Source organism: Equus asinus, chromosome 21, assembly GCF_041296235.1.
Source record: "Equus asinus isolate D_3611 breed Donkey chromosome 21, EquAss-T2T_v2, whole genome shotgun sequence".
NCBI lineage: Eukaryota > Metazoa > Chordata > Mammalia > Perissodactyla > Equidae > Equus > Equus asinus.
In genome coordinates, this window is record NC_091810.1 from 63295068 (window position 1) to 63356015 (window position 60948).

General features: G+C 39.2%; 1 protein-coding gene across 1 annotated transcript; it reads left to right on the plus strand.

The window, feature by feature from the left end:
* Nucleotides 1–24207: 24207 nt before the first annotated feature.
* Nucleotides 24208–59269, plus strand: DYNC1LI1 (dynein cytoplasmic 1 light intermediate chain 1). Its single transcript, XM_014827173.3, has 13 exons — nt 24208–24559; nt 24763–24836; nt 40802–40918; nt 41648–41878; nt 44756–44925; nt 47227–47320; nt 50410–50545; nt 51137–51248; nt 54066–54125; nt 54231–54275; nt 54939–55059; nt 56021–56176; nt 58326–59269. Exons 1-13 carry the CDS (start codon nt 24414–24416, stop codon nt 58436–58438), a joined length of 1575 nt encoding a protein of 524 aa, XP_014682659.2. The 5' UTR covers nt 24208–24413; the 3' UTR covers nt 58439–59269.
* Nucleotides 59270–60948: the final 1679 nt, after the last annotated feature.

Sequence of the window (60948 nt, forward strand, 5' to 3'; positions counted from 1 at the left end):
AAAAGCCACAGTTGATTACAATTCAATTTACACAGAGAGCTTTTCAAGTGAAGATTACGCATATGTCACTGGTGTTTATTATGACTGGAACACCAGACCAGCCAGCACCTCCACGGGAAGTGACGAGACCTTCTCAGTACTCGTTTAAAATGAAGGAATTTCTCCCTTAGCTGTGACCATCACTCTGCTACGCACCATTTTCTTCTTCTTTTGCGAGGAAGATTGGCCCTGAGCTAACATCTGTGCCAATCTTCCTCTATCTTATGTGGGATGCTGCCACAGCGTGGTTTGATGAGCAGTGCTAGGTCTGTGCCCAGGATCCAAACCTGCGAACCTGAGCTGCTGAAGCAGAGTGTGCAAACTTAACCACTATGCCACCGGGCCAGCCCCACATCATTTTCTAAGAAGGTTCTGAGCTTCTGAACAAGCTTACCATTACATTATAGGAGGTTGCATAATTGTAGAAAACTAGTGGACATAGGATGTACCCAGCTGAAGAGAAACAGCAGGGTAGAGGGGATGGTACACAGACAGGAGAGGGATATTTTTTAACTACGTCCCATTTTATATGGGCTCAATAAATGTTCATTTGAGTTGAAAAGAAAGCCTGGATGGAACAAGGCTTTGTGACGCCCTAAGAATAGGGTGATCCAGGACTGTCCAGATTACACCTGTCATCCCTGTGTAACTATTAATAGCATCCTCTTTCATTCTCAAAAGTGCCCTGGTTTGGAATAAATTATATGGACACACAACCTAAGAGTGACAGTTTAAGGAGGCAACTGATGTGCTTAGCACTGTCTATATATGTATCTCCGGGGTAGCTTTTACTGCTCACTGTCGGCCCAGTTCTGCGAGCGCATCTAGAAATCACTCAGCCTTTTACTCCTGATGTCTTGCAAATGACGGGTGTATGAAGACGTTGGTTGAAGGGATGGGAGGAAGCTCTCCCTGCTGATGGTAATTGGGCCCTATAGAGTTAGAATGGGAAGAGACCTTCAAACTCATCTTATTTTGTAGGTGAGGAACTCAGCCTGAGAACTGTGAAGTAGCTTGCTGACTTAAGGTCTCAAGACTATTACTACTCAACGTGTGGTCCGTGGACTAGTAGCACCAGAGGTACCTGGTAGGGCTTGTTAGAAAGGTAGAATCTCAGGTCCCTTCCAAGACCTGCATCAAGGTCCATGAAAGACCGAAGATTTTACTGTGCTCGCAAGCCTGTTACTGTTTCGTTGACATTGACAGCATAAGACTCATGGGTCAGGTACAAAGGATTTTACTACTCATGACACAGCAAGCAGCATGAACCTGATGCTGGTTTGCACCCATTCCTCATGCCTCCCAAGTCCCACAGGGAAGAGGTGGAGAGGTCCAGGTGATACTGTTTGCATCACAGCTGAGGAGCACTGAGCTTGGAGAATTCACTGCTTTTACAGTAAGCAGTGAGCAAGCCTGCTTTTTTGGTCTTTTTTGGGGGGGCTGGGGAGAAATGTTACTTCATTCCTCAATGTTGCTCACTGCAAAAACAACCCTAAGAAAAGGTCCAGCTAACAAATGGTCAAGGCCTTGCATTCTTGGCATACCCAGCAAGACCCTGCAGGGACACTCAGGGCCCATGGCGCACTGCTTCTCCCAACAACCTACTGAATCCGAAACTGCATTTTAACAAGATCCCTTGGAGATGTATTTGTACATTAAAGTTTGAGACGTGCTGCCCTGGACTGCTTGTCCAGAGAATCTGGCGTTAGTAAATAAGCCGTCACATACATACAATCAGTCTAGGATCACCGCCATTGTTAGAATTCGCGCCTCTTCCTCTCCCACCCCTAAGGTGGTGTCTTGCCTTTCAGTTACTCTTTTTCTGGTCATGTCAGCCTTCGTTATACATTTCCATCAGATCTGATTTTATAGTATGACAATATGGGGGAGGTGGAAAGGGGAAGAATAAAGAGTGGAGAAGAAAAAGTGGAGCACACACAGTAAGTCCCAAATAGGGAATTATTTTTCTCATATGTCAAGAAGTCCAGAGGCACGTAGTTCAAGATTAATATGGAAAGTCCACAATGCCATTCGGAACCCAGATCTCTTGCATCTTTCTGCTATTGCATCCTTACCATTTGGCTTTCCTCCTGTTGGCCAGGGAAACGACTGCTGCACCTCCAGGCATGACATCAGTAATCAAAAAAGGAAGCCAGAAGGGAAAAATCCAGGGTATTGGATGAGTCTTTCCCTTTCTATCACTAAAATAATAATGTTGCTATCTATTTTGCTTTCTGTCATTAAAACAATACTTTAGCCCCATCCAGCAGTCTTCTGTCCAAATCCTCCTGGCCAGGTATGGGTCACATGGCCTGCCCCAAGCTATAAGGGAGACTGGGAGACCGTACATTTTAAAGGACGCATTGCCCCTGAGACAAAATTGCAGTTTTGTTAATAAGGAAGAAGAGAGGAGTGGGTATTAGACAACGAGCAGCTCACTCCAGAGAGCCCACCCAAGCAGGTTGGGAACAGGGAGGGAGGGTAGGTATGTGGTCCCAAAGCTTCCCAAGGTTTATCACAGGAAGCAAAGAGGGCCACTGATTTTGACCTTACAGCCACAAAGAGCCTCACATTTTGTCTTTTGACCTTAGTCTTTATGACCTATGTTCAATCATTGCACTTTGTATACATGTTAACATAGGCATTTATTAAAAATAAATATTTAAGATACATAGTGCATTTTTTACAATTCTCTTTTGACTTTTCTTCGCTGAAAACAATGTTACCAGAAATTTAATACATTGAAGTAGCCCAGGTCTCTCTCATTATTTGATTCTGTTGCAACGGCTTAACTAGTAAAAATGGGTAGTTTTGGAATGGAAACTTGGGCCCCCACATACAACAGAAAGAATTACCCTCTGTGATCTGGGGAATTCTGTTGGGCTAAGTAGGAGCAAAGCAAAGCAAGAGATGTTTGATGCTGTGGTTTTGGTTTTTCCCATGGGTGGCATGGTAGTTATTTTAGGACCAGGGGCTATTTTGATGGCCCTGACCCTACCCAAGGGACTTCCACAGGCACTTCTCAAAGCAGTGCAAAGTTAAATTCCTGCCTCAATATAGTCAAGGTCTGTCCTCTCAAGTACAATAGACAATAAACTGAATTTTGAATGAACACCATGACCTCCCAGGGTGCCCCCTTTCCCCTGACTGCTCTCACTCCTCCTTTCTCAGATCTCTCCTTTAGGAAATCTCAGTCTGTCTGCATCCAGGGCAGATGTTCTGAAAGGAAAAGCTGCTGTAGCAGGTTCAGTTGAAGCAAACTGTGCATTCAGCTTCAGCCAGTTCCTACTCGCTCCAAACCCAGACACCAAAGGCGCTCCTAGCCCGTAGATCCCTGTGTAATACTCTGGCTGCATTAGCCGTTTTCCTCCGACTGTTGGAGAAAACACTAGTAATGTTGGGAATGATGCTTTAGGCGCTTCTACTTGAAGTGTAGTCCAGAGACTAGCATTATCTGAGAACTTGTTAGAAATGCACAATTTCCATCTTGACCTCTGATATTCTGAATAGGAATCTGCATTTTAACAAGATCCCCAGTGATTCAAATGCACCTTGAAGTTTGAGAAGTTTACCCTTAACTATTAGCCCCTTAAGTCAGAAATCACGCTCTCTTTGCTCATTCATTCAGCATGTTATGGCTATAATTTGGCTGCTACAGAAACACCTATCCCAACATCCTGTTCCTGGCCTTCTTAATAGCAGAACCACAATTTATTTTCTTTTCTTTTGAGGAAGATTAGCCCTGAGCTAACATCTGCCGCCAATCCTCCTCTTTTTGCTGAGGAAGACTGGCCCTGAGCTAACATCCGTACCCATCTTCCTCTACCTTATATGTGGGACACCTACCACAGCACGGCTTGACAAGCAGTGCCGTGTCCGCACCTGGGATCCGAACCAGCCGAACCCCGGGCCACTGAGAAGCGGAACATGTAAACTTAACCGCTGTGCCACCAGGCCAGCCTCAGAACCACAATTTCACCTGGGGCTGCAATGCACCTGCCAAAAGGACCACACTTCCCTACTGCCCTTGCAGCTGGATGAGGCTCTGGGACTAGATTCTCACTAATGAAGCGTAAGTGGAAATGTTCACGGGACTAATGGGGAGTCTCCTAAAAAACACGTGGTATATCCTTCTTTCCCTTTTTCTCCTAACTGCTGCCTGGGACGGGGACTCATGACTGGCCTTTAGCAGTCATCTTGGACCATCAGGTGACCCTAAGAGTGGGAGTCACAGGCTGAGGATGGCAGAATGGAAAGAGAAAAGCTTATTTCCCAGATGACACATTGAAACTGCTACCTCAGCTTGAAGTTGCATATGTCCAGACTTCTTTTGTGGGAAGGAGAAAGTTCTTCTATCGTATTTAAGCCACTGTAATTTAAGTTTTCTGATATCTATAGCTGTTATTTGTGTACGTGTCTAGAACCTACTGGCAGAAAAAAAAGCAAATGTTCACCCCCTCAGCAGTTAAATCTCTCCTTGTAAATTAATAAAGTAAGATTCTGATTTATACGTCAGTCTCTCTGAACTGTGATAATGTGACTCTGTCCCTGAGAAATGACCTGGTGACTAAATGTTGCAGGAAGGACAATAAGGGTGCCAGCGGAGGAGGACCATCAAGTGGCCAGCTGGTCTCTTTCCAGGCAGCACTCCTCACTCTTGCCTTTCACTTTCTTCTAACCTTAATATGTACTATTAGTCAAAAAAGAAAGGCGGGGGGGGGGGGTGGGTGGGTGGGATAAAAGGCTTAAATAATTCCAGACTGAATAATCCATTGTTTAATCTCTAAGAATCTATTGATTTAGAAACTGTTTTCTGAGTAATGGAAAGTGAATTGGTCCTTGTATATTTTGTATACACATCAATGTTCTAGACAGAGCATTCATCTCTTTTGAACACTATGTTCTAGTCTTATTATTAAGCATGGAGAATTTCACTATAAGTACGACATCTTAAATTATTTTCCAAAATACAGTGATGAGTGATAATAATTAATATTTGTATACTTTCTACCTTACAAAGCCCTTTCACCTACTTAGTTTTACTCAATCCTCAACAGCCCTGTGAGTGGGTATTCAACCCATCTATTTTTAGATGACATAACTAAGACTCAGAGAGGTTAAGTAGTGTGCCCAAAGTCACACAGCTAGGAAGTGGTAGAGTTATTCCACCAGGCTCCTTGCCACCGTGACACACTGCTCTAACCCTGTGCAGGGACTCACTTAATGGGGCCAGAGGATTTGTGGAGGGGATATATTGGAGAAGTGGCACATGGCATCCTCTTCAATCACACCACATGGACTTTGCATATTTATATGCGCAACTGTCTTCTTACAGCTGCAGGTTACACACTGACTGCAAGCTGTTTTAATTTTTCCTTTGTTTCAGAGCTAGAAGGGACCTGAGATTATCTATTACTACCCACCTCATCCCTCAAAGGAAGACTCCAAGACCCAGAGAAGTGAGACAATTTATTCCAAATCTTAGAGTGAGTTAGTTACAAGTCCTAGACTGTACCCCCAAACCCCTTACCTCCAGGAGAGTCAATACTTCTCCTAAAACAGCACCATGATTCTCAGTAAATTCTGAGCAGGTCATGTTATCACAGCAATGTTTTGACCAAAATAAGGAAGTATCCCTGGCTTAGTGTATCAAGATGCAACTCTGGCCGCTAGTTAGATCTGGCCCAGACTTCCATTGATTAACACCAAAATCAATCACTGCTGTTCTGGGACCTGCATTATTAGGACAGGAATTAGTCCACTTAGAAGCCACAGCTTGCATAGCAGTCATGGTCTTAAATTAGCACGTAATCACCTTTGAACTACCTTGAACTGATATTTGAAAGAAGCCTGAAATCAATCACTATGTAGTTGTAGACATAAATATGATTCCTACTGAGCTATGGAAACAAAACCAGTTTTCTATGTAAGCCCAAAACAGCCAGCTTTTCTTGCAATGTAGGAACAGCCAGCTGTTTCTTCAACTGAGCACCAAAGTAGCTGACTTGCATTTAGACTTATGTTGTAGGAAAGAAATCCATACCTCTAGTACTAGAAGCACATTCAGTGTGACAAGACGTCCCCACCATGAGAGGAGGTAAGCAGTGATGTGCTGGTAAGCCGGCTCTCTGAAAAATAAACCAGCCCAATTTGTAGCATTTGCTGATATCCACAGTGCAAATACTCCCACCATAGCAATTTCAGGCTATCAATGTGATGTCACTGAACACAGAGTTGGGAAGAGATGCGCACGTGGGCTCCAGCACTCCACTGAGAGGCATGGACTGAGATTAACTTAGAAATCACTAGATTGACATCTCCCAATTCCCTTTCCTTAGGACATATGCTTCATGTCCAGAACATCAGACACAACTGGCTGCACTATTTAATATTTTTGTTCTTTTTGCATTTAGTTTTTTGGGCAAATGCATTCAATTGAGTTAATGTGAATGAATTGTACCTCTGATTTTTCTCTCCCTTAGTTGGGAAATGTAAAAATCCTATACATTTTCATGCTCAAAGAAAGCTGATCAGTTGGATGATATTCACACATGTCACCTGTGATCCAAAGGGTTCTTGTGATGCCCAGGTGCAACTTATAAACAAAGAAGAAAGTGTTCTCCCGTGCCCACCTCAGCCTCTGCAATACTCCCAGATACTTTGCTGTCTTGGTCTCTCTGGGCAAACAGGATGCGAAGCCAAGTCCCTGCTGGCAGCAATTTTAGTATCTCCTACCTACACAAATGTGTGGATGTTAAACCTTTATTTTCTATCACTTTTTATTTTTATTACATTGGTAGATATTATTTATGCAAGAGAATAGAATAAAATTTCATTAGCTGTATCACACAAAATAACAATTAGAATTAGTGTAAAAGCATTTTATTTTTGACAAGAAGCATATTCTTGACCTTTTTATTGAGATTTATATGCATATATTAACATGTATAATGACCATTAATCTTAAATATACAGCTTGATCAATTTTTACCTAGGTACACACACATAAGATAACCACCAACCAGATCAGGAACTAGGACATTTCCAGCGTCCCAGAAGGCTTCCTCCTGTCTCTTCCCAGTCAATATGTGTGTCCATCCCCCACTACCCGCCCGCCTGCTCCAGGCATTTTAATGTGTGTGTGTGTGTGTGTGTGAGGAAGATTGGCCCTGAGCTAACATCTGTTGCCAATCTTCCTCTTCTTGCTTGAGGAAGATGGTCGCTGAGCTAACATCTATGCCAATCTTCTTCCATTTTATGTGGATGCCACCACAGTGTGGCTTGACGAGCTAGGTCTACACTTGGGATCCGAACCAGGAACCCTGGGCCACTGAAGCAGAGCACGCAAACTTAACCACTACGCCACTGGGCCAGCCCCTTAATGTTGTTTTTTTAAAAGAGTTCTTAATCATAGACTCATAAAATGGTAGAACTGATCCAAAATACTTACTGTACTGATGAGGCAATGGAAGCTTAGAGGCCAAATGACCCTCCCAAGGTCATCAATTTGTTGTCTGGGTTAAGACTAGGACCCAGGACCTAATTCTAGTCCAGTGGTTCTTTTTTTTTTTTTTGAGGAAGATTAGCCCTGAGCTAACATCTGTGCCCATCTTCCTCAACTTTATACATGGGACGCCTACCACAGCATGGCTTGCCAAGGGGTGCCATGTCCACACCCGGGATTCAAACCGGTGAACCCCAGGCCACCAAAGTAGAACACGCGAACTTAACCGCTATGCCACCGGGCTGGCCCAGACAGAATAGTTTTAAGTGGTACTTAGGAAGTATAGATGTCCATCTATACTATTTAATCAGTAAAAGATACCTGCTAGTAGCATGGTGTGGAAAAAGAATACGGACTTAGTTCTGCCATTCATTAGCTATGCAGTATGGGTAAGACACTCAATCTCTTTGAGCTCTAGTTATTTTCAAATGTAAAATGATTGCTCAAGGATGTTAGCTCCTGGATTGGAGCTAGACTGCACTTGCATTTTGTTTGATGTGCCCAGAGATTTTGCTGGTTTGTCTGTTTGTTTGTTTTGAATTAGTTGTTATAATAGGAACAATTAGTGGTCATCAAATATCAACTGCTCCCCTTCATTTCCTTGCCTTCTTTGGAATCAAGCAACTCCATCTGATCAATGGACTGTGAACAGAAATGATATGTGTCACTTCCTGGCCAAGGCACTTAAGAGCTGGTGTGCATCTTCCATCTCTTTCTTCCCTTGCAGTAGTGATCGTGGAAACTATATGTTGAGGTGGCAGCACCACAAGATAAAGACATCTTGGTTCCTTGAGTCACCAGATGGAGGAGAACCATGCTGACATGCATCTGACTTTGCCCAAGGGGCTCACCAGTGATATTTGGGGGTTTATCTGTTACTACAGCATAGCCTAGTCTATCCTGACTAATACAGTTGATGACATTTAAAGACTGGGAAATTTTACATGAAAAATCTGGATTCCTGACTTGTCTTAAGAGAGAGAAGATCTAGCAAAGTTATGCTTAATTTTTAAATGGCAATACTTGTCTAGAGCTGAGTGATGCTTCCCCGTCTTGGTGGGCACACACTCTATTTCACCACAGTCCTCACCATTCCCTGTAGTAACCCTTGACAATACAGCTGAATGTCAGTTGCCACTTGACATCACTCTCATGTAGTTCTTTTCTTAGAATCAAGAGGAAAGGGAAATATCTCTGTATGCACATCCCTAACAAAAATGGGAAAATTAAATATAGATCATGAGGGCTATGTGTTTAAAGAAAATTATAAGAGAATAGTGTTCTTTGTGGAAGCGAAGAATATTTCTAAATGTTTAATGTGCAAAGTGGGGTCTATGTCAAAAGAAGACAATGTAACAAGCTATTCTGAAGTGGCCCGTAGGAAGAGCTATGACAGGTGTAGAGCAAAGAAGCTTGCAGAAAAACTTATTAACTGAAAAATGGGGCCTAAAAATTTCAACAGAGGCTCCTTTTGATTGTGAATAAAAGAAATAGTACTACGGTAAAATGCAATTACATCCAAAGTGAGAAAATTATATCCCACTCACTTCACTCATTTGTCTGCCTAGTCTCCAGATGCATTTGATCTGCAAGGATTCAAAGAGACAAGGTATGCAGAATACCTAATATGGTATGAAGAATATCTAGCTTGGTGCCTGGCATGTAGTTGATTCCAAAAATGTTAGTTTCCTTTCACTTAGTTTATTTATCTTGATCCCAGAAAAGGATATTGGAACCTGTGTATTTCCAACTTTACTCTGAAGCCCAACAGTTCAATATATACACAGAATCAAGAAGGCCAACAAAATGGGTCACATTTAACAAGGTGAGTTGACCAGAAGGGAAATTAATATTTCGCTATCCCATGGATGTTGGGCTTGGCCATGTGGCTTGTTTTAGCCAATGGAATGTACCCTCTGGACACCTCTAACCTCCACCAGGAGAAGAACATGGCCCAGGTGGCCACCATCCCTCAGTCTGGACCACAAAATGAGCCCCGTGGAGCAGACCCGCAGTCTGGAACCAGTTCCAGCTGACCTGCAGACCTATAGCAATAAATCCATGCTTAGTTGTGTATGCCACTGAGTTTTGGGGTGCCTTTTTATGCAGCATTATTGCAGCAAAAGCTGACCACTATGGAAGGTATATCTGATGAAGAACTTTTCTAATTCTCCAAATGCCAGGACTAGGCATCCAGACATTGCTCTATATACAACTTCAAAAGATTTTGGCACCTCTTCTTTAAAGCCCCCATTCTTACTCTAGACATCCCTTCCCTATACTGTCCCCAATTGTTGGTTTCAATCATACACTGTGGGTAGATTTTCCCCATCTCATTATTCTCTGAAAATGAGCTGTCCTTTGGGCCGTTCCTCCAGGGTTTTGTTTTCTCTCTAGTGGTAATCATAATTAAGGCTAATAAGAAATAGCACTTTCTATGTGGCAGGCACTGTTCTAAGTACCTGACAAAGTTTAACTCATTTAATCTTTACAACCACCCTATGTGGTAAGTATTATTAATACCTCCATTTTATAGATGAAGAATCTTAGACACATAGAAGTTAAGTAACGGCCCCAAATAACAGAGTTAGTAAGTGGAGAAGTGAGGCTGCAACTCAGGTAGTTTGACCCTAGACTTCAAGCTCTTCCTCCATTGTCTTCTCCTTGATAGCAATGGGTTAAATGGATAAACTAATCTACATTAACATTAATTTGTTATCCAATATTAGTTTATTGTTTCCTCAGATACATAATAATTCATTACATGTGTACAGGGTCCTGAGGAAATGAATCTAACGATGGAATTTTGCTCTTACGACAAGCCACTAAGGAGATAATTTGAAGGTGATATTTTTTCTCATGTCTCTCAGATCACAAACACTCTAATTTCAAGGAAGGCAAGAATTAGCAAACTCAAAACTTGAAGGAAGAAATTTTGGGGGAAAAGTGCGTGAATCCTGTGTTTTGATGTGTGTACTCCACATGGGGAACGTGCAAATCAGACGGCTGTCAATGAAAACCCAAAAATCACTTAGGGGCTTTCCTACCCTTAAAGGTTTAGGAAACTTGGCTTAAATTCTCCTTCCTGAGGCTGGGCAGCTCCAGCTCCTCTCCAGGGTTTCAGACTCCACTTCCTCTTGCCTGTTTGGATCCTGGCTCCAGTGGTTACAAGGTAGCTTTGGTTTTATCATCCTTTCATCAGGTCTGGATACAAAACCACCTCCTTAGTGGTTCCTGCAGAAATATCAACGAGATCAAACGTGATTGTTTCCCATTTTCACTAAAAACATGTTCAGACACACAGGAGGGGATCCCATCACAGATATGCAGCCATCTGCCATCTCATGAGACCCCAACCAGTTCCTCAGGTCACACCCCTTTCAGAAACCATTACACCCTCCAAACACGGACAGTCCCTGGGTGGGCAGTCCCCCACCTCTGGCTGTTTGTCTCAAAAGGAGCAGTCCCACCAAGCCATCTGTTTCTCTAGCTCTCAGCCACCCTTTCCCCTAGAATTCTGATAAATCCAAATTTCTCTATCTTGTTACAGAAAGAAATATTAAGGAAAAGGCTGAGCCAAGATAACCTGATCACCATTCCCCTGCAAGAAAATCTGCTTACAGATAAGCTATCGCAATGAAGAAGATAGTTCAGCAAAATTGGTGGATACAGGATCAATATAAAACATCAACAGCATGCCAATACACCAGCAACCAACAATTACATAGCCTTAACTTATTATTACTACATTAGTAAATAACAATGAGTAATAAATCAGTAAATTAAAAATGAATCAACACATATTTACACAGATGTCATTTAGCCTATTTGCAAAAACAATAAGGTACTTAGTGATAAATCTAACATAGCAATTAAAACGAATGATCCAAGTCTACCTATATATCTGCATGGCTTAATCTTGAAAAGGTAACATTGAGTGAAAAAAGCAACTTGAAAAATGTACACATAGTATATAATTTACGTAAAAATGTAAAAGATACAAAACGATTGACTGTATGAATATATATCTACATGAGAATGAAATTAACCTATTTTTGAGATAAATACTATCTCCAAGGAAAAAAGGATTGGAAAAGGATGGGAGTAGAGTGGGTTTTCTTTAAAAAATTCTAAGAGGGGGCCGGCTGGGTGGTGCAGCAGTTAAGTGTGCATGTTCCGCTTCGGTGGCCTGGGGTTTGCCAATTCGGATCCCAGGTGCGGACATGGCACCACTTGGCAAGCCATGCTGTGGTAGGCGTCCCACGTATAAAGCAGAGGAAGATGGGAACTGATGTTAGCTCAGGGCCAGTTTTCCTCAGCAAAAAGAGGAGGATTGGCAGATGTTAGCTCAGGGCTAATCTTCCTCGGAAAAAAAAAAGAAAAGAAAAAATTCTAAGAGGATTGCACATCTTAAATTTACACGATGTTATGTCAAATTTATTCAATTAAAATTCTAAGAGGGAAAGACTTTCTATGGTGGTATTACATTACTTTTATATAATGTATATATTATATCATTAATGTATATTAATATGTCAATAGCTATATATGATTTTTTTTATATTTACATATTTGAAATATTTTCTCTTTTTTTTGGTGAGGAAGATTCAGCCTGAGCTAACATCTCTGCCGATCTTCCTCTATTTCGTATGTGGGTTGTTGCCACAGCATGGCCACCAATGAATGGTGTACGTCCACACCAGGAACCAAACCCAGGCAGACAAAGCAGAACGTGCCAAATTTAACCACTAGACCACGGGGCTGGCTGCTGTAATATCTTATAATTTGAAATTGAAATAAAAATTTTATATAAATTCAAGAAGGACTTCAATGAGATAACATAGAAAAGCCTTTCATCTTCAACACCTTTTTTCCCCTTCTAATCATGTATATTTCTAAATGTCCAAGACCAAAAAAAAAGAAAGAAAGCTTAGCCCTTAGCAGGAAATCAGAGAGACTAACCAATGTTGTAAAATGAGAGATCAAACTCTTTGATGGAAATTTTACCATCTTAGAAAGGTCAGATTAGATCTGCAATAATTTGTCCTTATTCTGAGAGGTTTTTAGGTCATCATGAGACAAGGCAAGTCACTTAACATCCCTGCCCATAAATTTTCATATCTAGTGGCTGAACGAGGAAGGCCCTTCCAGCTCTAAAAGTTGTATGAGGTCCTAGAACTCGAAGTTCTTTGTGAGAACTTAGAACTCACATCAGCTTGCCAGGAGTGGCTGCTCCTGGCAAAAGTTGAAAGCAGTCTCCTCTGTCAACTGGAGAGAATTAAGCAGGGAAGGCTTGGGATACAGAGGACAATGAGGAGAGGAAATTGTCACCTAGACTTGGCGGACCAGTTAGGAGCCAGCTGGAGCAGTGAGAGGAGGGATGCTGAGAATGCCAGGCCTGCAGATAAGATGATGATTGTTCTGCCCTCTCTGACAACAGCATATTTAGGGAACAAGTGTATTTACTTCATTCTTAAGCATTGTTCTATTTTGAATTCTACTTTAACATGCATAGCTCATTACCTGTAGTAAAAATTGGGTGATAATTTAAATATATATTATAAACTCAATAGTTGCACTTTTGTTTGAAATGATTATTATAATGGTATAATGGTTATTTTTTTAAGAAAAAGAGTCTTGGGGCCGGCCCAGTGGTGCAGCAGTTAAGTGCGCACGTTCCACTTCGGAGGCCCGGGGTTTGCCGGTTTAGATCCCTGGTGCGGACATGGCACTGCTTGGCACGCCATGCTGTGGTAGGTGTCCCACACATAAAGTAGAGGAAGATGGGCAGGGATGTTAGCTCAGAGCCAGTCTTCCTCAGCAAAAAGAGGAGAGCTGGCAGCAGATGTTAGCTCAGGGCTGATCTTCCTCAAAAAAAACAGAAAAAAAGAAAAAGAGTCTTTATTTTTTAAAGATACATATTGAAATATTTACGGATGAAATAATACCATGTCTTGGATTTGCTTTAAAATAATTCAGAGATGGAGGAAGAGGGTGGGAATCAAACTAAAATAAGACTGGCCCTGTCCTCATTACCACTGAGGCTGAGCGAGGGGCATGTGGGGTTCATTATACCTTCTCTCTATTACAATGTTTGTTTGAAATTTTCCACACTCAAAAAAGGTAAAAATAATACTAATAAAATAAAATCCTTCATGAGCTAGCTTCTTTTCTCAGTTATCTACAATTGCGGAAATCCTACCTACTCTGACTTTAGGCCTCACCACTTGCCTGGGGCATTTTCCCCATCTGTTCTCATGACATCTGGTATGAACTGATTTGCTTATCAAGCAATGACAAATTTTTAAATCAATATTGAAGCTGATTTCATAGTGAACGAATTCTAAGAAGTTTTCAAAGAAAATTAAAATTTTCAGCTCTTTCAAGAAGGGAAACTATGGGAGACGTTGGTGGCCGAGTGGTTGGGTTCACGTGCTCCACTTTGGCAGCATAGGGTTTCGCCAGTTGGGATCCTGGGTGAGGACCTGGCACCACTCATCAGGCCATGCTGGGGCGGTGTCCCACACAGCAGAGCCAGAAGGACCTATAACTAGAATATACAGCTATGTCCTGGGGGGCTTTGGGGAGAAGAAGAGGAGGAAAAAAAAGAAGATTGGCAAGAGATGTTAGCTCAGGTGTCAATCTTTAAAAAAAAGAAAAAGAAGGCAAACTATCAAAATCTCCCATACTGGATGGACCAGTAAAGCTCTTCTTATAGAAAAACTGAACTTAGATTTGTTAAGCGCCTACAATATGCCAGGTATTGTTTGAGTACACTATTTTTTATTTAACGAAAATTGATTTAATTAGAAATACACATTATTATATCCATCTTGGAGATGAGGAAGCTTGACCTTGCCAAGGTCACATTGCTAATATGTTTGGAGCCAGGATTCCACTCCATAGACGGATAAATCCAAAGCCTGTGTTCTTTCTACTACATAACCTTGGTTTGTGGTCCAGCAGTATGGATATCCACCCGGAAGCCTGTGAGAGATGCAGACCCTCAGGTTCCACTCCAGTCCTACTAAATCTGAATCTGTATTTCCACAAGGTTCCCAGGGAATCCATGTGCACATTTAAACCATTGAAACATTGAGAAACCCTGTGCTACGAAACACCTTATAAATTTATCTTAAATAAAAATAACAGTAAACATTTCTGCTAATATTTATTGAGGCCTCACTATATGTCAGATTTTTTTTTTTTTAAGATTTTATTTTTTCCTTTTTCTCCCCAAAGCCCCCCAGTACATAGTTGTGTATTCTTCGTTGTGGGTTCCTCTAGTTGTGGCATGTGGGACACCGCCTCAGCGTGGTCCGACGAGCAGTGCCATGTCCGCGCCCAGGACTCGAACCGTCGAAACACTGGGCCGCCTGCAGCAGAGCGCACAAACTTAACCACTCGGCCACGGGGCCAGCCCCTATATGTCAGATTTTATTTGTTTTCTCCTCACAACAACTCTATCAGTTGAGGAAACTGAGGCTTCAGAGCTTAAACAACTCCAAGGTCACACAGTCCATAAGTGGCAGAGTCTAGATTTGAACTCAAATTGATCTGATTCTGCAGTCTGGACTGTAATCCATTACCCCATGCACCTCACTCCAAATGTTGAACCCAAACATTTTATTTCATCTGAATGATACAAATTAGCTGTCTGTATTATTTGATTTATAATTAACGTAGTTTAATCTAATACTTAGGTTTGATGGTGTGGACAGAGTCTAAAATGTCAGACTCAATATAATATTGCTGCTACTTAAAATAAAATTTTAAACCATGAGATCATATGCCTAATATACTTCTTAGACTAGAGCCAGTGTATCCCCATCCAAAAATCTATCAGGGTGAAAATTCTAGTGGGTTATCTGGCTGTCCCTCATTTACCAACGGATACACTGAAATATGAGGTTGACTCTTGAAAGCAATCCTAAGATTTCCTGGGGAAGGATCAGAAAGGACATTCTGCTCCTTGATTTCACTTTTACATTACTAGGCAACTCTACATTTTCTAGCAGTAAAAAGTCTAGGGTCATTAGAATCTCCTTAAACATCTTCAAAAAACAACTTTTTTTATCTTACGTGGTGTAAAATAACTGATCCATTTTGCTTATAAGAAATTTCCCACTGGGCAACTCTTTCATCTTCTTTCCCACATGGGGAAAAAGAAACATGTTTTTCTTGGTACAGAATATAATAGGTTATATTTCTAGGCTTACTTTAGCAAAAGCAACAAGAAACCACAATTAGCTCTAGACCAAAGTAGACTAAATTGTTATGAATATGAAATCACCTGCAGCTACAAAAGAGAGCACATTTCTAAAGATACCAGGGAATTTTACATTTTTTCCATTTGGCCTCATGTGGAGGCCCCAACGCAGAAAAACTGAATGACATCTATGACCCAGTGTTGGCAGATCTCAATCTATAAACTCAGTTATTAGATATCTTCTCCTTCAGGAAGTAAGGAGGGTGGCAGAGTGTAAGACTGGAAATCTAAGAAGTAACCGGCATTAAAATCACTACTTTTTAAAAAAGGTAATGGACTTGAACTTCAGAGTATTTGATTACAAAAAAATGAGATTGTCCAAAATATGCGTAATAAATATCCAGCCAACCATATACTAATCAGTGAAACTTTTTCTTTCTTCTTTTCAGTGGTAAAGAACAGATTAAAACAATGATGACAACTAAGCATTCTAAAAATCCTATCTATTCTGTATTTAAAATTATGTAAGTAGACAATTAAAACACTGAGATGAAGAATAAACATTGTTCCAGCCTAAAAGATAAGTTTCTTTCTCTTCCCTGTGCATTTCACTGATTGTCTACTCAATGTGAATGTGAACTGATTTATAGGTTGTTACCCTTTCATTCATCACCTATTGTCCAGGAATGGATACGGATATTATGATGAGGAGCTCAGTCTGAAATGAAAAGACACTTCTAATCGTTACCTTATCCTGGAACTTAAAAAATGTTCAAGGGGTATTATCATTATTATTATTTTATTGAGTTCATAATCGTTTGCACCATTGTGAAATTCCACTTGTACATTATTTCTTGTCTGTCACCAAATAAGTGCTCCCCTTCACCCAGGGGGTATTATTTTTCAATGATATATTTCTAAGCAAATGAAAAAGTTTTTCTTTTTGAACAATTTAATCCTAAAGTATGCTTGCATACACAAGAATTAATTTTTTTAAAAAGCATGCGGGGTGGATTTCACTTTAGACCTAGAGAAAGAAGAGAGTCTTTTTCTAGTCTTTTCTATGAAGGAAAACCAAAACAAAACCACCAAGAAATACTCCTGTCAGCTATTTCCCTATCTCTTTCTTTGTCTAAGATAGGAAGTTCTGTGCAGGCTCACCTGATAAAAATCCTTGGTGAGTAGTAGGAGAGAGGTTAGGTCTGTAATTAGAGGGACTGGTAACTGAAAAGAAATTAGACACCATCATTTCATTCATTCTAAGGAGGTACTTAGAATGAAATAAACATGACTCAGAGGAAAGCAAAAATAAGCAACATTGGGCATCTGCTTTCCCTCTAATTGGATCCTTGGATCTCCTGCTGGGAGACCTTGTAAGCAAGGACTCTGCCAATTCATTTCGTCTCAAATGTCAAGCATGTTACAAAAAAAAAAAAAAAGATTCATATATTCAAATAGGGGAGGGGACTATTTAACCTCTGAAGTTCTTTCCAACAGTATTATTTGAGTTGCTCACAGAGTCAGACTTTAAGGGTCCACTCATCTCCTTGCCCATTTCCTTTTTCTTTTGGTTTTGGCTTTTCAGCTGGTATTAATATCAACTGTAATTGCCAGCATTTGGCGCAGTGGGTGCAGCAAGCCTTAGCTGAAAATCTGCCATAGGCAGCCTGTGGAAGCTGGTACAACAGGAAGTAGCTCGAGGGGTAGCTGCCTTGTCCCAGTTCTCAAATACAGAGAGAGTCATCCGGGACAGAAAGAGGAAGTGGTCTGTATCCCCCACCTCAGCCCTACAGAAGCTTCCCCTCCCAAACTAATTTTCTGCAGAGCTCTTTTGCCTGCCAAATGATCACTTTTCTTGATATAAAGAAATACCCAACTGTGGCCTTGAGGAAGCTGATGAGTAAGCAGGGGATGATTCATTGACAGAGAGAAAAGAGAGCTATATAGCATCTGGGAGATGGAAAGCTGGAAAGAGGAGGAGCTGTCTCTTTTCTGTCTGGTGTCCCATTTCCCACTTCCAGGCCCTGAGGCTCAGCTGAATTAGAAATCAAACTAAAAAAAGACATCTCGGGTATACCCTGGGGCTTCCCAGCAGGATCTAAACACTTCCCCATATAATAGCAGGGTACTATTATTGATGAATCTAAGGAAGCCCAGAGCCTCCAGAAAAAGGTAAATCTGTATTCACATAACCTGTTAAAGTAGCAAGAGAATGTGTAATGTATTTTAGAAGGATTTATATCAAAATAGATAAAATATCATAAAAGAGAGCTCCTGCTTCCAAATGTTGAAGAATTTTTTTGTCCCACTTGGCCTCTTAAAACACACACACATCATCATCATCATAATCATCATCCTGAAATTTTAGACCCCTGGTGACAAGGAGAAAATCTGTTCACTTATTCATACCTTCAACAAATCTTTACTGAATGTCTGCTATGTTCTAGGCACAAAGTGCTTGGGGTACATTAGTGAAGCCCTCACAGAGCTTAAGTTCTAATAAATAAGTAAATTCTATACTATGTTAGAAGGTAATAAGCGTTATGGAAAATAAAAGGGCAAGCAAGATAAGAAGAATCTGGAATTCCAGGGGTGAAGGTTCAAGTTGCAGTGTTAAATGGGGTGGTCAGGACGGAAGCTGAGAACTGAGCAAAGACATTGCAGAAGGCGAGGGAGTTAGCCAAGTGGCTAACTGGGGGAAGATATTGGCTTGGACAGCTCCTTACCTTCTTCAAGGCAGAGGGAACAGCTAAAGCAAAGGGATAGACAATCTGTTTAAAGAACAGCAGTGGGGCCAATGTGGCTAAATGGGAGAAATTGAGGGAGAGAGGGGAGCAGAACAGTTCAAAGAGGCAATGGGGGCCAGATCCTGTATAGCCTTGTGGGTCACTGTAAGAACTTTGGCTTTTACTCTGATTAAAATGAGAAGCCACTATAGGGTTTTCAGTAAAGGAGTAACATGAAAAATATCAAACTGACTTATATTTTTAAGGATCCCTCTAGCTTCCATGTTGAAAAATCTTTTATAGTATTTCAGGCAAGAGATGATAGCTCAGACCAAGATGGTATCATTGGATGAGTGATAAGAAATTGGATTGTGGGTATATTTTAAAGGTAGATACTAAAGGATTCTTAATGGATTCAATATGGGGTGTGAGAGAAATAAAGAAGTCAAGAATGACTTGGGCAACAAGGAGTTGCTACCTAGTGGCGAAAGCCATGGGCAGAGGAGATTTTTGGGGGAAGGTCAGAAGTTCAGTTTGGAGCATCTTGAGTTTGAGATGTGCTATTAGAAATCCAAGTGGAGATGTTGAATAAGCAGTTGGGTGTATTAATCTGGAGTTCCAGAAGGAGCTCTGGGCTAGAGAGATAAATTTGGGAGTTTTTATCATATTGATAGGTGAGATCACCAGGGAGTGAGCGTAGATAGAGAAGAGGAACAAAGATTGAGCCCTGGAGTCCTCAATTAAGTGGTCAGGAAAATGAGGAAAAGGTGAAGGAGACTGAGAAGGAGCAGCTAGTGAGACAGGAAAACAAAATACCCAAGAGAACACGGTGATCTGGAAGCCACATGAAGGCTATCCAGAAGGAGTGATCTGCTGTATCATGCGCTGCTGATGGGTCAAGAAAGACAAGATGGAGAATTTACCATCAGATTCAGCAACAAGAAGGTCATTGATGACAAGGATAAGGGCAGTTTCTGTGGAGTTATAGGTGTAAAAGTCTGATTGAAGTGCATTATAAGGACAAGGGGGAAGAGGAATTGAAGACAGCAAATAAAGACCACTATTTTAAATGGGGCCAGCCCCATGGCTGAGTGGTTAAGTTCATGTGCTCTGCTTCAGTAGCCCAGGGTTTGCCGGTTCGGATCCTGGGTGCAGACCTATGCAGTGCTCATCAAGCCATGCTATGGTGGCATCCCACATAGAAGAACTAGAATGACCTACAACCAGGATGTACAACTATGTACTGGGGCTTTGGGGAAGGAAAAAAAAAAAAAGAGGAAGATTGGTAACAGATGTTAGCTCAGGGCCAATCTTCCTCACCAAAAAAGCATACCTAAAAAAAAAAAGACAACTATTTTAAAGAGCTTTGCTGTTAAAGGGAGGACAGAAATGTAGCAGTAGCTGGTGAAGATGGAGGGTTAAGATAAATTTTCTTTCTTTCTTTTTTTTTAAGATGGGAAAATTAATATCATGTTTGTATGCTAATGGAAATGATCCAGGAGAGATCAATAAATAATTATACAGAGGAAGAGGGGGGACCATTGTTGGAGCAGTGTCCTTGAGTTGAGGAGAGGAGATGGAATCTAGTGCATGAATGGAGAGATTGCTTTAGTCTAAGAGTATGGATTATTCTTCTATGATAAGTGGCAGGATAATTGGTGTGAAAGTGCAGACAGTGGATGGGTGGTAAATGTGTTAGTGGAAGTTCTCAAGGCCTCGAAGGAGGGAAAAAAATAACACATAACAAAGGATTAGGAATCAGAATGGCTTTACATTTCTCACTGGTAACAGTAGAATCTAGCAGACAAGCGCTCAAGGCCTTTAAAAATCTAAGGGAAGTTAATTTGCAATCTAATAATTCTATATCCAGCCAAACTATCACTAAGGAGTACAGACTAAATGCATTTTCAAACGTACAAGTGTGCTCGATATCTTCTGTTTGTGTTTCCAGATCCACTTTCCACTCTTCTCTATCTTTCTTTGTGCTCAGGGAAGTAGACTTGAATGGACTGCTTCACTTGAGTTCTCTTGCCCTCTGGCTTCTGGTTGGGTTTGGCCAATGTGAGACACTGGTAGGACACCAGGGAGCAGAAAGAGAGAGGTCAGTGTTGTCTTCCTTTACTGAAAGCCACAGATTTTGCTGGGCAGCCCTTTCCTATGGCTGCAGCTTTCTCTGGTTTCCAGTAAATACTTCTTACTCTTTCCCCTTCAGGCCTAAATCTTTAGGCTGTTGCTTGCCCCATCTCTTAATATTGTTCACATCTTTGTAAACAGTTTCTTTGTTAAGCTTTCATCTAGCACCCCCCAAGAATGCCATTTTTTCCCTGGCTGGACCTTGTCTGGTTACACAGGTCTCTAAAAATGTATCCATACACCCTGTCTCATAAAACTATTGTAGGAAGTTCTCCACTAAAATAAGAAGAAAAAAGAAGACACAGGAATGAGGCAAAAGGAATCCCAGAACGATGGTGAAAGGAGATCCCAGGATGAAAGTTTTGTATCAGGAGTACAGAACAACCAATTCAAATTGGAGCAGGCTAGAAAGTTCTTAAAGATGTCTTTAAGAAGATTAAATTATTAGAATACCTAATGAGGAGTTTTACATAACTGGGACAAGAATTTGAGACTGAATTAGAGTAAAGGACATAGAAATCTAAGCAAATAAAAATCAAAGCAGTTGTTACTTTTAGAGATAACAAAAAGAGTTGGGCATGAAATCATCGTATAGGAAATAGCTCAACTGTAAACAGCATTTTAGTAACAAAAATTTTAAGGGACTGATGAATTCTTCCCTTTTATAGACTTCCTTATAATACACAGGTTCTCTATTTTTGTTATGTATAGATTTCCATAGATGGTATTTATCGTAACAGCATCTAAAGTTGCCAGGACAAATATACACAATGGAATACTACTCAGCCATTAAAAAGGATGAAAGCTGGCCATTTGTGACAACATGGATGGACCTTGAGTGTATTATGCTAAGCAAAATAAGGCAGAGGGAGAAAGTCAAATACCGTATGATCTCATTCATAAATAGAAGATAAAAACAACAACAAACAAACACATAGAGACAGAGATTGGACTGGTGGTTACCAGAGGGGAAGTGGGGAGGGAGGACGGTGAAAGGGGTGATTAGGAACATGTGTGTGGTGATGGATTGTGATTAGTCTTTGGGTGGTGAACATGATGTAATCTACACAGAAATCAAAATATAAGGATGAAAAAAAACCCCTGAAATATCTCACTATATGCTCTTATACAGTTTTGCCTACAAAATATGATTATGTTGACATAATATTTATAAATAAATATATTACAATCTTATGTAAATATTACATTTCATTCATTGTCCATGTTATTATAGAGTATTATATACAAATAAATATATAACTGATTAAAAAATAAATAAAGTTGCCAAGACATTTATTCTAACATGATTTGACCCACGATTTGACAGAGTGGAAAGTCAAAATCTCAGTTTATCACTTGTGTGACCTGGGGTAAGTTACTCAATTTCACTGATCCCTTTCGAACTATGAGGATTGCAAATCACAACACGTAGAGTGCCTGGCAGATAGTGGGCACTCATAAATGACCTTTTGTCAGCCATCTTAATGGAGCAATGCTGGACAGAGATATTTTAAAACCACAAAGAATACAACTTTGACCTCAATATAAGTGGGCAGTTGAGCATCTAGAAGTCATGGGACATTAGACACTATTATAAAGTGTTATAATACGGTGTTATAAAGTTATAAAGCCTGACACTATTATAAAGTAAATATTTTCCAAAGTAAATCTGATACAGAACTGACAACTCTGTACATAAGCCAAATTGAAGAAAAAATGCTCTGAAGGTGAAAGATGACTGAGGGAACAAAGTACAGAGAGTGAATCAACACTTAGAAGGGCCAAATGCAGTATACAGCTCTCCTCTACAGCAGTGACTTAAAGATCCAGTTTCCCCTTGGAGTCCCTGTCCTGCTCGTCATCATACAAAGCCTGGGATCCCAAGACAGGGTTCTGGTCCCTTTCCTAACCAGATAAACAAGATATGAAAAGATTTAGCTGCAGGATTTCATTAGGTCTGTCAATTTCAGGGGTTGGTCAGATACGAATGTTTTGAAAGGTAAAGGAAAACATGAGTCAGTAATAAACATATATCGAGCACTTAAGATTTGTCAGTCACTGTTCTAAGCCATTTTACATGAATTATCCCATTTAGTCTTCATAACAATTCTAAGTCCTTTTATCCCCATTTTACAGATAAGGAAACTGAGACTCAGAGAGGTAAAGAAAATTCTCTAAGGTTACATAGCCAGTAAACTGAATGAGCTGGATCTAAACTCAGATTTGCCAGCCTCCAAAGCCTTCTAACCGCAATGTTAATGTATAGCAAATACAGCCTTTAGCTATGGATTTTCTCACTAGCCTAACAGCATTGATCAGGTCATATATTAGCAAGTGATCTTCAAATATGAAACGATAGCAACAATGTTGCCAGCCCTGCAGTCTAGTGGTTAAGACTTGCTGCTCTCATCTCTCCTCGCTGTGGCCTGTTCGGTTCCCAGTCAGGGAACCACACCACTGATCTGTCAGTTGTCACACTGTGGTGGCTCTGTAATGCTGAAAGCTATGTCACCAGTACTTTAAATATCAGCAGGGTCATCCGTGGTGGACAAGTTTCAGAAGAGCTTCCAGACCAAGCAGACTAGGAAGAAGGACTTGGCCATCCTCTCCATGGGCCATGGAAACCCTATGAATAGCAGCAGAGCATTGTCTGATACAGCCCTGGAAGATGAGACGATGGCACAAAAGACCCGGCAGGGTTCTACTCTGCTGTACACAGGGCCACTAGGAGTTGGAAGAGATTCCACAGGCACTAACAGCAAAGTGATAATGTACAAAGGCCAGACTATTTTAAGCAACTGCTCGTACAAGGTGTACTAGGATAGAAGCTTAAAACCATCAACTCTTTCTGGACGTGGAGCTCAGACATTCAAACATATTTATATATTTAAATATATATAGTAAAGTTCTGATAGAAAAGAAGCTATTTTAGGGCTATCTGAGGTTCGTTCTTTTCCATCTGTGTATTCCCAGTGCCATAACATAGTTAAGTGTTGAATAAGCATCTGTTGACGGGATGGACGGATGAATGGATGGACGAATGATTCACCTAGTGGGTGATTTTAAATCTCACGCGGAGTCTCATACAAAACATCCAGACCCTTAAAACAAGCCCCGTCAACTCTCTTTGTCAGGCAGCTGCTCAGAGGCTGGGGGAACCTATTTCTGATGTGAGACCAAGGTTTGAGGAACACGTCATCACCTGAGAAGGCAAAAAGCCCAGAAATACAGGACTACAGTAACACTTCAGACCGGGGCTGCACAACACCCTCTTGCAGCGCGGCGGCCCATTTCCATCTTGGAGCCGATAAGGCGTCGGTGTAAGCGAGGGAGTGGCGCTCAGCCTGAATGCTAGTGGGACGGCAATGACAGCGCAGGAATTCCACGGTGGCTGCGGGTTTTGTGGACCCAACTGAAGAGTGGGAGGGAGCACTATTCACCGGACACACCCCAACCTGCCCTGCTGCAGCCCAGGGCTGCGGGTGGGGCGGCGGGAAGCGCTTCAACAGGTTCAGCTCAAGAAGCCTGGAGCCGCAGAAGAGCGGCCTGCGCGGCCGCCCACGCATGCGCACGCGCATCCTCCCCCCCCCCGACAACGCGCTCCCGCCAGCCTGTAGCGCACGCGCAGTCCGTCCTCGCTCGCTCTGTCAGTCCCTGCAGGGCCCGGGGCGTCACCCCCGCAGAGCCCGCCCCGCTCCCGTGCGCCGAACGCTCCATATCCGGGTTCCCGCCGCCCCGCTGCCGCCGCCGCCGCCGCCTCTCTCATTCAGCCTTGCCGGGAGTGGTGTGGTTCCCCACCAAGATGGCGGCCGTGGGGCGAGTCGGCTCTTTCGGTTCCTCTCCGGCGGGATTAGCCTCGACTTACACGGGCGGCCCCTTGGCCAACGAGCTCACATCGGGCAACGGCGGCGCCGCAGCCGGCGACGACGAGGACGGGCAGAACCTTTGGTAACGACCCCACCCCTCCCTGGGTCCCCGCGGGCACTCCCGGCCTTGCGGACCCCTCGGGATCCCGTACCCGCCGGAGCTCGGCGCCGGGCCCAGGCCACTGCGCTCTCGGCAGCCCCCTCCCGGGCGCGTCGAGGCCGGCTCCGTCCCTCCCGCGCTGCGGCCCCGGCCCCCGGCTCAGCGTGCGCCTTGCTCCCCGTTAGGTCCTGCATCCTCAGCGAGGTCTCCACCCGCTCGCGCTCCAAGCTCCCCGCCGGGAAGAACGTACTGCTGCTGGGTAAGTGTCCCCCGCCTCGCTCCGCCCCGCCCCGGCCGGCCCACACCCCGGCCCGGGTCCTGGCCCGCCCGCCCGCTTTGTGCCGAAAGCGGGTCCTGCCCCGCCCCGCTGCCCGGCTCGTCGCTGACAGCTGGGGAAGAAGGGGAACGGGGACCCCTGCCCCGGGACCTGCAGGGACCTGCCCTCCGCAGAGCCCTTTCTCCTCCCCTGGATGTGGGGGTGGCCCCGACAGCCTTCCCAGAGAAGGACCGAGTGCAGGAGCCCATCTGAGGGATTCCTGTGGTTTGGGGTTTACGTAGAAAAGGACACTTTTTCTTTCACGACAAAAATTGATATCAGAAGGCTCTTCTCAAGAGCTCCAGTGCAAATGGCATGCTATTAATATTTAATAGCTGATTCTGTATAGTTGACAGAGAAGCTAGAAATGAGACTTGGTAGTCGTGATAAATGTTCTTGTTTGATTCAGCTTTTTCGGTTACAGTGGGCTCGTGTTGCAGCTGCCTTTTTAACTGTCACTTATAATTCTGAAATTTGTGAAGGGCAGTGGAACACCTTTCTAGTTCAATCCCTTCAGCCAAATGGATGTAATAAGGGGAAATGGTCTAACGTCTCAGTTCTCCTGATTGTTCTGTATCCCCTTCTGCTCTCTGGAAGTTATGTATTTTGTTTCTTTAGTGATTCTGAGGGCGGGCGTAAAGCGCGGGGAGGGAGAGCAATTCACAGGTTCACATTTTTGCAGGCTTAGCTCCTGAGTCATTTAGAGGAGAGATTTCTTCCATATTCTTTAAATGTGAGAGATTGAAGTTTGACTTAGAAGATGGTGGTTAAATTTTAAAACTTCAGTGTTGGTGTCTCAAGACTGTTTTTGTTATGTACATCTAAAAACATAAGGAAACAAAGAAGTCAAGTGCTACTTGACAGGGTCTACTTTTAATAGGAGTGTTTCGATAGAAACAAATTACTTTTTTTGCATGAACTGCTCCCAATCTAGAATATATGATTCTTGAGTTTCTTTAAAGTTACATGGAGCTAGTTGAAAAATTAGTTTTTGCCTTTGTTTTTAATGTGATTAAAAGCATCTGCTGCAGCTTGACCTGGGTTCAGTCATGGCCCTGTAACATACTAGCCGTGTGATCATAAGTGAGTTCCTTGACATCTGTAAGCCTCAGTTTCTTCATCTTTAAAATGGATATTATAGAAATAATAATGTCTGCCTCCTAGGGTGTGGGGAGGACTGAATGAGATGATGTTTGTAAAGTGATAATAGCACAGTGACTTTTTGTGATAGATTTCTTTTAACTGGATTATAAAATAGTTTTTTATCAGAACTTCTTAAAAATTGAATTACTGGGGCCGGCCCGGTGGCCGAGTGGTTAAGTTCGCGCGCTCCGCTTCGGCCGCCCAGGGTTTCACGGGTTCGGATCCCTGGTGCGGACATGGCACCGCTCATCAGGCCATGCTGAGGTGGCATCCCACCTGCCACAACTAAAAGGACCCACACTAAAAATATAGAGCTATGTACTGGGGGGCTTTGGGGAGAAAAAGGAAAAAATAAAATCTTTAAAAAAAATTTGAATTACTGCCTACGTAAGTGATATTTATAGGGCAGAGATAAGCAAAAAATTTTTCAGAAAATGTTTTAAGTTTACTAATTTAAACAAATTACTATTACTCACTAAACTAAAATAAACTTAAGACAGTGTGACCTCCTTGAAGTGGATTATATTTTAATTAATCTAAGTTAAATAACATTCTTTTCAAATACTGTCATTGTAAAGATAAGATTCCATAACTTTGTTCTCATTTATAAGTTCCTCCCAGTTATTCGTGTGCATTAGATATTGCTTAGATGATTCTGTTTGTAGTGAAACAAAAGTGACAGTTTTCTTCATTTCTTGATGTTCCTGATCTGCACTGAGGTCGCACCACACTTTTTTTGTCCCGTCCCCCTCCCCTTTTTAACCTTCTTTTGACACTGGGTCAGTGCTTGCGACTGAATATACTTAGAGGCCCCAGGCTCTTCCAACCTTTCATACTTAGAATAGATTAAATTTCTTTTTTTATGAGCTTAATAGTTCATAAATCTTCATCTGGTATCAAGCTATATGAGCTTGAAATTTAAAATTTTTCTTTGAGTACTATTAGGATTTTTATCAAAGTTCTTTTCAGCTGTGGAAGACTAATAGCAGATTTTTATACTGGTTACATAAATAGGATTAATTTTCTGAAATACTTCTAAAGATTGCTTAAAGACATTTTATCACACATTATGGCGGCATTCAATCTATGCTGGTGGAGGGAAGAAACAGAAATAGGGATTGTAGTTTTCTTTGTTATGAGTTTGAAGGTGCTAGGCAGGAAGATGCTTGGCTCTAACGTGTCTTTCATGAATTATGGTCATCTCTGGAGTCCTGTATTTAAAAAACCAAGTCTGAGAATATAACAAACTTTTGCATTTCTGGAGACAACCTAGAATAGGAATGATGATTAAGGCTTATGTACCCTGGACAGAAATTGCCGTTTAACCTTTGCTTGCTGCATGGCCTGCTCTGCCACTGTTTATGGGAGAAAAGGGTAGGGACTAGCAATGTATGCATGTGTATGAGCCATTCTCAAAGCATTGTCTTCGAAATCTTAGTGCCCCCTCCTCAAGTCTGGGAGGTAGATGTTAGCACCAATTTATAGATAGGTAATAAATTTTTGAGACATGTTAAGTGAGTTTTCCAAGGTTACACAGCTATAAGGGCCCCATGTTTTGTGATTCTGACATGACTTTCCAACTTGTTAGAAGTCCCTGCAAGGGAGAGTGCGCCATATACTCTTCTTACTGCATAACTTTTTAAGAAGGCTATCTTTGAGTCAAAGTACTAGGAATTGCTTTAAAGTAAAACCCGAATATTTGTTGGATTCTAGGATGTAACGTATTGAGGGACACCACTGTGGTCACAGCACTTATGTTTGAGCAGTCATTTAATCTACCTAGGCCTGACCCCTGGTGAAACCCAGAAACACTGTGACATTAGTGTTTAACCATTCTCTTTCTTGAAAGATCTTGAGAATGAGCTTCAGTAAAGTTTATGTTTAATATTAAAGGCAAAACTTCTTGTGCATGTATTTTAAATATTATTTAACTTACAAATTGTCCTTTTAAGAACTGTTTTTTCCTCTTTACCCTGTATGTTTAAACAATTTTTACTACAGTAATTGTAATTATAGTTTAATAGCTGCTTTTAAGAGTACTTTCTGCGTATCTTGGTTACTTTCCCATGTTTTGATAAGAAAACTCCCTAAGGAAAATGACAGTAGTGATACCTAACATTATAGAGCACCTACATGTACCAGCCATGTAAGGATTGTTTACATACTCTGGTTATCCTCTTAAAGATCAAGGAACAGAGTTGTTAAGTAAATGGCCGTAGGGTTACACAGCCAGAAAGAGACAATGTCAGGATTCTAAATTGTACAGCTTGGCTCCAGAGCCAGTATTCTTAACCTGTACACTGGACTGTCTCCCTAAAGGAAAAAGAGAGCTTTCTTTGTAGGAAAAGTAGATGTTTAGCAGTTACTAATTAATTTTATATGATTCCCCTGATGTATCTGTTTCATTGAAAAAATCTTGTTGATTTAGATTAATTGAATTCATTGTCTATTAATATATATGTGTACTCCTGGCCCCCAGCACAGTGTCTGCCTTATAGATCAGACATAAGTATAATTTTAGGAGTTGAGGCCCACATGAATTAATGAAAACTAGTTGGCTCTTCGGCAAATCACGTAAGCCTCATCTTTCTCTTCTGTAAATTGAGGTGCGGATTTAGTGATCTGTGAAGCCTTGTCTGATCTGACATTGTCATTTGTTTTTATTCTAAAAGTTGTGAGTTATTAAATTTTTTTTTATTAAGATTATGATAGATTACAATCTTGTGAGATTTCAGTTGTACATTATTGTTAGTCATGTTGTGGGTATACCGCTTCACCCTTTGTGCCCTCCCCCCACCCCTCCTTTTCCCTGGTAACCACCGATCAGTTCTCCTTGTCTATATGTTAAGTTCCACTTATGAGTGGACTTATTAAATATTTTTAAAGAAATGTTTTGAAGATGCTGCGATTGGGTTTAAATTAATAAACTTTGCGCTGTAGATGTGGGCTCTTTGCTTCCACCCAGGGAAGAAATCTAGAGTCTCTAGTTTTCCCTGAAGGCGCTAGTCCAGGATATTGTGCAGCCAAGAAAGTCCCACACAATGCTGAGCATCCTCAGGAGGTATGTTTGAACCAGTCTTCTTTCTTATTCAGGAACAAAACTAGCTTCTGTTATGCTTGAATTATTGCAAGTAGGAAACCTCAAGATACACAGTGGAGCTAGAGATCTGGTCAGAAAAGTAACTTGTCAAGGAAGTGAATAGTTTTCTCTGGGAGAATTGACTCTAAAAATAATGAGATTGTTCAGTCTGAAACTTCTTGTGAGAAGCTGGGATTAAAGATCATCAAGGTACCATGACTTGTGGGAAACAGATTTTTATCAGTTGAAGTATGTTAATATTTTTTGGCGTAATTGGTTATGGGAGTGTAATGCAAGGAATAGAGTGTTACTGCATATATAATACTGGATTGGTGATTTTCAAAGGATTAACATAAAATTATTTATTGCACGTTATGTGTTACTCCTACTAAAAATACACCAAATATAAAATGTTTTGAGAGTCCAGTGGCATATTGGTATTTTATTCATCAAGGTCAGCAATTTATTATATAAAGGGCCAGATAGTAAATAATTTAGCTTTGTGAGCTATGTGTTCTCTGTTATAACTACTCAGCCCTGCCCTTGCAGCTCCAAAACAGCCATAGCCAGTACATAAATGAATGGGTATGGCAGTGTTGAATAAAGTTTATTTACAAAAACAGAGATTTGGCCTGTGGGCTGAAGTTTGTGGATCCCCTACTTTAGGTTATTATGGACATCAATTTTATCAGTAAGCATGGATGCAAGTTAATAGAAGTTTCTGGTTAATCGAATGTGATGTTTGGCACATAATAGGTGCTCAGTAAATAAATGTCTGAATGATGACCAGCTTTTACTCAAAGTATCATTGTTATTCCAGGTCAAAATATAGCCTGAACGTAGGTTTAAAGTGTTAAGAGGAGCTCATGTATTTACTCCAATGTTTGCCAGTCAAAAACAGAAAAAAGAGTTGGTAGACCTGCAGATGTAGGCCAGTAGAGTGTTAATTCGGCTGGTATGAAGTCCATGTGAGAGAGAATGTCAGCAAAAGCACTTTGAAAATGCAAAACAAAGAGAAGCCTTGAATTAGGAAGAAGAAAGGACCAAAGTCCAGCATTAGACTGTTATTAATAAGTGAATGGCCACGGACTAACCTTTTTGGGCCTTATTTTCCTTACTTGTAAAGTCAAGGCAGTGGCTGTTAGAAAGACTTCACAGATTACCTCCTCTCTATTCATTCGTTCATCAGACATTTATTACAATCATGTGATGCATAAAATACTTTGCTGAGTCATCTGAAGAAAACAGGGCTGACTAAGACTCAGTCCCTCCCCTCCAGGAGCTTATAGGTTCTGGTAGGAAAAGACTCGAAGTAGTACAAATCAAATATGAAATAATTGATAAGTAAGTCACCTAAGATTTTGTGGAAAAGGTGGTACTGAGCAAAATTTTGCTGATTAGGTTGAGGAGAAGAACTCTGCAGGCTGCAGACTGAGGGAATGTGTTGCAGTGGTTAAAACCCAGTGAAAAGGGATGGGGCAGCTCAGGTATGGTGGAAGGAGTCCTGACCTGCAGGCACCAGGTCTGGGAATCAGCCTGTACTACCATTTGAAGCTGTGGGATTGTGGGCAGATTACAACCTTCTGACCTGTAAATGGAGATTCTTTCATACTCCATGGGGTTAAAAGAAGTAAAGGAAATTATGTCAAAAACACCTTCATTTCAGAGCCGGCTTGGTGCTTAGTGGTTAAGGTCACATGCTATGCCTCAGTGGCCTGGGGTTTGCAGGCCCGGATTCTGGGCACAGACCTGTACACTGCCTGTCAAGTCATGCTGTGGCAGGCGTCCCACATATAAAGTAGAGGAAAACGGGCACGGAGGTTAGCTCAGGGCCAATCTTCCTCAACAAAAAAGAGGAGGATTGGGGGCAGATGTTAGCTCAGGGCTAAACTTCCTCAAAAGAAAATACACCTTCATTTCAAAATTGGACATCACTATTTTAAGTTATAAAAGTACTACATGTTTTCTTGCCAGAGAGAGAGAGAAAATCTACAAATATAAGAAAATGAAAATAACGTATGATCTTACCATGTAGAGATAATGAGTGTTCATTTTTTCTATGTGTATATTTGTGTTTTTAGAAAAATAGACTCATCATACCTTATGGAGTATTTTGTAGTCTGATTTTTTTTTTAGTGCATCAGGGGGTTTTTTAAATCAGAATAGATAAGGATTTCTCCCTTGTAGTGACTGAATAATATGTATGGCTATACCATGATTATAATTGATTGGTAGACAGATCATTATTGTTATACCTCATTTTCTGGTTGCCCAGTATTATCTTTGGGATAAATCCCTACAAGTTGACTTGCTGAGTCAAAAGTATATGTTTTTTCAATCTTTCTGTCTATTGCCAAACAGTCTTCTAAGAAAGTTGTATCATTTACATTCACACCATCAGTATTAGAGTACTTATTTGTCTAGCACCATTGCTGACACTAAGGATTATTCATTATAATGTTTGCCTATCTTGGTAGGTGGGTTAAAAATTGGCACCTTCATTTAAAGGCAATTTAATTGTATAAGATATACCATATTTGTTGATTAAGATCTATTGTTTTAGTGTCACTTTGACTTTCTGGAACATAGGAACTGTTAATAACCATTGGGCTTAGCATTTATTGGCCTTGGTAAATGTTTATTGAATTACACTGAGTGGTTTTTGGTTTGTGTCTAGTCAGTCTGTGAGAGTGAGGGAGATGTTAAAGGATAAATTCTCTTTTTTACTGTAATATGGATTGCTGAATGGTGAGATCCAGAGGTAGGGCTTTGGCCAGCCCATGGAATGGGAGCGATCGTGTATTTTGCCTATTAACTTGCATGTTCTGCTAGGTGCTTTATTATGTAGCATGTTTACTGCGTTACAGAAGAGGGTTTTGAGTCCCAGGTTACACAACTGAGTTAGAATTCAAAATTGGGTTTGTCTAACTTTCTACTCTACAGGCACTGCTGACATATTGGAGGGATGTGGTCTTGAACAGGCATAAATGTTTACTTAAAAGCACCAGGGGCAGCTGATTAGCAGCTTCTCCTTGCTCTTGCCAGCTGAGGCAAGGAGGAGGTGCTCCCTGTGAAACAGGGAGCAATCCAAAGGTCCTCCCCCGACTTGGATCATCCAGATAACCTGTGGAAGAACATGCTGAAGGTCTGAGCCCAAAAGTAGTTCCTCTGAAGACCCTTCATGACTCTTGTCACAAGAGCTTTCAGATAGAATAGGATGATTTACTTTACATCATGCAAGGCCAAATCAAAAATGTCAGCTTTGCAATATTGATATCTCACTTGGGTAAAGAAGGACAATGGCAGGCTAGAATTCTCCTGACCTGATTATCTTGATGCCATGGACCTAGTGTATCCAGCAGAGGTGTGGAAATGTGAAACAAAGCTCTGCATAGAAAGCAGATGTCAGGTGCACAAACCTGTGCTTTAGCCTTCCACAGTAATAGGAGAGGAAACTCGGAGAAAAGGGAGGCAGCGTACTGCTTAATTTTACCTATTGTCATCGCTGTTTACCTCGAGCTGGATGGAGAAGACTAGGCGATGTCTATAGTGTTTAGGAGTGCTGCTGGATTCAAATCCTGACCCTTCTCTAGCAAAGTGCTTAATCTTTCAGATTACACTGTTTACCTTTTAGGATTATTTGAGGATAATGTGAGATATTGTTTGTAAAACACTTCAAACACTTCAATTGGAAATGTTCAAGATAGCTGTTATTAATGTATTAGTGTCCTTAGGTGTTTTTCTTTGCTCATTTTCATTATTCATGTTTTTATGTTATCTTTTAAAAATACAGTTGATATAAAGGAATTTTCTAGTGTATCACTGAAGAAGTAATGAATGATAATAGTCAGAGAACTTTAAATTCATCACCATAGAGATCGTCTGGTTTTACCCCCTGTATTTAGAAGATAGAGAGCAAGCGGAAATACTTGGCTTGTCCAGGCTCACACTACTAATGGTGACAGTGTTGCAGTTAGAAATCACATCTTCTGAATCTTTGCATTTTTCCTCTCAATTAAATTATCATTATAGAGTTTATGGACATTACATCCTGTTGTTGGTTTAGAGATCTGTTGGGGAGATAAACAGTATCATGGACACACCTTTGTCCCTATACAGTCATATGTAGCTTAACGATGGGGATATGTTATGAGAAATGTGTCGTTAGGTGATTTCGTCATTGTGTGAACATCATAGGGTGTACTCACGCTAAACCTAGACAGTGTAACCTGCTTCACACCTAGGCAGTATGGTGCTAATCTTATGGGACCACCATCGTTGATGCAGTCCGTCATTGACAGAAGCATTGTTATATGGCACATGACTGTATGTTTTCATGACTGTGAGTTTAAGGAGATTTTCTTTTGCGGTCAATTTGGTTTTCAAATCTGAACTGAGAAGAAGTGAGAATTGATGGCTGTTATTGCTTTATAGTAAAACCAAATTTCTTTTAAGTGCTTGGATCTTATATTTGGCTCACAGAGAGTGACTTATTTGGACAGAGTTCAGACAGATAATTTGGAATGCAGGCTTATTTGCTGTGGATAATTTCACTGTACTCTGATCAATAAATCTTTTCTGCTTTGGTTCATTCATGAGGACAGGAGTTGGTTGTTTTTATATGGCCAGCAAGCTAAGAATGGGTTTTTGTTTGTTTGTTTTCATTTTTAAAGAGTTGGGGGGAAAAACAAAGATGAATGTGTGCCAGAGACCTTATGTGGCCTGAAGAGCCTAAAATATTTACTATCTAGTCCTTTAGAGAAAAAGTTTCCCAGCACCTGCATGAGGACATGAAAATAGCTTTATTATAATAAAATTTGATTTAAATGAAATGTTTTGGTTTGTTTTAAAAACACCTTTGAAATATGCCCTCTTTAAGAAAATATAATATAAAAATGCAAATTTTGATAAAATATTTAGAGACTAATTTTAACATCATCACCCTAAAGTGTTCTTTCTTTATAGAAGGGCTTTCATCTTAGTCTGTTTAAACAGGAACTCTCCTTGTGTAAGTGTATGTGTACAGATCATTAACTGTTTGGCTGGCACACTTAAAGCTAGTGTGTCTGTTTCACTGCCAGCTGAAGGCCAGGGAACTGAAGATAAAGCTTTCTTACAGTTTATAGATGATAGGGAGATAATTCTTTCAGATTGTTTGAAACTACGCGGACCACTTTGCTGTACTTGTCACTTTAAAGGTGTATTAAGTCCATGGAATGAAGTACATGTGTAGGTATTTTTATTTTGTTTTATTTTACACCTCAAATTATTAGACTCTGTGTTTTGTTTTCCAAAAATAACTTCGAATATAGTGATTTCTTTCTTGAATTGTTTGGCCATTAAAGATGATCTTAAATGTCTATCAATGCCAAAGACAAGCATCCTGAATTTTAACATCTTCTAATCCTTCTAATTGCCTAATAGAATAAAGAGAGAGGGTTCACGATGGACTTTTTAACGTCTTCGAACATAGTTCAGCTTGGCTGTGGCAAGGCAGCTAAGGACCAACAATTCAGTCCAATGACTAGAAAGCTTTCATAAGTTTAGTAAAGGACGTGTGTGTTATGAGCTTACACTATTTATTGATCTGTAATTGATGAGAGGTAGCTGCGTGAGTTTTAGAGATAAGAGTAATGAATTATTTTAATAGATTATGGTAAAAGCCCAGGACAAGCAGTTACAGATGAGATATAATTATGAAAATAGAGACTGTGGTTGGGATTAAGAGATATGAACATTGGTAAAGGATCTTCTATGTATAGGACAGGTACTATAGACTGAATGTGTACCCCCAAAATTCATATAAATCCTAACCCCCCATGTGATGGCATTAGGAGGTGAGGTCTTTGGTAGGAGACTAGGTCATGAGGGTGGATCCCTCATGAATGGAATCAGTCCCTTTATAAAAGAGACGTCATGGGCTGGCCCAGTGGTGTAGCAGTTAAGTTCCCACACTCCGCTTTGGCAGCCCAGGGTTCGTGGGTCTGGGATCCCAGGCGTGGACCTGCGCACTGCTTGTCCAGCCACACTGTGGCAGCGTCCCACATACAAAATAGAGGAAAACTGGCATAGATGTTAGTTTAGGGACAATCGTCCTCACCAAAAAAAAGGAAGAAAGAAAACAAAATTTAAAAAAAGAAACTGAGGACAACTCTCTCACCCTTTCCGCCATGTGAGGACAGGGTGAGAAGATAGCCGTCTGTGAGCCAGAAGTGAGCCCTCACTAGACATTGATTGTGCTGGCACCTTGGTCTTGGACTTCCAGCCTCCATAACTGTGAAAAATAAATGTCTGTTTTTTATAAGCCACCCAGTCTATGGAATTTTTGTTATTGCAGTCTGAAGAGACAATGACAGCCGTGGTTTCTCTTTTTGGTGAGCCAGCAAGGACAGTGGCTGTTAAGAATAGGATAATTTCTTGTCCGTAAGCACGTTAAAAGCAAGAACTTTATATCCTGTTTACTGTTAAGAAAACCTGCCCAAAGAATATTTGTTGAATGAAGAGGACAGACTTGACACACTTATAGTCTGCTGGAGGAAACACGAATAAACTGACACACTGCAATGAAGTGAAGTGTTGTAAGTGTGCGGTGTGCTCTTGGGAACACAGAGGGCACTTAACCAGACTTGCGAAGTCAAAGAAAGCTTCATAGAGGAAACTAAATTGTGACTGGAAGGATAAGCTAGGGTTCTGCTAGATGTGGGGAGGGGAAGGGAAGAATATTCCAGAAAGAAGTGATGTCATGTGTGAAGATCTAGGATTGGGAGAGACTGAGGCCTCTCTGCTGCACTGGAAGCAGTTGTGGATGGTTGGAGCCTAGCATATGGGTGTGGGACATGGTGACAGATGGGCAGGCAAGGTAAAGGGCCTTTTTAAGGAGTATTGGCCCTTATAGTTTGCCCTTTACCACAAGAGCAGCAGGAAGACCCTGAAGGGTTTTTTTTCTGACATCTTATGGAAATTCCAAACATACAGAAAAGTTGAAGGAATTTTGCAGTTAATACTCATATACCTAAACTTAGATTCTACCATTAATATTTAACTATATTTGCTTTATCACTTGTGTCCCATTTCCCTCTTTTTTGATGCATTTCAACGTAAATTACAGTTATCAGTATGCTTCCTTCTAAATACTTCAGCATTCATATCAGTAACTAGAATCCCCTAATGGGTCCTAAGGGCGAGAGTGGCGTGATGAAATTGTTTCTAGAAGATCACTCAGCTGCAGGATGGGAAATGCATCAGAATACAGTATGAACTTAATGAATGTTCACTTTTGACTAGTACATTGGTATAGTGAGAAGAGAACTAGCAGGAGGCTATGGATTAAATGCTTGAAGACATAAAAAGAGAAAAAACAGTCTAACAAACTGTGTGATTTGAAGATATGTATAACCCTAGAAAGAGACTACATCTTTGCAAATACCGCACATAAGATTTCTGGAAATAGTAGGTAACAAATGAGATTTTGTTTACAGAATATGTCTTCATTGGCCTTTTTAGACCTTTTATGAAATAGGTCTATTCACATGTTCACATTTGCCATCAAGACAAATCATATCAGAGTTCATTTAGGTGTAGAGAAAGTGAAAGCTACAGAAAATGATCATTATAATTGAGGCTTAGGACTTGGGCTTAAAATATGTGTAAAATGTGCATGTTCAATTTCCAGCTGTAACTTCCACATCTTATTAAAGTTGAAGAGAGGAGAAGAGTAGTTGATATAAATTTTGTTCCCAGAAAAATTTCGTTTCAGGAAGCAAAATGCTTCCTGAAACACGTTGAGAATCTTCTCTGTGCCAGGCATGGTTAAGTATTAGAATATTCTTGGGAATAGGATATTCTGTTTTTTTCCTTAGTCTGTTTTCTCTTGAGAGCAGAGAGGAGTTTGATTTGGATTCTCTTGGCAGACTTGGATTGTTGCCATACTCCCACAATCTTTGTGAGACTGTGGCCTGCCATCAGTTTCCTCCTGTGTAAGTAGAGAGGGTTTCATTGGAGTTCCTTACAGCCTGTGCTAAGTTTATGAAATGTCTTTATTCTCAATGTGACCACTTCTCGTTCGTTACCAGAAGTGAAAAATTTAGAAATCACAGGGTAGGATAAAAATCTCAAACTACGTGTTTGCCGTATTAAGTTTATTTTACATTATACTCTTTTTCACTTTTAAATGTTGTAAAGTGTATCTTTTTTTAAAAAATTTGTTTTAAAGATTTTTTTTTCTTTTTTCTCCCAAAGCCCCCTGGTACATAGCTGTGTATTTTTAGTTGTACTTTCCTTACTTCCTGGAATGCCTCTCCCTCCATGGTTCATTAACACTGCAAGATTTGGCTAAAGTATTATTTTCTCTACAAAGCCCTTTCTGATGTCCAAGCAAACCCAGGATCTCCGCTTAGGGCTGGCTTCCTGGTTTGTTGCATATCTCTAGTATAGTCCTAATGACGATATCTTGAAATTGTCTCCTGTTTGTTTTCCCTCTCCAATCTAATGAGCTCTTTGAGGGCAGCAGCTTTCACATACAGGTCTTTGTATTCCTAATGCTTGGCTTAGTGTAGTAAACGGCTAATGCAGTGGTTCTCATAGTGTGGTGCTTGGACTAGCAGCATCAGGAACACTGGGAACTTGTTAGAAATGCAGATTCTCGGGCCCCACCTCAGACTTACTGAATCAGAAACTCAGGAGGTGAAGCCCAGCAATGTTTGTTTTCATAGGCCCCCATAGGTGAGTCTGAGACATTTTTTGAGAACCGTTGTCCAGTGAAATGAATGATGGACAACATTCACTCAAAGGAGTAAACTCTGGTCTCATAATCATAAGTGGGGGAGAACCCTTCCACTTGTATTCAGTCCTTAGAAAAAGAAAACAGCTATGTTCTGGTGATGGATGCGAGAACTTAAAATAGTGAGCATAGATAGTTGCCACTGACAGTATTTTTGATGTCATGAATTTGGACTCAAAATCTGTTCTGAGCCTATTGACTTACACCTTTAAAATTGTAGTTGGAGCAACTAAAAGGAAGGCACAAACTTGTTATTTAAAGAATTACTCATAATATCACCATAAGAGATAACCAAATTATCAATGATTATTTCTAGCTGATATTATCGATTTTATTTTGCTTATGCTTAAGATTATTTACAAGTATGTATTTTTATTCAGAAAGCTTTATATTTCAGTAATTTGAAATATTGAAAACAAGTTGAAATAAACTCATCTGAATTTTTTGACTCACTTTAAGGTATCTTTTCACTTTCTAACATCTAAAGTGGGAATTAAAGAGATAAGATAAATCCTTGGTCATATTAAATGAAGTTTTATCTGACTACTGCCTATTTTTATGGATCTGTATGTACTTTAGAGAATTCTTGTTGAACGTTGTATTGTTGATGTAAGCTTCTATTATAGGTCTGGGCACTAAATTTTTGTTTATAATACGTAACATTGTTTCTGTGGGATAATCAGTTTTCAGTTGTTGTTTTGCCTGTCATAAGAGAAATCGATTCTTTCCTTTCTAATTCTAGAACAGACTCAGATTCCTTTTCTTTTTTCTTTTAAGTTAATGAACTTTATTTTTCAGACCAGTTTTAGGTTCACAGCAAAATTGAGCGGGAAGTACAGAGTTTCCAAATATCCCGTCCCCATATACGCACACCCTCTCCTGCTATTGACGTCTCACAAGGTGGTACATTTGTTACAGTTGATGAACATTATCACCCAAAGCACATAATCTACCTGAGGGTTCATTCTTGGTGTTGTACATTCTATGGGTTTTGACAAATGTATAATGACATGTATCTGCTGTTATAGTATCATACAAAATAGTTTCACTGCCCTAAAAATCCTCTACTCTGCCTATTCAGACTCTGTTTTTTTGATGTCAGAGTTTTCATAGATCTCCTCACACAGTGATTTAAATTATTTTTATTATGTCTAATGCTCATGCCTGCTTAAGTGACTAGATAAAAATTCTTTGAATTCTTTTTGTTTATAGTTCTTGAACATCTACCAGACTTAAAAAAAATACAAACTGAATGCTGTAAAGGCTATAGAACTGATGAAATTCAAATTAGCAATCAATATAACACATGGTATTTTGCTGAAATTAAATGCCAGTGTTGGATTTAATAGTAGCCAAAGTACCTATTTTATTTTTCACTGGTTAACTTTATTATTTCCATTTTAAGCATGGTGGATCATCATGGAAATCATTGTCATCATCATAGATATTACTATTTTCAACTCAATTTGTTATTTTTAAACCAGTTTCATAGTACACTGCAAAAATAGTACTGAAAAATAAGTACTCATTTAATGTCAAGTTCTTTATTGCCTGTTTAAGGCTACAGTTATTGCTATGAAGTGTTGGAAAATAGTTCATAAAAAGAACCAGCCTGACCAATACAGTTGAATATGATATTGACTGCTCTGGGTCACTTTCTTTTGAGTTTGGCATGCCTGTGTGTCTACTCTCTTTCTTCTGTCTTCTGTCAGCATTACTTGGCCTCAACTTGGCACCAGTAGGATTATAAACATCTATATAGAGGTGGGTGCTGCAATCTTGTGGCAGATTTTAGATATAAAGATGGTAATTCAGAAGATCTAAGACATATGTAATTTTTTTTTAAAAGCTTAACATGAAAATGAAAACGATTTTTAAATTCTTAGAGAACTCGTTAATCTCCAGGAATAAGTCCTTAGATTCAAGAAATTCACCTTTACAAATACTATTAACATGGTACTGCTAATAACTAAAGAAGTCCGTGAAATGGTAACATGTAGTATTTAAATAAATTCACAATACAAAAAAATCTTCACCAAAACATTGAATAGCTAGCCTAGTTTTAAACTCTTTAATCTTGTGCTAAGTTTAAATCACATGATTTCTTGCTATTAATATCTTTTTTAAGTTTATGTTTTATTTTTGTCTGTTCTACATTCCTTCTACCCTTGTTCTTGCTCAACTTACTACCTCCAGCTCCCACCCTCTCCCTTGCTACATATTTCTTATGGTTTCATGATTTTACTGAGGCTCTAGTCACAACTCCCTGCCCTAGTTAGTTTTGGTGTACCCTCCATCCTCCATGCTTGGCCTGTAGGTGGGCACATGACCCTAACTAAGCCAATTAAGAGTCTTTACCTGAGAGTCTTCAGACTGAAAGCCAAGAGAGAAAGTCTTTTGTTCCTTGTAGATTAAACTGGCATGATGTAAGAGTTGAGCTTCCTGAAAAATACCCACAGAGGAAGCCATTTGTAATAGGCTAGAATGAGACTTAACAAGAGGAGCAGAGACACTTGGGGAGAGAATCCTGGAGGTGAAGTCTGCATCTTCAACTGTGTAGTTGCCTAGTTATCATCCATCAAATTACCCTTTTTTATTTTGCTTTTTCTCCCAAAATCTCCCCGGTACATAGAAGGACCCACAACTAAAATATACAACTAGTTGTGGCACGTGGGTCGCTGCCTCAGCATGACCTGATGAGTGGTGCTGTGTTTGTGCCCGGGATCCAAACCAGCGAAACCCTGGGCTGCCGAAGCTGAGTGCACGAACTTAACTGCTCAGCCACAGAGCTGGCCCCCAAATTACCCTTTTGATTGAAGCTAGTTCTAGTTGGGTTTTTCATGTGGTACTGGAAAGCATCCGTAAGTAATCCATATTGTAATTTAAGGGATTTGTCCTTTTTTATAGGTGAAGATGGAGCTGGAAAAACAAGCCTCATAAGAAAAATTCAGGGAATAGAGGAGTACAAGAAAGGAAGAGGATTGGAATATTTGTACTTAAATGTTCATGATGAAGACAGAGATGGTGAGTGTGATTTATTTGTAATGTTAAGTTTCCTGAAGCCTTTCCAAGGTGCACATGTTAGTCTTTGACTTTTCTTACTGTGTCATTTTTCACCAGGAGTCCTACTACATCATGCCGATCAGTAAATCGTTATGTTTAGGCATACTTTTATTGATTTGGAATTGGGATTTATGTAGTGATATTTTTAAACGTCTTAAGATATCTTGGTGTGGAGACTTTCGCTTTCATGCTGTCCTTGAAGAATCTCAATTTTTCAGTTCGTTTTCGCTCAGATAGTAAAATAATAGGATCCTATGATTGTTTTGCTAACTCTTTTCACCTTCTCATTTTTTGACGTAAAAATGTCATCTACGCCCCAGCTTTTCTCATCTGATCAGCCATTTTTTCCTTCTATAGATCACTTGCCTTCTCGTTTTTGTATATAATAGCTTGAATTTGCATGGCTCTATCTGCTGATGGTAAGAATAGAAACATGTTATTCAGTCTGTGGTTTGGGATTGAGAAATATAAAGTAGAGGATGCTGGTGTTTTATGTTGGCAGTTAAGTCATTTTCAGGAATATTCATTAGGCCTTTACTAAAGTGGTAGATGTGACCTAAATAGTTGATCCTTGTCAAAGCCAGGAGACATCTCCTGTGGAGATGTCCTAAAATGCCAAGTAGTATTGTTAGTTGGATGATGAAATAACTTAACCCTGTTGCGTTGGTAACTTTCTTTTGTCTATTGTAGATCAAACAAGATGTAATATATGGATCTTGGATGGAGACCTATATCACAAAGGCCTCCTTAAATTTTCCCTGGATGCCGTTTCTCTGAAGGACACTCTAGTTATGCTGGTAGTTGACATGTCAAAGCCTTGGACTGCTTTGGATTCTTTACAGAAATGGGCAAGTGTTGTTAGAGAACATATTGACAAATTAAAACTTCCTCCTGAAGAAATGAAAGAAATGGAACAAAAGTGTGAGTAATCTAGAAATATTAATATAGATTTCAAATACAAAATTTCTTAGCTGACTACCATAATCGTTAGGATTTTTTGACTATGAATAAGGTTTAATGAAGAAAACATAATGTGACTACTGTTTTTGAAATTTGGTTTGAGTGATGTGCCAGGTTTTAATATAGTTTTAAATTGGAAACGTATACATGATGAAGGTGCCTTTTCTCCTTTGCCACAAGGCCGTATGTGTTCATTTTGGGAAGTAGTTTTTCAGGATAAAAAAAATTTGGATCTTTCTTCAGCTGCTCATTTTCAGCAATTTCATTTCTTGATAAGTAAAACAGTCTTAGCAACTTTGTCAAAATGAAATACGTCCAAAAAGATGGTAACAACATAAATGTAAAGATGTTTAAGGTGGTTTTATGATTTCAAAGTACATAATATATTTTGTACATACCCATATGAATTGGAAATTTTCGTGGAAATTGTGAAAGTGATATAGGTCATTTCTAACAGGTTGTAAAGCAGTTGTCGCAGTTCTTAATTTCACCAAGCTCTTCATTTGTCAGTGTTGTACTTGGCTTAAGAAAATATACAGATGGAATGCTGCTTTTCTTTGTTATTGGTGGCTGAAAATAACTTTTAGGGAAAAATTGACAGCTTACTTGAATTTATATGCAAGGAAACAGTAGAAACTTAAGAGAATGTATATCCTAAATCATGGAGAAAGATATCTGTTTTTAATCTGAACCTTTCTTTCCCTGTTGGCCATTGCCTGTAGGGTTTTTATTTTTCCTCTCTAAGTTTGTACTGCAGCTGTGGTCCTCAATGTGTGGGCCCAGGACCAGCAGCATCAATATCAGTACAGCGAGGAATTTGTCAGAAATACGCATTCTCAGGCCCCACCCCAGACTACTGAATTAGAAACTCTGGGGCATGCTAAAATTTGAGAACCACTGTTAGATTTCGGCTTTTGATCTTGAGAGTAGTAGCTACCAGAGCTGCCAAGGGTTTATGCATGCCCCTAAGTTCCTGGAGGAACTGCACTCAGATGTTCAGGATTCCCTCTTCCTTGACCCTATTTAACTTTAGGACAGTTCTCCGAATGAGTCATATTCCAAAAAGGATCTGGCTCATAATTACTTTGCTTAAAAAATAAGTAACATTTTTTTCTAATTTGTAGGTAATATACATTCTTTATTTTTTGTTTATTTATTTTTTTGCTGAGGAAGGTTTGCCCTGAGCTAACACCTGTACCATTCTTCCTCTATTTTGTATGTGGCTTGCTGCCCCAGCATAGCGGCCGACAAGTCGTGTAGGCCCGCACCTGGGAACTGAACCTGTGCTGCTGAAGTAGAGCATGCCAAACTTAACCAATAGGCCATAGGGCTGGCCGCATACATTCTTTATTTTATTTTTTTCTTTTTCTTTCTTTCTTTTTTTAATTTAATTTTTTTTTTTGAGGAAGATTAGTTGTGAGCTAACATCTGCCACCAGTCCTCCCTCTTCTTGCTGAGGAAGACTGGCCCTGAGCTGACATCCGTGCCCATCTTCCTCTACTTTTTATATCTGGGATGCCTGCCACAGCATGGCTTGACAAGCAGTGCATAGGTCTGCACCCAGGATCTGAACTGGAGCACCCTGGGCTGCCAAAGCAGAACTTGCAAACTTAACTGCTGCACCACCGGGCCGGTGCCTGCCTTTCTTTTTTTTTTTTTTTTGGTGAGGAAGATTTGCTCTGAGCTAACATCTGTTGCCAATTTTCCTTTTTTTTTGCTTGAGGAAGATTAGCCCTGAACTAACATTTCTGCCAGTCTTCTTCTATTTTGTATGTGGTTCACCACCACAGCATGGCCGATGAGTGGTACACCCAGGATCCAAACCCTTGAACCCTAGGTCACCCAAGTGGAACGCACCAAACTTAACCACTATGCCACAGGGACAGCCCAATACATTCTTTATTTTTAAAAATTGAAAATATATTTTAGCATATTTTTCCCAGTACGTTTCATTTCTAAGCTGGAATCATACTTTGGTTTTCCTCATTTTCTTTTCTCCTCTTACTGTTATTTTTCTACAGCATTAAATATTCTTTGAAAAGTTGATGTTTTATGTTTCTGTATAATATTCCCTCATATGCTGTCTTAATCCTATACTGTGGATAATTTATTTTCAGTTTTGTTGTTTTGCTTTTAAACATGAAAAGCAGTCTTATATGGAAATTGCTGTGTGCACATCACTGGTTATTTCCTTGGGAATTCCTTGAGGAGTAGTAACTGAATGAAAGTATACATTGTTAAGGTTCTTGATACATTCACGTTAACTTTTTTTTATGTGAAGCTTTTGACAGTCTTGCAAATGAGTTCTAAAAATTTATTGTCATTGGTAATATCTCTTTAATTCTTACCAGGGTTACAGAATGAATATGGCCCAAGGTTGCACTTAAGTAAAAAGGAGAAGACCTGAGTAAAAAGGGTTTAAAGAAAGGACATTAATATTAGAAAGTCATCCAAGACCGTCTTTTAAATTGTGAAATCCATCCCCCCCGACACATACACTTATTTTTCTTTTAACCTTTAAGTGCCCTTTGTGAATTAGAGTTAGAGAGGCTGGATTGTGACTTGTCCAAAGTAATTTGCACAGACTGAACCAGGCCTCCATTGACTCCCCTCTTGGAGCCATTCAGTTCTATACTCTGCCTCCTAGTAATAAGTGGGGGTCCAGTGCTTTTGTACTGTCTTTGAAATAGATGTCTCAAACCCTTTTTGTTTCTTCTCTTAAACAAGACTAAGTATAAACTCTAGCAAAACATATATTTAGATTATGCTAGAAAAAGGTGCCTGGTGAAATAAAGTAATTTCTAAACTATGTATTAAATTATTTACCTTGATTTTCAGTGATCAGAGACTTCCAGGAATATGTAGAGCCAGGAGAAGATTTCCCAGCTTCTCCTCAGAGAAGGAACACCGTGTCGCAGGAAGACAAAGACGACAGTGTGGTTTTACCTCTCGGTGCGGATACACTTACACATAACTTGGGCATTCCAGTACTAGTAGTTTGCACAAAGGTTTGTTTGCTTCCTAGAGATTCTGCTACTGATATTAACCGAGGATGAACAAACTGTTTTGTTTTCCAGGCTCCTTTTGGAGTTGACACTTTAGTTTTCCTAGATAATTTTTCTTAACAAATGGAAATAATAGTTAAAAATATTGAATATATTATATTCACATGTTGGTTTTAGATCTTGTTATAGTTTTTTGGAAAGAAAATGTTGTTTCAGATATTCTATTTGTGATTGAATTTCATTTTCCTAATTCTGGTTAGATTTCATTGTACAATCAGTTTAGTAGAAATAATTACAGATAAAATAACTTAATTATTAATTTTTATAAAATAGAATATTTTCCACATTAAATTTTGATATACTAATCTAACATCAGAAGAATTATGTACTTAAAATAAACTTTTAAACACCTATCAGCACTCATTATGTAAAGTTGATATGCAGTTATAAAGGCCTTTTTATTTATCTATTAGAGGTTCTGATAGGATTGCTATTATCAAAATTCTGTTAATTTAATTCTGTCACTATATACACTTGATAATAAAATCAAATTTCCTTTAAAAATATTTTATAGTTCAAATTCATCTTTTCCCCATTTGATACTAAGTATTATATCTTTGCTGCTTATAAGTCATGGAATAGTTAAGAAAATGACAGAATATATAAACCTTTTTGAGATCTAAAATTATTGCATGTAAAATTTGTGCATATAATTGAAGGAGGGTACACAATTTCCTTATCTTTGGAATAAAAATGATAAATTTTAAATCTAGCTTGTTTTACTTTAAACGCTACAAAAGTTATCAATAACAAAGGAATGGGGGGGATAGCATTTAAATAATTAAGGTAAAGTGTTTATCTGCTTTTCAAGTGGTGATTTTGGCATAGTTGTTATTTATACCTTTACTGTAGAACTGTTTTTAAACTCCCACACTAGAACCCTTTTGTGTGTGATTTGTTCTGTTTTGTTTGGCAAAGAGCTGTTTATGGGCAGCTATTTCCTTGTTTTACATCATAGTTTGCCTCATAAAAAGCTATCTTATTTTTCCAAAGGAAAAATGTTAAGCTTAAAGGGACCTGAATCAGTATCAAATGAATAATATATTTATAAAATTTTCAAGCCAGAAGAGATTGTCTGCTGTATTTCATGGAAGCTAAGACACCGTCAGTTGCACTTCAGTTTAAGAGTTTTAAAATGTATAGGGGGCTGGGAGAATGTGTCTCTCAAGATGGATGAAGAATGGTGGTTCAACTCAGGTTAAACACTGGAAACTGAGAATTCAGAAAGACTAAGTTTCTTGCCCTGGGTCCACGTCCTCTTATTTCAGTTAAAAATCACGTTAAGCTACCATGCCTCACCAAAAGTGTTGCAAGTTAACAATGTAATAACTATAAGCATCTTTAATCATTTGAAATAAATACTCTCAGTGTTCTATAAAATGGACGAATGTGCTACATCATGATTATACAAGGAGACCAAGGAGACTCTGTTCTATGGGGGGGGTGTGTATGAAATATATATGTATAAAACAGAAAATCACATATCAATTTTGACCCCAAACTAATGTTAGGTGTATAATGAACATTATTAAATGTTTACTTTTGGGTTTCACACCTTCACTTAAGAAAGGTTTTGGTGAAGTTATTTGGATAGTATGATGTGTGAACATGACTTTATTTTTTTCCTAACTTTTTTTGTCACAAGCAGAATTCAGAATTGTTTCATTGGTTGTACAGGTGACATTTCAAAAATAGCCTGTAATTCCCTTTTTTTTTTTTTTTTTGCTGTTGGTAAGAGTGAATAAAAACGCCAGGAAAAAAATGAAGGTCAAATTAAGAGTTATCAGGTAAACAGAGGAACAAAGAGGAAGTAGTGAGAGGTGTAGACTCCCTGGGTGTGAAATGGCTTATAAACCTAGAATAGATGTTTGGATCTTAAAAACTTTGTTCTAGGACACAAGTAGTTGAGTTAGCAAGTGTGACCACCTATTATAAGCTTGTCCTGGTATTCTTCATTCCTTTATGTACTAAAACTTTCTCTTTGGTGTTCTCACCAGATTCAGTATAACGTAGAAGTCAATGCTTTTTAAAGAAATAAAATTATTCATTAGTCTTAAGACTCCAAGTAACAGTCTCTACACAGATAGGAGCAGTTGATATTCTAGGTCCCACTGTTCAGTCACCGTATCAGAGTGGTAGTTTTGTGATATTCTTCCCCAAAATTGAACTGTTTAAATCATTATGTTTAATTTTGATTAAAGTTAATGTTGTATTGATCTTTTTAAAATTATTTTAACTCAACAGTGTGATGCCATTAGTGTATTGGAGAAAGAACATGACTACAGAGATGAACATTTTGATTTTATTCAGTCACATATTCGGAAGTTTTGTTTACAGTGTATCCTTTTAATACATTAATTGGTGCAATGTACCTTACATGTTTGTATTTGTTTTTTAAAGTAAAGGAATTGATGGACTTTAGAAATTCCATAAACTTTTTTTCCTGTTAGCTCTGTTTGGAAATGTCATTTTAGTTCCCAAATCATTTATATCTGGGTATTTTGAGATATAAAAGAAAGTATTGAAATATATAACTGATTTGCTCTTTTTTTTTTTTTAAAGATTTTATTTTTTCCTTTTTCTCCCCAAAGCCCCCCAGTACATAGTTGTATATTCTTCGTTGTGGGTCCTTCTAGTTGTAGCATGTGGGACACCACCCCAGCGTGGCCTGACGAGCAGTGCCATATCTGCGCCCAGGATTCGAACCAACGAAACACCGGGCCGCCTGCAGCGGAGCGCATAGACTTAACCACTCGGCCACGGGGCCAGCCCCTGATTTGCTCTTTTTAAAGTACTATGCTTAAGAAAAATAGCAGTCTTATGTGGAAAATTCTAATAAGTTGGCATTGTGAACATTCTGATTAAAAACCCGTATTCAGGGGCTGCCCAGTGGTGTAGTGGTTAAGTTCTCGTGCTCTTCAGTGGCCTGGGGTTCACGGGTTCGGATCCTGGGCATGGACCTACACACCACTCGTCAAGCCACACCGTGGCATCCCATATACAAAATAGAGGAAGATTGGCACAGATATTAGCTCAGAGCCAATCTTAAGCAAAAAGAGGAAGACTGGCAACAGATGTTACCTCAGGGCCGATCTTCCTCACCAAGAAAAAAAAGAAAGAAAGAGGTGGTATTTATTGGGGTAGGTTGTGGGGCAAGATCAATATTTAGGTTTGTGTGTTCTCATTTTTAATGTATTTACTATGTTATCATTGCCATGTGCAGTCTAATGCAGGGTTTCAAAATCTGGCTGTGACCATAAGACTTACTGAGTTGGAACATTCCAAGGTGAGGCTGGAGATTCTGTACTTTTAAAAAGCTTCCTGGATGATTTTGATGAGCACAAGGTTAGAAAACCTGTCCTAAGGAATCTTGTCTAGTGTAGGTTGCAAAGACTAGATGAGCTAATGAATAACATTTACAAGTAAAAGAGGATAAAATGAGGGTTGTAAGTGAATGCTTTTAAGAGAATTTACATTTGAAAACTTAGTCACAGTTTGAGTCAGAACACTAAATAGAGCTGGGCTCACCCGCCCCTCTTGGATCAAATATTTTGCATTTGCATTCCCCAGCCAAAGCTTTTGGGTCTGAAAAGTAAAGAATTAATATTAGAAGTAGATCGTAGTAATAAGTGACAAACACATGTTTATAGTGTCTGCATTTTTTCATTTTCATTATGGGCATTTAAAGACCAGTTATAGAAAGCGTAGTAGAATCCAGTCACTTTTGACACTGGTAGTTCCATTTCCCCTTTTTCCTTCAGTGCTTTGTCCTCTCCATGGCCCTTTCTCTTCTCATGTCACATAATGGTTGAGTTGGGTTGAATTAAAGGGTGTTTGTCTACATAAGAGTCTTTAAAAAGAAAACAGCGTGAGTAATTGAAGTAGGTGTCTGTAGCCTTTTTTGTTATCTCTGAAGATTTAGAAAATTTGGCAACAGTCTCTTTAAACATTTATTTAATGCTGTACTGAAAACGTAAATACTATAGAAATGTAATCAGGAAGGAGACTGTCCAGTAAAATAATCACAGATATAATTACATAGAATTAGAGTGGTTGATTTTAAAAGAATACAAATGTGAGAAGTCACTTCAAGATAGTGAGATGTGTGTGTGTCAGGCACCAGTTCAAAATCATCTTTATTTTTAAATTTAAAAAATTGTGATTGCAATTCACATTTTTCAGCTGTAGAAATCTAGATCATCATAAATTGGTTCTCATTATAAGGAAGATCATTAATGAAAAGTTCACACAATTAAGCTTTTTTTAAAAATTTTTTTTTATTTTTTTTCCTTTACCAAAGCCCCCCCCACCCCATACATAGTTGTGCATTTTTAGTTGTGGGTCCTTCTAGTTGTGGCATGTGGGATGCTGCCTCAGTAGGGCCTGATGAGCGCTGCCATGTCCAAGCCCAGGATTTGAACTGGCGAAACCCTGGGCCGCCAAAGCAGAGCACGCGAACTTAACCACTCTGCCACAGGGCTGGCCCTCACACAATTAAGCTTTTACTTAAGATTATGATGTTTATTTCTACCAGGTTAAGTTTTATACTAAGTAAAGTAGTAGTTAGCAATCAGTACCACTTTTAGGTTCATAAGCCTCAGTTCGTGTCCTAGAAAATACCTCAGTTCAAAGTTAGACCATTCCCAGCGTTTCCTCATGGCCTATGTCACCGTCTCTCTCAGGACACAATGGCCAGCTAGAGCATGCTCCTCAGCAGTGGTCAGGATTTCTGATAGCCACTCTGACCACATCATTTGTCAGTGGTCACATTGACCCTTTTTCCACAGGCCTCTCTTAATCTTTTGATCCACTATATCTCTTGGACAAAAGGTCAAAGTTAGGATCTGCTTTAATTAATACATCTTCATGTGAGGTAGTCTTATCTCAGGTTTTGGTCATGAAATCTGTTTTGCCTTGGATCATTCCCGAAAGCTTCCTCACTGTACCTGTTGGTTCATCTTCTCTCAAGGGTGGATCTCCTGAGCTTTGTTCCCAAAGTCCTAATTTCTGGGATTAGTAAAAATGACTAGTGACACTAGTGCAGTCTGTTTCTGTTGAAAAGGCAAACAAAACAGTTGTTGATAAATAATAGTCCTACTTCATGAGGTTTAAGGAGATTAAAAACAAAAACAAATTTTGTCTTCATGTGCTTTAAACATGGAGGTAGTAATGGTGTCAGTATTAATCAGTTTACCTCTAGTGTCTTGGCTTAATGAGACTTTTGCTAAGTCAGTTATGTACAGATTGTTTTATTTGCATTTTAGCCTGTATGTATCTTATACTTCTGAAATTCTTGATTACTATATAATATACCTTTGGAAATTATTTTTGAAACTAATATGCATGTAAATGTTAAGCTGAGAACACAAAATTTTATGGTACCTATTCAAGGAATTTGTCCAAAAATTCTTTAATAATACTATTCAGATGGTGCAGCACTTATTTACACTTCAGTAAAAGAAAACAAAAATATAGATTTAGTATATAAATACATTGTTCAGAAACTATACGGATTTCCCTACAAGATTCCTGCTGTTGTTGTGGAAAAAGATGCAGTATTTATGTAAGTATACTCTTAAATACATTATTTTATTATGTATTGTGGCTATGATTTGATGGTGAGTTATCATTTTTGGTTTTGAGGTGACACCAGTAGATCTTGCCATGATGACAAGGTGAGAATCTGTTTCTAGATTGTTTTGTGTATAACCTGCCTTATCTGTTTATCATTGCCTTGTAGATTTACTGCTGGCCTGAGTCCTTTTCAAAAGGCCTTGCTGTCGTAGCTAAATTATCTTTTGGGTGCATATACCAGTGTATCTACTTACTCTTTAATTGGTTGTAATAAATAAAGGACCTAATGTATAATCTAGACATGCTTTTAAAAAGTTACCAGAATAAAATTGGGAGGTAATAATTAATTACCATCCTCCCCCCAAAAAAACTAATGGCATTTTTAAAATCAGGAAGATTGGTAATCATTTTAAGTAGGCATTAGTAAACCATAACTTGAGCATTATAATAAAAAAGCTGATTAGTTTTTCATAAGTTGGTGAAATTTAACTTCATAGAAATGTTCCCTTTGATATGATCATGAAATGCTTGGGAATTAATCGTGTGCGTTTGAGAATTTATCATGTGCGTTTCTTTTCAGTCCAGCAGGGTGGGATAATGATAAGAAAATAGGAATACTGCATGAAAATTTTCAAACATTAAAAGCAGAAGATAATTTTGAAGACATTATAACTAAACCACCTGTCCGAAAGGTAACAGTTTCAATATATAGTCTCAATATTTAGGCTTTTAAACTGAGGGGGAAGTCCATAACTTAAAATTGTAGTTAGAAAGGTAAGGGAGTCCTTTTCTATAATGGGATTTCTAAGTGTGATTTGCGTGTTTTTAAGGCACAATTCCAAATAAAGGTGTTTTATCAAAATATAAATCAGCTGTTACTGATCGTTAGTTAGCTTTTAGCATATTTAGAGTAGCAAATTTTAGTGCAGGTTCCATTTTCTAATGGAAATCATGGATTGGCATGAGGGAATATGTAGCATCTTGATAGTTTGAATAGGTAAAAGTTGTGAACTTTCCAACCCAGAGCTCAGCCAAAAGCCAAGAAAACATTGCTAGATTAATTTTATTAGCTTCTATCTATTGAGGCAGATCTTGGATCTTCTCCACAGTCAGTAGTTACCTACGCTAGCCCACAGCCATCCAGAAGCTTCCAGTTTCCTGTGTTTGATTTTAGTTTTGACTGTTACATGTCATTCTTATGACTCTGAAATCGGCTTCCAGAAGGTGCTCTTTTTTCATGTGTCTTGATTTCATGTTAAGCAGTATATGATGTTCTACAGTTAAATATTATAGATGTTTCTGGAAAGTTTTGTAAAAATGAGTGCATATAATACTTCTCACTGACTTTTAATTTGGATGTGTTGTAGGAAAAAATTTTGATTTAACATATAGTAAGATTCTTACTTAAGAATCCAAATATTTGCATTGAGCATCTGTCTTCTGTTTGTGGGTAATTAGAAATAAGAAAAGTAACATCAAATGAAGAATCAGTTGCTGTAGCGTTTAGTTTGGATATCTGTTAAAAGAAATGTGCATATCAAAAAAAGGGCAATTTTCCCATTATCTTTTTTTAATATGTTTTTTATATGTATATATGTATTTTTGTTTTTTAAAGATTGACACATGAACTAACAACTGTTGCCAATCTTTTTTTTCCCTTCTTCTCCCCAAAGCCCCCCAGTACATAGTTGTGCATTCTAGTTGTGAATGCCTCTTGTTGTGCTATGTAGGACACCACCTCAGCATGGCCTGATGAGTTGTGCCCAGGATCCAAACCTGCAAAACCCTGGGCCACCGGAGCAGAGTGCGTGAGCTTAACCACTCAGCTGCGGGGCTGGCTCCTCATTATCTCTTTTACCAACAAAATTGTGCTTTGTTTAAGTTGTCTTTTATTCGTTCCACAAATATTACTGAGCACCAAATCGGGCACTGATTAGGTACTAGGTGCTGAATAGGAGGGTGATGCCATAGTAAATCAAGGGGCCGGCCCCGTGGCCAAGTGGTTAAGTTCCCACGCTCTGCTGCGGCGGCCCAGGGTTTCACCGGTTTGGATGCTGGGCGCGGACATGGCACCGCTCATCAGGCCATGCTGCGGCGGCGTCCACATACTACAACTAGAAGGACCTGCAACTAAAATATGTACAACTATATGCTGGGGGGATTTGGGGAGAAAAAGCAGAAAGAAAAAGAAAGGATTGGCAACAGTTGTTAGCTCAGCTGTCAATCTTTGAAAAAAATAGTAAATCAATACAGAAGCCATCTCTCAAGTGGTGATAAGTGCCGTGGAAGTTAAGCAGGGTGAGGGGAGAGGACTGGGGTGGGGAGAGATGCTGTTTTAGGAGTGGTTGGGGAATGTCTCTGATAAGAGGGGAGAATGTTGAAGGCAGAGGGAACAGAAGGTACCCAGCCCTGAGACAGGAGTGTGCAGAGGGGACCAGAGAGGCTGGAAGAGAGCCAGGAGGAGGGCCAGAGTAGTAGAAGATGAAAGGCAGAGTTAAGATCTTGTAGGGCCCTATCATTAGGCTGCAGTCAGGACTTGGGTTACATTCTGAGTGGGATGGAGAGAGAGAGAGAGACTGGAGGGAGAGTTCGAGCCGAGGAGTGATGTAATCTGACTTCACCTTTTAAAAGGAGCGCTCTGGGGGCCGGCCCAGTGGCACAGCGGTTAAGTTCACACATTCCACTTCGGCGGCCCAGGATTCGCTGGTTCGGATCCCAGGTGCAGACATGGCACCGCTTGGCACGCCATGCTGTGGCAGGCTTCCCACGTATAAAGTAGAGGAAGATGGGCCGGGATGTTAGCTCAGAGCCAGACTTCTTCAGCAAAAAGAGGGGGATTGGCAGCAGATGTTAGCTCAAGGCTAATCTTCCTCAAAAATAAAATAAAATAAAAATAAAAGGAGTGCTCTGGCTACTGGGTGGAAAATAGACTGGGGCAGGTCTTGTACTGACAGTAGAAGCAGGAGACATTTGCTACTCTTTTTTCCTAATTATTCAGCAGATAGAAAGAAGAGCCATTATATTTTTATTTCAGGGAAACCAGGGGCAAGCTGCTTTTCCATTCAACTGGGATATTATTGGTGCTTTTAAAACACCTAACTATTGTTTAGTAGATTTTATAAGCATGGTTAATATGCCTATGACTCTAGGATTGTGCTGTCCGATACAGTAGCTACTAGTCACATATGGCTTTTAAATGTAAATTAAGTAAAAGTAAATAAAATTAAAAAATTAGTTCCTCACTCACACTAGCCACACTTCAAGTACGTAATAGCCGTAGGTGGCTGGTGGCTGGCACGTTGAGCAGCACAGAGACAGAACATTTCTCTCCTTGTGGGCAGTTAGTGGACAGCTCTGCAATAGGGGCTTGGGTAGGGCAGCTCACCCATGTAAATACGGGTAACGTTCATATTCTTGAATTTTTAAAAACTTTAGTCTAATCTTAAAAAGTAAGTTATAATGGGTTTTAGCATAGTATATCAGACTTATTTATACATTGCTCATTTCAGTTTGTTCATGAGAAGGAAATTTTGGCAGAAGATGACCAAGTGTTTCTGATGAAGCTACAGGTAAGAAATTGCATCAGAAGCAGACTTAGTATAGTTATATTTTCTTTAAAAATATTGCAATACATGCTGTGAATGTCTAACCTAGAATTCTTTTGTGTTTTTCAGTCTCTTTTAGCAAAGCAGCCACCAACTGCAGCTGGAAGGCCTGTGGTCAGTATTACAAATTTTGGCAAAATTATTAAAATGCAGTTCATGTTGTTTTAGTTCTTTTTTTCTTAATCATGTACGTGTCTCATATGAGTGGGCTTTGATATAAACTTAAATTCAGAATTCTTCTGGAATTTGTGAGATTTTAAAAGGTAGACTTCACTCCCTTTTCGAATATTTAAATTGCAAAGATCTATTTTGCAACATTTCTTGTGCATCAGTTGCTACGCTGAACCATTTGTGTGTGTTACTTTATAAATCCTCACAATAGCCTATGAGGCAAGTACTATTATTTGACCCGTTTTGCAGATGGGAAAATGTAGGCTTTGGAGAACATTGTCACTTGTCTGAGGTTATACAGCCAGTGGGATGCCAGTCCAGATTGGAACCCAGATCTGACTCCCACACTTACTCATAACCACAGCTCCTTGTTCAGTATGTTCTTCTTTTTTCCATTGAGGGGAAAGTTAGTATTCTAAAATATGATGGGTATTTTCTAATAATGAGGACACAGTTGCTAAACGTTTTTGTCAATGGCCTGCGATGTAAAAGTATCAGTAGAACAGATGGGGGATGATTGCAAAGTAATTTCTTTTTATAATAATAACTTTTGTGAAGTTGGAAGTTTCAAGTTTTTATAATTATAGCTTTCCTGTTTTTATATAGGATGCCTCACCAAGAGTCCCGGGAGGCTCCCCTCGAACACCAAATAGATCTGTGTCATCCAATGTTGCCAGTGTGTCACCCATCCCTGCTGGGTCCAAAAAAATTGATCCAAACATGAAAGGTACATTTCTCTCTTTCTTGGAAAAACAGCACAGTACATTTTTTACAGTAGGAAGAAATCTACCTGGAATCCCACCTTTTGCCATAGCTATTTTCATTTTTGTGCAGTAGCTTCTAGTCTTTCTCTCTGTAGATAGAATCTCATGGTTAAACTGTGAACCATTCTGCAATATAGTCTTAATATATCATTTGTGTGATGTGAGCTTTATGAAAGCTTTGTGTCGTGTTTAATTATTCTCCTATGGTAGGTAGTTCAAGAAATTTGTATTTTTACTATAATAGGTTATCTGCAATTACTATAAAGAAGAAAACTATGCAAAATAGTTATTTCTGTAGGAATAATTGCCATAAGTGGGATTAGTAGGTCAGAGTGTGTACATTTTTATGCTTTGTAATAATGTTTTTCGAATAGATTGTTCAGTTCCATCATCAACATTGGGTGATGCAATTTTGCCACAACCTCCTCGGCATTCTTTCAATACGAACTAATAAGAACTTTTCCCCTGCTATTTCCTTTCTCTTTGTATTTCTCTTCTCTGAGTTGTTTATTGCTATCCTTTACGCATTTCTCTCTTGGAACTTCGACTGGTTTTCATATAGGATTAGGTAACTTTCTGTAATACTTGAGGCAAATATTTCTCAACAGTTGTATTTTTGAAGAACCCCTTTCAAAAGGGAGATATATTAGCATCTAACATCTGTTTGTTTAAAATGCTTTTGGCCTTTTAAAAACAACATTCTAATTTTCTAATAATCTTACACTCTTAAAGGTTGCTCATATTTTGTTTTATATATGGGTAAATTAGAGAAAAAGTGACCCAGCCTCAAAAGATCAAACTGGACTTGACTTGTAATATATAGCTCTTAAATTTTGTCTGTTAATGTTTTCTATATGTGATTGCTATGGTAATAATTTATTGAAAAATCTAATGTTTTGAATGAATTTTTTTTTTCTTTAATAGCTGGAGCTACAAGTGAAGGTGTCCTGGCAAATTTCTTCAATAGTTTGCTGAGCAAAAAGACTGGTTCCCCAGGAGGCCCTGGTGTTGGTGGTGGCAGCCCTGGAAGTGGGGCTGCAGGTGGAAGCAGTGGTTTATCACCGTCTGCCAAAAAGTCAGGTATAGTTGCCTGGAGCTTTAAAACAAAAAACAAAGACAAAAACAAACCAGCTTTATTGTGATACTATTTACGTTCCATGAGGCTCACTCATTTAAAGTGTACAATTCAAAACTTTTAGTATATTCACAGAGTTGTACAAACCATCACCGTAATCTAATTTTAGAACATTTTTGTCTGCCCAGAAAGAAACCTATAGCCTATTAGCAGTTACTTCTCTTCCCGCCCAGTCCCTCAGTCCTAGGCAACCACTAATCTACTTTCTGTCTCTCTGGATTTCCGTATCTGGAGATTTTATATAAATGGACTTATACAATATATCCCTTCTTTAGCATAAGGTTTTCTGGGTTCATCCATGTTTTAGCATGTATCAGTACTTCATTCTTTTATATTGCTGAATAAAATTCCAGTGTGTAGATGTGCTACATTTTATTCATCCATTCATCAGTTGATGGACATTGAGATTGTTTCCATTTTGGCTGTTAGGAATAACACTACTATGAACGTTTGTTTTTGTGTGGACAGATATTTTCATTTCTCTTGCGTATATACCTAGGAGTGGAATTGCTGCATCATGTGGTAACTCTACTTTTAAAACTGCCAAAGTGTTTTGCAAAACACTGCTCCATTTTACATTCCTAACAGACGAGGATGAGGGTCCCAGTTTCTCCACATCCTTGCTGGCATTGGTTATTGAGAATCTTTTCATGTGTTTGTTGATCATTCGTGTATCTTCTTTGGAGAAATGTCTATTCAAATCCTTTGCCCATTTTCAAATTGGGTTGTCTTTTATTGTTGAGTTTTAAGTGTTCTTTACATATTCTGTTTACTAGACCCTTATCAGATGTAGAATTTGCAAATGTTTTCTCCCATTGTGCTGGTTGTCTTTTCACTTCTTTGGTAGTGTCCTTTGAAGCACAGAAGTTTTGAATTTTGATGAAGTCCAGTTTTATTTTTCTCTTGTTGCTTGTGTAAATGCTGTTTAAGATTTTATTTTTCCTTCTTCTCCCCAAAGTCCCCCAGTACATAGTTGTGTATTTTTAGTTGTGGGTCCTTCCATTTGTGGCATGCGGGATGCTGCCTCAGCATGGCTTGATGAGTGGTGCCATGTCCATGCCCAGGATCCAAACCAGCGAAACCCTGGGCTGCCGAAGCAGAACACGCAAACTTAACCACTCAACCATGGGGCCGGCCTGTAAATGCTCTTTAAACAGACTTTTAACCCATTCTCCTTTTTTTTTTTTTTTTTTTGAGGAAGACTGGCCCTGAGCTAACATCCATGCCCATCTTCCTCTATTGTATATATGGGATGCCTACCACAGCATGGCATGTCAAGAGGTGCCATGTCTGCACCCAGGATCCGAACCAGCAAAACCCAGGCCACCAAAGCGGAATGTGTAAACTTAACCACTGTGCCACTGGGCCAGCCCCCATTCTTTTTTGATCCTACCTTCTTGCCACCCTTTTCACAAATAAAGCCAGCTCCCATTTTTCGAACCTTTTATGGGTTTCTGGGTATAAATTGAAGTACTTCTTGGCTTTTCCCACTGCCAGTTCAGAAGATTAAGCTTTCTTAGAACTGCTAATTTAGTTACCATTCATTCATTTTTCCAGATACCAAAATTTTCTTTTCTCTTTTACTGTCCTTTCTGTCCTGTGCCTTTTTAAAAAATACCTTATGAGATTAAATGATACATGCTAGTTTTACTTCCATTTGGTAACAGACCCCACAATTTAAAATGAGGGCATTTATTCATTTTATTTATTTATTTTTTTGAGGAAGATTAGCCCTGAGCTAACATCTGCTGCCAGTCCTACTCTTTTTTTGCTGAGGAAGCCTGGCCCTGAGAGCTAACATCCATGCCCATCTTCCTCTACTTTATATGTGGGACGCCTAGCACAGCGTGGCTTGCCAAGCAGTGCCGTGTCTGCACCTGGGATCCCAACCGGTGAACCCCCTCTCCCTGAAGTGGTGTATGCACACTTAACTGCTGTGCCGCTGGGCCGGCCTCAAAGGACATTTATTTTTAAATTAAGGATGTTTATATGATTTGGTATGCTAGATGAAACCATTGGCAATTTTTAAATAAAGAGAGATTGGTGAATAAGGTAATTTGACATCTAAATCTTGTTTCTTTTACTTTAATGTAGGCCAGAAGCCTGTCCTATCAGATGTTCACGCAGAACTGGACAGAATTGCACGAAAACCAGTTACAGTTTCTTCTACAACATCTACATCTCCTACAGAAGGAGAAGCTTCTTGAAGATACCAAATAAAGCCATTTATTCAGTTTTCTGGGATAATGTAAACTTGCCTCTGCCTTTTCCTTCAAAAGTGGAATTGGGAACTGGAGTGCTTTTTCAGATGGACTAAATTTATGTCATTTTGTGTGTGTGTGGTTTCCCATTTTTGTAAAAGGGAGCTATACAGAGGAAAAATTAATCTACACTATGTAAGATTGCTGTTTGCATTGCCACTTTGCATAAGGAAGTAATTTTGGGTTTTGAAAAACTACAAATTTATAGATCTGAAATACAGCCATGTGATCATATTCTAAAGGCTATTTAAAACAAATAGGAGAGTTTAGGGAAGAGCATAAAATAATGTGCTTTGGGCGTTTGACTGACTTGGAAATCCAAGCTTATTTTAATTAAGACTATTAAAATCATTTTTTAAATTATGAGTTAGTTTTGTTGGAAAAGAGAAAATGATCAATGTCAAATTTTCCACACCAACGTAAATATACCACCACACATGGAATATGCGAGAGAACTATCACATAGCATTTGATACACTAGTCATTATCTCAATCCATGATCCTGTACGTTGTCATCAAAATATGATTTAGAAATATTGGCCAAGATTTGTTTCTTTAACTGAAAAGAAAGCACACTGTCTAAATGTGTAAAAGAAAAATGCAGAGGTTATTAAAATGTAAAGAGGTAACAGTCTTTGGATTTGTCTATATGTGGAGACAGAGAGAGAGATACCTCTCTCTCTGTCTCTATATATATATATGGCTCTGCCTTAATATACCCCTTTTTTGTTTGTGACTTTCAATTGTAATCAGTTAATAAAGTATTTATTCTCTGCATTCAGGTTCAAATAACTTGTTGCATTCTATTTAAATTTGTATTTATTACATAATGAATAAGATTTGTTAGTATTTTGAAGTGTTTGATTTAGTAAGATTGTTAAGCATTCTGGTCTTCTTTCCAAGAAACAAGTGAGTACATGAGATTCACTATCCCGTAAGTTTCCTTAAATTGGGAGTTTACCCTGATCAACCCATCTCCCCTACAAGCATGTCTCGAACCGCAGGATTGTATGTCACATTCCTAGTAGACAAAAATATATAACCTTTTATCATTATTTAATGGGCAGAAGCTGTTTTAAAAGCTTGGCAAATGCACTGACACACAGCTACTCTCTTACAGGTGAGAACACCTGTTAGTAGTTCCACCTTGTCAATCCTCAGTTTTCAATGCTTGTTTTAGAACCTTCATAAGAACAGTCTGATCTTGTTGAAATTCAACTAAAAACACATGTGCATTGACCTATTGAGTCATTTTAAATAATTGGAAAAAAGAACTACCCTTTAAATTGGTCTTTGTTATTACTTTAAAATATAGTATACATTTCAAAGATTTTTTTCAACAAAATGACATTTGTTGTCTACTATGTAACGTAATCCTTTCGTTATGACTTTTAAAATCTGTTTTAGTTTTATATATTTGGTTCCTAATAGTTGAATAGAAATGTAAAAATATATGAGATGGTAATAATTTGTTTCAGGGTGGGAAAAACTTAGGGTGTTCATGGGCATTGAAAAATTAATTTGTAAAGTCATTTTGTTTGATAACAAAGGAGATGAAAAATGCCACTGATACAATCCTTAGTCTAGAAAGGGTTTTGCAGTCATGGTGATGTAAAGACCAACTTTTCTAAACTAGTAGTTAATGAAGTAAGTGAAACTAATGAAAGAGAAAATTGCAGACTGTACATCATGGTGTGCTTGATGTGTCTGCTGTGCTTGCATGTCTAAGCCAACTCATCATTTTTTTCTGTGTGACATTGGAGATGTAGTAGAAAATCCTTGGAATTAACTGAGTTGTTACCTGAAATGACTGTAATGGTTCACTTTGTATGGGATTCAGTTTTAACTAATCTAAAAACCTTGTGTTTACCATATTTAGACCTTAAACTTACTTTTGTACCAATTTTTTCAAGGAAATTTGATTTTAAACTACTTAAATTGTTTTTGTTTTTAAGCACTTTTTATTGACGTATTCAATACAGAAAAGTGTACAAGTTACAGGTGTACAGTTTGAAATATCACAACGGGACCATGTGTAACCGGGACCAAGATCAGGAAAGAGCATTACCAGCACCCCAGAGGCTGTGTGAGCCCTCAGTCAGTACTCCTACCCATCAAGTAACCACTGTCTTCATTTCCAAAGTCATAGATAGATTTTGCTTATTTTTTTTGAAAACTTTTTGCTTTTATTTTTTTTTCCTTATTTTTTTTCTCCCCAAAGCCCCCAAGTACATAGTTGTATATTCTTCGTTGTGGGTCCTTCTAGTTGTGGCATGTGGGATGCTGCCTCAGCGTGGGTTGATGAGCAGTGCCATGTCCGCACCCAGGATTCGAACCAACGAAACACTGGGCCGCCTGCAGCAGAGCGTGCGAACTTAACCACTCGGCCACGGGGCTAGCCCCTAATTATTTTTAAGCTTTATATAAATAGTATCTTAGAGTTTATATTCTTTTTA

Bases quoted from the DNA above. Each gene is read 5' to 3' on its own strand.
- DYNC1LI1 (XM_014827173.3), top strand. From the start codon at position 24,414: ATGGCGGCCGTGGGGCGAGTCGGCTCTTTCGGTTCCTCTCCGGCGGGA. The intron at 41,879-44,755 runs GTGAGTAATCTA...CTTGATTTTCAG, and splicing joins GAAAGAAATGGAACAAAAGT to TGATCAGAGACTTCCAGGAA. The intron at 47,321-50,409 runs GTATCCTTTTAA...AATACTATTCAG, and splicing joins TCGGAAGTTTTGTTTACAGT to ATGGTGCAGCACTTATTTAC.